Source organism: Papaver somniferum, chromosome 5 (assembly GCF_003573695.1).
Source record: "Papaver somniferum cultivar HN1 chromosome 5, ASM357369v1, whole genome shotgun sequence".
In the NCBI taxonomy this organism is placed as follows: domain Eukaryota; kingdom Viridiplantae; phylum Streptophyta; class Magnoliopsida; order Ranunculales; family Papaveraceae; genus Papaver; species Papaver somniferum.
In genome coordinates, this window is record NC_039362.1 from 32,633,994 (window position 1) to 32,705,417 (window position 71,424).

Genomic DNA, 71,424 nt, shown 5'->3' on the forward strand with positions numbered 1-71,424 from the left:
TATATTTATCCCTTTTTGTTGGCATTTAACTCATCTTTTGTGCAGTAATTCTACATTTTATCCCATATTCTGTATTTTCATTGTTTTCAAGAATAAATATTTTTCTTACTTAATTTTGCATTTTTAGGTAATAAATAAAGTCTGGATGACTTGCGGAGCGGAAAAGAGCTGAAGAGTGGTGAAAAGCCGGAAGAAATTACGCAAGGAAGCCGCAAAGAATGGAGCGCACGTCCAAAAAGCTAGGAATGGGCTCAAGAAGGAAGAATTGTTCTTAAAGAAGATATGGGCTTGGCATACCCAAGGCCCAAAACCCTTACCCAAACCCATTTTCTATATCCATACCCGCCTCCATTCTCAGCCGTTAGATTGGATCCATCTCATCACCCAATGGTCGCTTCTTCATCGTTCTTCAAAATCTGAAGTACCTGCAAAACACCATAGTGCCTAAATTCCAAGCCTTCAGATTAGATCACATTTAGATCCTACGGTCGCTTCTTTGCCTGCGCATCAAATATCGATACTTCCGCTTAACACTTCAACACCTAACCTAATCTTGCACTGTTAACTTCGTTGTATTTTACATCCAACGGTTGCTACAAACTCTGTTCCATCTCACCGTCCGATCCACCTACCATCTCCATATCCTAAGGCTTCAGCTTGCGATACATCAAACTTTTCTGTACCGACTCACACCGAAATAACCCTAGCATATATAACCCCAAAATAGACCTAACCCTAATCATTTTCACTCCCCTCTTCTCTTCCTTCTACCCGTACCACCACCAACTCCACTGCCGCTCCACCGTACCACCATGTCCGCCACCACCAACTCTGCCACAACCACACCACCTTCTTTATCATCACCACCACCTACCGCACATGGTAACTTTCAATCAACTTCATCAACATCACACGATTTCAGTGACGTGTGGAATTGATGAGAATGATTGCATGTTATCAATCGAAGCTAGAAAAGGCATGGGAAGGAGCAGTGAATTCAGAGGAAGGATGGGTCAGCGATTGATTGAAGAAATTGCGCCATCAAAGTAAGATTTTACGAAACCCTAATTTCTCAATTTTTGGGATTTTTATAGAAAACCCTAATTTCTGTTAGGAGAAGCAATGAATTAGTTATGGGTTCAATTTGTACTGTCAAAAATTAGGTAAATCATATACCTAATTTCACTGTTTGAATTTGGGTATTTTTCTATAAACCCTAAATTGGGTATTGGGTATAAAAGGGAACTGTGGGTTTGTGTGTGAGGTTTTATGCTGGACTAGCCAGTGTCCAGAACTTTGCTGTTCTGTATATGTTCTATTCTTGGTATTCACTGTGTAATGTTCATGTTCTGTTTATGTTCAATTTTTGAATTCATGTTTCAATTATCTTGTATGATGTATGTTAGTGTTAGCATGTTAGTCATGAGCTAAGTCTCACTAGCTGAGGCTCAGATGAAACTTCAGTGCACTGTCTGATAGTGGAATGCTAGGTTAGAGCCTTAGTGCATTGTTTTGATTGAGCAATGGGAAGAGATTGATGCTCATAGTGCCTGTGATTGATTGTTCTGTCAAAAGACAGTCAATGCTAGGGGCAAACTAGTGAGCAAATTAGTTTTCCTCCCATTCTAGATGTATGCATAGGATTTTCAACTCAACCTAGGATCACATTGTTTGGCTAGGACACAAAGGTGGACTCTAAGCCTTAGCTTAGACCACAATACCTTATTTCAGTCACTTACAATTTCAGTCTTATTTTGCTCCCTGCTCAGCTAAATTTCTTAGCTATCTTGCTGTTTATTTCTTGTATTTTGAAGCCTGTTGTGCATTGAAATCAGTGCACAAACTCACCCTTGCCCTTGGCTCACAGCCTTGGTTCCATGCTGTTTTGTCATCCTTGCTTTGATTAACTGTTTTGGTTCTTTGCAATTGCCATTTTACTTTGCCCTGCTCACTGCCATAGTGCCTTGTCTCCATTGCTAGCTTAGGAAAACTTCTTGTATGCTCCCACTCCCTGTGGACAAACCCCTACTCATCCCTATACTATAAAGCTTGGCCTTGTATACTTGCAAGTTTCTGTGTGTCTTTTCTAACCACACCAGGAATACAGTTGAAGACTTGCAAGTCCTTAAAGCCTTCGGCATGAATTGCAGAAAAGTGAAACATATTAGAATTCAGTCAATCAACTTCTCATTACCTAACAGTCCTAAAATACTTCTGTGTTGTGATGGTGCTGCAAGGAATAATCCTGGTGAAGCTGGATATGGTTTCATTGGCAGAGATAGTTCAGGGGGTTTCCTAATTGCAGTTGCAGTGGCATGGGTATTGAAACCAACTATATGGCTGAGATTTTTGCTGTAGTAAATGCATGTGAATGGGCAGTAAGCAAGGGTTTTCTTCAGTTATGCATAAGATCTGACTCTTCATCAGCTATTATTTCTTTCTCTACTGGAAGAATTTCTTGGTATGTTATAAGCCAGATGGAATAAAATTGCTACTACTCTCATTAGCTTGAAGTTCATACATAGTTACAGAGAAGTTAATACCTCTGCAGATGGACTAGCAAAGATGGGTGTTTCTTTACTTAGAGGTGAAAAGAGAATTTTCTTGAACAAACCAATGTTTTTGGCTAATTTAGAACATCCAGATAAAGTATATTATAGATTTGGATAAGAATTGAGTTAAGTTTGTAAAACTCTTTCTTAATATCTTTTGTAACCTATTTTTGGATCTAATAAAATTTCATTATTAAGCAAAAAAAAAAAAAGATTCAATCAAATGCTAGTATGTATTGAGTTATGAGATAAGTAATAGTCGAATAATTCATACAAAAGTAGAGAACACAAGACCTTGCAGAGGGATCATGTGTAGCTAAAGATCCAAATACAAGGATCAATGTATAATTCAAAAAAGATAAAGCATTTGAACAAATTACACCGTCAGTGAGCTACCAATAGGTGGTTTAGACGAATATAATCTGGTATTGGAAAGCTTCTGTACTCAGTGATATAAGGAATTTAGGCGATAGCACTGAGCTAGTTGTTATTCCATGGTTGGTAATAATCTGTGATTAATTGTATTAATAGATGAATATAATAACTTGATGACGGTTTAGTAATGAAAAAGGATTCCCTGATCATATTTCTCTATATTGCTTGCAATCTTAATTACTTTTCATTGTTTTATTATTTATTTAGCTTTAAAATCTTAAACAGAACCTCCATTGTGACATTTTGACAACCAAATCTCTCTGTTCTTCGTGGGAACGAAATTGACTTCCATTATATTATTTATTAATTGAGTGGATTAAAAATTACTAATTTGATTGCACCTACGACATGCATCAACAAACAAATATTTTTTTTTTAGTTAAGCACACATTTCAACACTTACGCATGAAGGAATGAATTTTTTAAGAAATCTCCATTCTCATATCCCAACGCCAACACACCGCTTAATAAATCACGCCAAAACAATGAACTGAAGAGAAAACAATGGACCAACTTTGGATTTTCACCTGCACAAAGAAAGTTGAACTGATCGTGGTCGAAAAGGAAACAACACATGAAAAAGGCCTACATAGTTCATATTTTCACTTTAATGCACAATGTTAACATAAACTGCGGAATAAATGTACCTCGATTTTACTAAATGAATAAATTCAATCTCTTAATGATTGAATTTTTATCCTTAAGCACATGAAGTATGGGAAGTATGTCGCAAAAATTATTTACTACATTAACCAAGAAAAAATACAATTAATCACGTTAGTCACACTTACGAAAAAAATTTGATGTAAAGTACATGAAATAAGCCGCAAACAAACATGTGATCTTGTAAGAAAACCCAACAATGGACCCAAAAAATAAAAAAAAATGGTAAAGAAAGGACAATGACCTAACAGTGAACAATGGTTTAACAAATCACAATCCGAAAACAATCAAGAATCTGACAACCCTAAAACTAAAATCATATAAATACTATTTTGTAAACAACACAAAACTTACCAATTGAGAGTAAACGAATTCAACAAATTCGAGAAACTAATTATTATTCTTTTAGTTTTTCTTTCAAAAACAGTAATGCAACAAGGATGAGAGTCTTTTTTTTACGAATTCTAGACTAGAAAAATAAAGATTGTAATTTGAGGAGATACACATTTAACTCCTTTCCATAGAAACCGTATTTCATTTTTTTATGGATAAAACTTTCGACACTACAGTTAGCCATAAAACATCATAGCCATTTTTATTATTACGGTGACCACTTATTTGATGTTGGAAAAAAGGCAACAACATTTTAAAAAGAAAGGGCAATGAATGAGTAAAGACCGTCTTCTACCTATGGAACCAGATGGTGGAGATCTTCTCTTGTTCGACTACAGTGTCCTAGATAATATTTGTCTTTCCCCAAAAAACCATCCCGACCTCTCCTTACCTCTTCCCAAAAGGCAATTGTGTTTTAGTTTATTGATAGAATAAATATCCGTATAATTTTGTCATTCTCAATATATTAAGTGCAGAGGTTAACAAGATCTGTTTGAAAATTTCTCCTTGACTTTCATTTTCACATCGCTTCCTAAAATTCTGATATTTTAGTTGTGATGTTTTTATTATGTTATAATGCAAAAACATTTCAAACACGTTTTTTACCAGATAAAAATATCTCTTTGATTGGTTAATATATGAACTACCGAATCCTCATTACTGTAAAAAAATATCCTTTCAATCGGCTACAATTCCTTACTTCAATAAAAATAACAGATCTCATGATATCATAATCAATGTTTGATAATTCGTCGAAGATAAAAAAAAACAAAATCATTGAATTCAAGATATTGTAACTTGTACTAGTGAACAATAAAAAATTCATTAAAATCTGGTACTTCCTTGATTATATATATAAGGATGATGCCGATATTTATTTTTGGGACAATAACCGGGTAGGTGAACAGGTTGAGATTTCATACGTTGTTCAGAATTTCCGAAGGTAAAAAGCTCAATGTGCAGGATATGGTGTCAGAACTATGAGCCTGGAACTTACAACTTGTAAGGGCTTTGAATTAAATAGAAGTGTAGCACGTGAATGTTTATTTTCTACTGTTAAAGATGATAGACATTAGAGGTATGAAACAAGGACAGATTTTCGGTTGCATCTACATATTCGTCTTTAGAAACATAAGCTTTATTTCATGATCTCGTTTTTTGTTTGAACTTTATGATATAGTGGTGCTCCCACTTTGGATTATCTATACAAGGCAGGTTTTATCCACAATGTTAATTGTTTGTTGTGTAGTGTTCATGAGGAAACTAATGTTAATATGTTTGTACACTGCAAAACAACTTTCGAGGCTTGGTTCTATTTCATGATTAATTTTGGAATCAATTGGGATTTTGCAAGTGATGTTAGAAGAACTTTGTGGGAACTGGGAATGGAACAACAAGAAGAGTAAGAAGAGATCTAAACGTTTATGGGGGTATTTGCCGTTTGCCTTTTGGTGGAGTATGTGGAGTGAAAAAAACCGACTCTAGAATAACATGATTAGAAGCAATAAGTTGAGCATATTATTGTGCAAATCAAGTCATTGTTATTCGATTGGACTATGCACATATATATATATATATATCAATTATCAAGGGAAAATCCTCTCTTTCTCACTCTTTTCTCCCTTAATCCCATAAAAGAAAAGAAAAAAACTATCAATTTCATCGCTGAATCCTTGATTTACCCAAATTTAATTTCATCATCGGGAAAATCAAGGTTATTTCTCTTAGTTTATGTAAAAACCTAATAAAAAAGTCGTCGTTTCATCAATATTAGCGATTTTCACTCTGTTTTTATAGATATGATGGTGTCTCAATGCCATCCAGATTTCTTACATGATAGCTATATTGGCGATTTTCGGTGGTGCCTCTGCTTTGTTATCAAGTACGTTATGAAAGACGATGATAATACCGGTATTGATCGTGATGATGCCAACTTGGGCTTATTACTTCTCTACTATGGAAGCATATAACATATATGATGCTGATGATCAAGAATCAAAATGGTTTAAAATCATAACCACTAGAAAGATATCAATTTCGTTGATGGAACGAAGAATAATACAATTTCCTTTATTTATTTATTTATTTTTTTTTTTAAGTTTTGAAATCTGCAATATTAGTATTACATTCTTTCCATTTGTTTTTGATGTAATTGATCGTGTAACCAAAATTTCATATCAATGAACTTATCAGGCATTGGCTTTTTCCTTAGAAAAAAAAGAAAAAAAGAATCTGGACTGCGCATACTAATATTATTTTTCTTTTGGATAAAAGATATCATAGCATCATTGAAACTGAACCTTTTTAATAAATTTTGCTCCGTCAATTTTTGTTTTTGTTGTTGTTGTTCATCTGTTTGTTCCTTGGATGATTATTACCGAAGGAAGCTTTGACAAAGAACCACATCTATTGATCACATGTTTATTTTTACATCCTCACATGTTTGTAGTTAAATTCAGTAGCACCAGGTATTGGGTGGATTTAGGACCATGTTTGTAAATTTATTTATTTATTTTTAACAAAATTTTAACCCTTTCTTTCAAAGGAAAAAAAACAAAAAAAACTATATGTTGTAATTTACTCATCCATGAAATTATCTTTGGTTTCTCTATCACTGCTTTAGTGATGCTGAACTTTTTTAATAAATTTTACTCGGTCACTTTTTTTGTTTTGTTTGTCTGTTCGTTCGTCCGTCCGTCCGATGATTATTACTGAACCAGGCTTTGACGAGCAACCATATCTACTGATCCCATGTTTATTTTTGCATCCAAAGATAAAAACAAAATTTCTAGTGAAAATACCTCAAAACAAAAAAATAACATTCAATTTTTATCAAAATCCAAAAAAGAAAACATGTACTTCCCGAAAAAAGAAGAGGGAAAATTTAAAATCCAAATCTCAAAAGTTTGATTTTAATAAATTCCCCCGCCTCTTCTTCTCCCCAAAACAAATACCCTCTCTCTCTCTTTCTCTCTCAGAACCCCTCTTTACTCTCTCTTAAAAAACCCTCTTTAGTCTTTCCCTCTCCCCAAATCTCTGCTTATCCATCACCCCAAATGGCGCACAATAGCCAACTCCCCTGTGACAGAGATGGTATTTGTATGAAATGTAAAGAGAAACCCACAGGAGAAGAAGAAACCCTTACTTGCAAAACTTGCATAACACCATGGCATGTTAACTGCTTAACATCTCCACCTCAAACCCTGACTTCTACTCTTCAATGGGAATGCCCAGATTGCGATGCCGAAAACCACAATCTCCCATTGTCATCCCCGGCGGCTCCACCTGTTGAAAGCGGTAACCTAATTGCTGCGATTCGTGAGATCGAATCGAATCAATTGCTAACTGATCAGGAAAAGGCGAAGAAACGGCAAGAGCTTTTGAGTAGAGGAGGTAAATCTGGTTCAGATCTCGATGGCGACGGCGACGATAAGAACAATAAGAAAAAGGATGGGGATAATGATGTTCTTGATCTTTTCGATGACTTTAATTGTTCCTTCTGTATGCAGTTACCGGAGAGGCCTGTCACTGTAAGTCCTCTCGATCTTATTGATTTGGTCTTAATTTGACGTAGTAGTGGTTCTAATTTGAGATTTTTATTGTTGTTGTTGTTGCATCTATTGTGCTTTGTTATTTGATAAGTATGGACATTTGTTGCACGGATGCGGTGTAGTTCTGATTGGGAACTAGATTCGATTGATAAAATGAATCATGTTGCATTCTTATGATGTTTTTTCGGGTTTAGTTAGGTGTTTTTGTTGTTTTAGTGACTGTTTAAGGGTGTTTTCTTGTTTCAGACACCATGTGGGCACAATTTTTGCTTAAAATGCTTTCAAAAATGGATTGGTCAAGGAAAGCGCACTTGTGCAAAGTGTCGCAATCCTATTCCTCCCAAGATGGCAAGTGAACCTCGTATCAATTCTGCTGTTGTTATAGCCATTCGAATGGCGAGGATGTCAAGATCATCTAATGTAGTTGGTCCATTGAAAGTTCAGCATTTTGTGCACAACCAGAACAAACCTGATAAGGCATACACGACTGAACGAGCAAAGAAAACTGGAAAGGCTAATGCCTGCAGCGGGAAGATATTTGTTACGACTGCACCAGATCATTTTGGGCCTATACTTGCTGAGAATGATCCAGATAGAAAGCAGGGTGTGTTAGTCGGGGAATCTTGGGAGGATAGAATGGAGTGTAGACAGTGGGGTGCCCACCTTCCTCATGTTGCAGGGATCGCTGGACAATCAGGGCACGGTGCTCAGTCAGTGGCACTTTCAGGAGGCTACAAAGATGACGAAGATCATGGAGAGTGGTTCCTCTACACTGGAAGGTTCTGTATTTGAACTCACTCGTAGTATCTAGACTGTTGACATTATTAGTTGTCTTGGCCAAGTATTTTGAGCTCAGCCCACAATTTTATTTGCTTCATATACTTCCTTTTAAAATCTAGTGACTTAGGTAGGTTCTAGTTTGGTATTTTCTACCTAGGTATGAATCTCAAGTATCCATGTCGACTCCTCTGATTATCATTTTTTCGCTATAAGAACTTTTTATCTTTCTTGTGAACACTGTTAGCTGGTTTTGACGATTCATGTACTGGCTTTATAAAGATTTGGTGTAAGCGGAGCAAGCAATTTTCAAGCTTCTTCTTACCCGTGAAAATAGATTCTTTTTCATCCTCTTTTTTGTTATACATTCAGATGACCAGGTTCTGATTTTATGCCATGTGATTTTGATGCATTCTTTCTTTTCTTTATTGGTGTTCATGGTGACAGTGGGGGTAGAGATTTAAGCGGAAATAAACGAACAAATAAGGACCAGTCCTTTGACCAGAAGTTTGAGAAAATGAATGAGGCACTTCGACTTAGTTGCAAGAAAGGTTATCCAGTTCGAGTGGTGAGGTAAGCGATGGTAGACATTCTTTGTTTTTAATAGTTATTTTCTGTTGGGTGAATCATCTTCAACTACTTGAAAGTCCCATTTGCGTGTTTTTTTTCCTGTTATTAAAAATCATTAGCTGCCATTCAGGATTGCTCCTAGTTGTCAAAAGAGTTATGTTGATGTCTTATCAATTTGCTGAGGCAACTGTTGTTTATGCTACATTTGCTTAACCTTTGTTTACTTTATGCCTTGTAGATCCCACAAAGAGAAGCGTTCTTCCTATGCTCCTGAAACTGGGGTTCGGTATGATGGAGTTTACAGGATAGAGAAGTGTTGGCGCAAAACTGGAATCCAGGTTTGTTAGTTACTTTCTGTTGGTTACTAAACATTCCAAAATCCATATATGTCAATTGAGTTGTGTGTCTTGGTTTGTAAGGTCTTCTGATCAGGTTTTCTGTCTCAGGGTTTTAAGGTTTGTAGATACTTATTTGTGCGATGTGATAACGAACCTGCACCATGGACAAGGTATGAGCTTTCACATTTTAACCAGTTCTGTGATTCCATTTTTCTAATAAAACCTCCTCTTGAAAAGATCATTCTTTTACTTGTCTGCTACAATTTTATTGCAGCGATGAACATGGTGACCGCCCTAGACCTTTACCTGTCATTAAAGAATTAAAGCAGGCAACTGATATCACAGAAAGAAAGGAACAACCATCTTGGGATTATGATGTGAGCAAATTCTTATCTTCCTTTTGTTCTTTTATCTTGTAGATGGTAACTGACTTTCATTAACAATAGGATAGGATCTTCATTGATAAAGGCCCTGTTGTTGTTAAGCTACATCAAGTCCAATAGTTCTTAAGGGTATACTAGGACCTGCATTTCAAGTCGTTATCTGTAGTGTGGAGATAATTGAGAGTTTGGTTACTTTTCTGTGTTTTAGCATTTTGGTGTTCCAAATTCTTCTCAGATAGTGAACATACTAGTTTGTAGTAGGCTTTCTTGCCTTCCACCCCCTTTTTTCTCCGATGCTGCCGTGGCTTCCTTTTCAAGATAGAACTCTAACCAACCCTGTTTCTTTCTATTAATGTTTTTTTGTGGATCAAAAGGAAAATAATAAATGATATTTGTCGTACTCAGGACATTGGGTACAATACATTAGTCAAGAGGACAGTTGTTTTGACACTTTTGTTATGTATTTTATGTTTTTTTTACCGTCTGAGCTCTTAGATTCTTTTGGCTATGTTGAACTGTACATTATTTAACTTAGTTTTCATGTTTGTTAGGAGGAAGAAGGTTGCTGGAAGTGGAAAAGAAGTCCTCCATTAAGCAGAAAACCTATGGACAGTGAAAATGCAGAGGATAGAAAGAGGGCAAGGAGAGCCATAAAGCAAGCAAAAAACTTGACTGTAAGAGAGAAACTCCTCAAAGGTGTGTAGTCCTATGTCTTTCTTTCAAGTTCCATCTTATGCTTTCTGATTCAGGGTGGTGCCCAGGAGAAACATCAGATATTCGAACCGAAATAATTGTGTAAAAACTTCAGTTCAATATGTTTCTTTGGCTAATGATGCAGAGTTCAGCTGTTTGATTTGTCGGAAGGTGATGACTCTTCCGCTTACAACCCCTTGTGCTCACAACTTTTGCAAGCCGTGTTTGGAAGGTGCCTTTTCTGGCCAGGAATTTGTGAAGCAAAGAACTTGTCAGGGGAGACGGACGCTCCGAGCACAAAAAACTGTCATGAAGTGTCCCTCTTGTCCGAATGACATCTCTGATTTTGTTCAAAACCCTCAGGTACAGTGCATATCTCGATTGCGGTTTCCATAGGACATAGGGTAGATCTTGACACTATCTGCATACTGCAAGCTCAATTTTTGGTGCTGGGCCCTGCAAAACTCTTTTTCATGTATACTTACTTGTCTGCTGAACCTTTTTCTTACATTGTCAGGTTAATAGAGAGTTGATGGATGTGATTGAATCTCTTCAGTCTAAGCCAGATGAGAATATTGATGAGACGGAGGAGAATCCAGAAATAAGTGAAGAGAATGCCTCAGAAGAGATGGCTGAGGATGTGCTAGAAGACGCTGAAACCGTAAGCGAAGATTCTGAAGTAGCAGAAGTTGAAAAAGAAATTGAGGAAAGTGCAGTTGATATCAAGCTTGAGCAAAGCAAGAAACGAACCAAAGTAAATGATTCTGGTGACAAACCTGATGGGATGAATGAGAATGCAAAAGATGTACTAAAAGCTGCAACTACTAAAAGTGAAACAGAAACCTTTCACACTCCGGTTAAGAAGCATGAGCAAAAGAAACAAAACAAAGTTACTGATGCAGGTGATAAACATGATGAGGTGAATGACAATGCAAAAGATGGTAAAATGAATTTAGGAACTCGTACACGTGGAAAGAAAAACTTGCAGACTCCTACAAGTGAGACTAACGCAAAGCGGGCATCCAAGAGAAGGAAAACCATGGATCATGTCTGTACAGAAAGTGGAGTGAGAACCAGGAGCATGAGGTCAAAGGAGCCAGTGAGTAATGGAAATGAAGGCGGAGTTAAAACCAGGAGCATGAGATCTTAATAGTTGCTATGTGATAGAACATCAAGCTCTTCTTTTGACAAATAATTCACCATCAAGCTCTTTTTGTGTTCAACTAGATGGCTTGCATCCTTTGTTTTTTTGGCTATGATCCGTCTGGAAAAACCTTTTGCATTGTTTTGTGAATTTGCTCAATTCGATTCTGCCAATTAGTTGCATTTTGTTATATGGAATATAAGTTATAATAGGAAAAACAGTTCTTGTTATTAAGTTCTCTGACTTGTTTATGTCCGCTTAAAATATGTTATATTTTCAAAGCCTCTTTTTCTTTAGAATGTTGTCTATCTCTGGGTATGGGTCTCACAACTATGAATCGCCTTCACAAGAGGCTCTCATTCTCAATTCCACCACTGTATTTCCATTCATCAGCACCACCACCACCTTCTCATCAAACCAACCACCTTACCAATCTCATTGATCAATTCTTATCGAGCTTTAGTATAGATATCAAAACACTTGTCAAGTATCATTCATTTATAATCACAAGTGGTAATCCCAATAACATTTTCATAACCTCAAAACTAATCTCTCTTTACTCATCTTTAAACAAACCAAATGTATCAAGTCAAGTTTTCAATTCTTTTAATGGATATAAAGACACATTCTTATGGAACTCAATTATTAAGTCTCATTTCTCTGATGGAGATTACAAAAACACACTTGAGCATTTTTCAAAAATGCATTTTTCATCCATCCTTCCCAACCCTTTTACAATACCAATGATAGTTACGGCTTGTGCCGAGCTTTCAGATATTGAGTTTGGTCGAATTATTCATTGTTTTGGTTTGAAGTTTGGGCTTTTAAGATATTATGTTGCAATTGGATCTTCTTTTGTTTATATGTATTGCAAGTGTAATGAGTTGGGGGATGCGGAGAACATGTTTGATGAGATGACTGTGAGGGATGTTGTTTCTTGGACAGCTCTTATTAATGGGTATGTTCAAAATGATGAATTTGAGAAAGGGTTGGATTGTTTTAGAGAAATGCATAAAGTTGGTGTCGGAGATGGTGAGAAGCCAAACGTCAGGACTATTGATGGTGGGATGAAAGCTTGTGGGAATTTGGGTTATGTGTTAAGTGGTAGATGTATACATGGTTATATGGTTAAAACAGGAAGTGGGTATTCTCAATTTGTGAAGTCATCGTTGTTGTCAATGTATTCCAAGTGTGGAACTACTGAAGATGCCGCTAGTTCTTTCCTTGAATTGGATGACAAAGATCTTATTTCAATGACAACAATTATTGGTGTTTATGCAAAAAAAGGTCGCATACGTGAATGCTTAGATTTATTTTGGGCAATGCAGAAATCAGAAATTGATCCTGATGAAATCATTATTAGTTGCATTATTTCAGGCCTTGGGAACTCTAAGAAGGTTAGTGAAGGCAAAGCTTTTCATGGCATGATCATTAGGAGAGGTTTTAAGTTAAGTAAAATGGTTATTAATTCTCTCATTTCTATGTACAGCAAGTTTGGCTGTTTAAATATAGCGGAAAATCTCTTTGATAGACTGTTTGAACGGGATGTAGACTCTTGGAACCATATGATATCAGGGTACAGTAAGTTAGGGTTGGAAACAAAGTGCTTTGAGCTTTTCAGGGAAATGCAACAATTAAGAGTGGAAGCTAACAAGGACAGTCTAGTTTTAGTGCTGTCGTCATGTTCTGAATCAGCATTGATAGGACGCTCTGTTCACTGCTATGCAATTAAAAATGGGAAGGATGCAAACATTTCAGTTGCAAATTCACTTGTGGGAATGTATGGAAGATGTAAAAATCTAACAGCCGCGAATAGACTGTTCCGTAGGGTGCAGAAAGACATTGTCACGTGGAACACATTGATTACTGCTTATACTCATAGTGGACATTCAAATGAGGCTATATCGCTGTTCGAACAGATGATTTCAGCTGACGTCAAACCTAATTCAGTGACGTTGAAAACCGTTCTGTCAGCTTGCTCTCATCAAGCAGCATTAGAGCATGGCAAAAGAGTTCATAGTTACATCAAAGAAATGGGTTTGGAGTTTGATTTATCTCTTGTTACTTCTCTAGTTGATATGTATGTTAAATGCGGGGAACTTCAGCTATCAAGAGAAATATTTGATTCCATGCCTAAAAGAGATGTTATTTCATGGAATGTGATGATCTCAGGGTATGGAATTCATGGAGATGCAAATGCTGCAGTGGAGCTGTTCCAACAGATGGAAGATTCGGGTGCAAGACCTAATGGACTGAGCTTCCTCGCAGTCCTGTTGGCATGTACTCATGCAGGTCTTGTCGAAGCAGGAAAGGATATATTCAGTAGGATGGAACGTTATGCAATTCAACCAACTTTGAAACACTATGCTTGTATGGTTGATCTTCTGGGCCGAGCAGGGTATCTACACGAGGCTGAAAATTTAGTTCTGTCAATGCCGATTGTTCCTGATGGGGGTGTATGGGGATCTCTTCTTGGTTGTTGCAGAACCCATAACGATGTTGAGATGGCCGAACGGGTAGCAAAGCGGGCTATAGAATTAGATCCCAAGAACGACGGATACTATATTTTGATGGCTAATATGTTAAATTCCATGGGATTGTGGGAAAAAGCAGAGAAAGTGAGAGAAGATATGAATAAGAAAGGGGTTAGAAAGAAAGCTGGTTGGAGTGCTGGGGAACAGTGGTGAAAATTCAGGAAGTCAGGAAGATGGAGAGAAGAGCCATAAAGCAACCGCAGCTTGACTGTAAGAAAGAAGCGTTTCGAAGGTTTGCAGTCCTAAATTTCATTTTTGTCCAAAATATGCTTTTCTAACAAGGGATGTTGTACAGGACAAAAAACAGATACTCTAAACGAGATAAATTTGTAAAAATTACGTCATGCCAACATCATTATTGAGGCAGAGTTCAGCTGTCTGATCTGTCGGAAAGTGATGCTCTCCCGCTTACAACGCCTTTATGCCCACAACTGTTGAGAGCCGTGTTTGGAAGGTGCCTTTTCTGGTCATATTGTTTTTGCAAGAGAGTTTGTGAGTGGTAACGGCCTCTCCTAGCACAGTAAACTGTCATGAAGTGACCCTTTACGACATCTGACACCTCTGATTTTGTTCAGAACTCATAGGTATGATGCGTCTCTCTATTTTAGTTCCTTGAGAGAATAGCATATAGCCCTTATACTAATTTCCTTAATAAGTATCATTGTTTGCAAGAAGCAAAATCCGGCTGACCAGTGGATTCAATGTTTGACTCTCCAGCTGTTACTAGATTGTTGTCTCAGGCTGGAAGATTTGAAGCGTTTTAAGTAAGGTCATCCACCATCCTATACCAGTGCAACATATCCCAGCCATCAACATCTCTCTTGCCCTGCCGCTACTACTCATGGTTAACTACGGGAAGGTCTCTTAGCAACACCCATACATCAAAAAGTGGACCTGGCAGTTCATCTGGATGTTTAGATACGATGAAGCTGGACTTGTCCATTAATGGCATAACTTGTGCTGGGTTGGTGGTTGTGCTTGTGCTAATTGCCATAATTGCCTCCTCCGTTTGGAGCCTTAGCCATCTGACCTGTTTGGTGGTTGAATTTCATGTGATCTGCGGCGTTCTGCTGCGTTATATTCTGCCTCAAGATGTCGTTTGCGTCATCTGGTATGTATGTTCATTTGAGATGGTTGCTGTAACCTTAATTGTGTGCAACACACGTGAGTCTGTAAGAGTCATGAATATCATGTGATGAGCGTGTCTGAGACTCTGAGTATCCTGTCTGTAAATAATCATCTTCTTTTATTCAATCAAAACTTTGATTCAAAACGTCATCAATACAAATGTAGACATAATATAAGCATATATGTAAGCTATTACAAGTAGGCATTCACACAGGAAGTCAAAATAATTCCCCAATCAATACTTCATAGTTCATGCATACCTTGATAAAAGTACTTCGAAATCATATAAGAGGAGGATCCCCTCACACTTTTATTTTCACACTATCTCACACGTTGGACGTCATTTTTATGAATTAAAACCAAACCGTAGCGGATTTGAAGCTAATACTTTGGAGATATGTTACCATTACATAGCTCTACTTTCCTACCGAAAATGAGCATATTCCGAGACGTATAACACCATCATCTACTACTTTGAAAATGAGTCGCCAAAAATCTGCGGATTTCTGGCCGTCGAAATTAAGACCGGTAAATTGTGAGGTTTTATATTTCGGAATAAGCTCATTTTTGGTAGGCGTAGAACTTGGTAAGAGGAACACATCCTTAAAATATTAGCTTCAAATCCGTTACGGTTTGATTTTTATCCACAAAAATAACGTCCAACGTGTGAGATAATGTGATAATAAAAGTGTCAAGGGATCCTTCCTCATTATATAAACCAAAGAAAAAGAGATCCAACTAGAATTTTTAAACTGTACAAGAAAGGTGGAAACACACTAGCCACCAGAGCCAAAATAGTCTCTTCAATAACTTGCCTGACGCGTCTGAAGCTCAACCAGGGGTTCATATGTTTACCCCAAAAGACTTGTTAACAGTCAAGGGACTACTAGTTTAAGAACAACTTTTGCCAACAATACAGAGTTTATGCTCTGATGAAAGTTCTTCTGAAGGCTTTCTTTTGAAGGCACTCAAGAAGGTGAACATTTTTAGACTCCAACTTCACATATTCTTCTTCTTGTATGGCGTCCAGACTAACATTAACCGATTTAGCAAGAACACTTTTAGGGAAGTTCTGGATCTTTGTGTGCATGGTGGCGGAAAAAAAGAAGAATTTGCCTCTGTGCTTTAAAGTGATCAAACACTTATGTCATCTTCAAACCCCAAATCTACCAATCGATCTGCTTCATCTAACGTCAAGCACTTAAAATTGTCAAGATTCATTTTCACCTTTGCCAGCATATCCTTCAACATTTCAGGAGTGGAAACCACAGTAGCTGACACCCCTTTTTGCCACCCCTCCAACAATGTTGCATGGACACGGACGCAGGACATGGTAACACAGAGGCGTGCCCCTGCAAAGGTCCATGTGCTTTAAAATGTACTTTTGAAATTTGCATATCCTGTGTCTGACATTGTTTGACGTAGCAGAAGTGTATAAATTTGGATCACAGATCCAATAAATTCATAAAAACAGCAAAACTAGGACAAAGATGAGAAAATTATAAATCATCAAATAATGATGATATTGTAGAATGTCTATCTCGATCCTACTAGGACAAAGATAAGAAAATCAACTACTACCTTTTACTAGTAGAGAGGTAAACAGAGTCAGTTAGATCAGGTAGTGATCTCTTCCACCAAAGATCCAAAAATTAAAAACAACAGAAGACTTGCCTTTTCATAAATAAAAAAATTGGAGGACAAAATTATAGGCTTTATACCCGTGACTATATTCACGGGCACTGCAGGAGTTTTATGTGACTAACGACCAATAAAACATCAAGGAGAGATTACATGACAGCACAACATAGGATGGAGTCTTAACTTTTTCTTATCTCTGACAAGGCAAAAGCTGCAAGCACCCATCTTACGTATAAAGAAGTATCGAAAATAGACAAATGCATTCCAACGGGTCTTCTATTCTGAGGGTTTTATTTAGACCAAAAATATACATCATTTGCTTAGGAATGCCAGATAATAATATATATATATATATATATATATATATATATATGACTAGTGGACCTAGTTCGGTACAATTTTTCAGCACCGCTGCTTAAGATAACAGTGCCAGTGCCCTACAGTTCTACATATATACTTACTAGTTATTGTCTAGTCAATGTCTTGCATCAAATCTGCTTGTCCAAGTTTCTCAAGCAAATCCTTCTTTTCCTTCTCAGGGAGGGCGTTAAATATGAACACAGATTTATCACCAATATCATCCTTGAGTGAAAAAAAAGAAGAAAACAAGATTGGTTATGAAAGATATGAATTGGAATAACAATGAAACAAACTCAACGAGATGCAAGCAATGCCACAGCTGAAATCAAATACCTTGATGGGTTGGGTGAACTTTCTTGCTGCAAAAATGCTGAATAGAACCATCCAGATACCCAGTAGGCTGAGTTTCAATCCGTCATCCATCAAACCTGTCTGTATTTTGCGGAAAGGTTAGCACAATATTTTTCCGAAGTTTTGTACAAACTACACTACGGATGATACAACTATGAACTGTATAACAACAGAAGATTTAATTGTTCAAAGTATAACAATAACTTGTTCTGGAAGGAGTTACCAGGTGCCCAAGAAGTACTGACGGAATAATAAATGTCAGAATGCCTGCTTCTAACTTTCCATAACAAAGCCCTGTTTCCATGACATGAATACATGATAATGAAGAGAAATAAGAACCACTTGAAAACATTATAGTACTGGTACTATGAAGTGAACTTGACCCAATAAGTCGAATATGTAGGAATATATTACTGAACCCAACCATACATCTTGACGCACTTCCGTTCAACAATCATGGTTAACACCTTACCTTCCTTGAAGACGAGTCCTGTCAAAGCAGCAAAGAGAGGCCCTATAAACCAAACAGCCATGGAGTGATCAACAACATATTGTGGCAAGCTCTCACCAACCGGTTCTGCAAGCCTTAAAGAGGCCACTATGGAACCAAGAACTCCAATAGCCCATAACACTTGAAGGGTACGTTTAATCTCAGTAACGTAAATATGAATTAAGAACAAAGACAACCCTAACCCTCCAGCTCCAAGTGCATAGAACACATCAAGATTTTGTTTCAATACATTGGTTAAGAAATAATCATCAGGTAAAAATGCAGTTGAGCCACCAATTACAAATGTTGCAGCAGCTGTCACTAACCCTGACCTATATAGTATCACCTGCAGTATCCATATGTAAACAACAACATTCAATATATAAAGTCTATCAAGAATCACAATTTTTTGCCGAGAACTTATGTAGAAATTGAAATACTAAATTCACAAAAGAAAATTGCATAAATTAGGAGAGAATCGAATTAACGAACCTCGCGCACATCTGTAGAATCGACAGACCATGGCCCGTAAATTCCTTTATAGACAGTTGAATCCAATGAGTTTTGAGCTTGGCATCTAATATTATTATTAATCCTTGATGTCTTGGAGGGTTGAAATGAAACCCTAGAAAGCAATGAAGTATTTGATGAGATATTACTATTACTGATAATAAGTGGGAGTGAATTAGATTTTATGGACAAGGGAAGAAGAAGTTTGGTACTACTACTGCAACACAATAAAGCAGCCATTCAGTTAACAGCCACAATATTATGTCTGAAGATTTTCTTCTAATCACACCCACCCTGTTCTGTTCTTGTTGGTTGGGGATTTCCAATCCTGGAAAAAGGCGGGACCCAATAAAAACCAACTTGACACGTGGACTCACATGTCACCCTTTTTTTGTTCACCGACCGTTTTCTGTAGGTGAACAAAGATACGAATATCATTGAAGTCGTGTGGCGTGGCGTGTATGTATATCGGAGTTTTGATTATCCACGATTGCAGATGGCTCGGTTTTTTTTTTTTGTTTTTTTTTGAAATTCCTATGGATCAACAAAAATTTTCTTTTGAGCCACGTGTGTGAATGAATGCGCGGTTGATCATCAAACACACGGATAAAAGGAAAACGCCAGCTGGCTTAGAAGAAACACCGACGAGTGTATACAAATCGCTCGCGAGTTAACTAAGATCTCGAACGATTATTTTTCAACGGTTCCCGGAACGGCTGGTTCTTACCCCAAGTATTTTTTGAGTTTCATCTCACAAATTCATAACAATCTTTCATCTGATCAATCTTTTCTTAATTTCTATCGTTTTGGATTTTCAACCATGAATCCTGATTTTGGTTCTTCTGAGGAAGATACGGAGATGGATGAAATATTGTATGAAGAAGAGGAAGATATGTATATGGAGATTTTGCGTCAAATAGATGAAGATGCAATTCAAGATAGAAGGAGACGGAAATTTTATGTTGCAATTACAAACCGGGATCATGCCAAAGTCTTTAGAGCCACATGAAGTTATGTCTAGAAGATGGACGTGGAGAGATCGACATTTTACCACGATAAGATGATGCATAATTACCATAATTTCCAAAGTTATTTTATTCATGATTATGTCTATTCCGAAGGGGATTTTCAGGGACGAATCTGCATGGGCCGCAACGTGACGCAAAGGATTATTACCGAGCTTTGTCAGGTACAACCTTTATTTAATTATCAGTATGATGCACGACATGTACGAGGCTATAGTCCCGAACAAAAGGTCACCGTCGTCCTTCGTATACTATGTTACGGGGTACCAGCGGATTCCACAGACGATTACATTCGTATTGGGAAAACAACCGCCTTTGGGTGTCTCAAATTGTTTTGCGAAAGAATAGTCGAGCATTTTGGTCCAACCTTTTTAAGAAAGCCTACTCAGGAAGATGCTCAAAGAATCGCTGCAAAAAACACCGCGAGGGGTTTTCCAGGAAAGCTAGGTAGTCTTGATTGCATGCACTGGACATGGCATTCGTATCGCGCCGCACTGTAATTTCACCATCAACGACCATGACTACACTCAGGGTTATTATCTAGCAGATGGAATCTATCCAGAGTGGTCAACTATGGTTCAAGCATATAGTCAGACAGGTTTTGGATCGACGACTTCGAAGGATAAGAAGTACTTTAACACCTAACAAATGAAATGCAGAAAGGATGTTGAACGCGCTTTTGACATACTGAAAAGGTAGTTCGCCGTCATAGCTGGGACGATACGCTTTTTTGATCTTCAATAAATAAACAAGATTATGCTGACTTGCATCATTCTGCATAACATGGTCATTGAAAAAACCAGACGTGAGCTATCCTGGACTAGTTTTCCATATGAAGATTTGAGGTCGAGGCTTGTGGTGCAGCACGAGGTCCAACAAGATAATATATACTTGCCACTGACAGAATCCAAAACCGGGGACTCTATGGATAACTAAGAAAATATCTAACTAAGCACCTTTGGGCTTTAAAATGAGCAACAGACGATGCGCGGGGGCGAGACAGAGGCATAGGCAGATATATGTTATTTTTCAATCTAGTGTTGTTTATTTTAATTAATAAAGTTGTTTGTTTTCCAATTTAATGATTTATATTTTCATGCAATAAGACGAAAATTAAACTTAAAATTAAGGCAATTATATTAAAATTAACTAAAAGATTACATTCAAATTAAACTTAACTACTAAACATGAACCAAAATCAGTTATCAAGACGGTATTTATCTTCGTATTCTTCCGAGGCATCATTTTCGTCTTCTTGCAAGACATCATCTTAGTCTTCTTCCACATTCTCATACTGGCCATTTTGTTGAGAGACTTGTTGTTCCGCCATATCTATTTGCTTAGTCCATACAACAAGTTTTCGTGCATTCATTGTTGAAGTGTCTAAGGAAAGTAGCTTGTTTATCTTAAAATCCCTGTAATGTTGTTCTCGCGAAAGACAATTTTTTTGAAGTTTCTTTATAGCAATGCCACGATCCCTGGTTCTATATGCTTTTATCTTTATCTCGAATTCTTTGTGCTCAGCATAGTTGAACTCGCTTGAACCTCCTTATAATAATCCGACGTGGTTCTTGAGGCGTAAGGAACGCAACTGTACCTTGATCAGTGTGAGATTGATTAGGAATCAACTACATTCCAGTCCAAAGTTAACTTGGAGTAGGCTAGTGTCTGTAGCGGCTTAATACAGTGTGGTGTTCAAATCTGGACTAGGTCCCGAGATTTTTCTGCTTTGCGGTTTCCTCGTTAACAAAATTTCTGGTGTCTGTGTTATTTCTTTTCCGCATTATATTTTGTTATATAATTGAAATATCACAGGTTGTGCGTTGAATCGATCAATTGGTAAATCTAACCTTTGGTTGTTGATTGAAATTGAATGATCCTTGAACATTGGTGTTTGGCACCGCTCAAGTTATTTCTCTTATATTCAATCAGGCTCGCAAATTCCGATTTGTTTGATTGCGGATTAAATTGAGAAATTGAGATATAACTCTTTGCTATACTTTTTCTTAAGATTGAGTCTTACTGTCTAGTTGATTCCTTGAAAGTATACTGGAGTTAGTCCATATTGATTGCTAAGCGAAATATTGGGTGAGGTTTTTAGACCCCCGTTTTTTCACCTACTACCTTAGTGGCAACCCTGAAAACCGTCTGGGACGATAGGCTTGCATTTGACTGCTTTGATAATGGATTTTTTTTCCACACAATATTGCTAAGAATTGCTTGTCATTTCCATGACCACTTGCCAACCCGTGAACTCTGGAGATTCATGAGTGTGCGGTATGGGACGTCCACTTAGTATACCTTGTTGAGATATGTTTTTAGCTTGCCAAATAGATATTCTCGGTAATGTTGATGACACCTTTTGGATTCCTAAATATGCGGTATGTGACGTTTTCTCATAAGGTGTTAATCGTTGTCCATAACAAATTGAAGTAACTTTTTGCGATTTCTGAGCATCTGGTATAATATTTATGTTCAGGAAGTCCGACTGAACTATCTACAATAGTTTTTGTTTTCGATTTCGGGGAAGAAATTCTTTAGAGGGGTGAATAATGTAATATGCGTACTTTTTGCATAGTGCATGCTTAAAGATGCATCATTATCCTGAGATTAAGTTTCATCTCAAGCTTACATTGTGTGTTAAGAGAAGCACTGGTATAGGGATAATAACGCACCACCAGGTGCATTACGTGGGTTACATTGGCCTAGAGTCAATATCGCGCCATTATGGCGCAGTGCATAAGATACATTGGCCTAGGGATAATATTACTCCATCATGGTGCATCAGCCAGTCAGTTGCGAGTACAATGATGCACCATCATGCCAGTTGGGTAGATTGCCTAGAGCAAAGTATCGCCACCATGTCGTATTGCGGAGGACATTGGCCTATGGCCAGTATTGCACCATTGTGGTGCATCAAGCTAGAGAAGGCTGGCCGAGGAAATGTAACGCCATCATGGAGCAACATTGAAGCTAACCTATAGTCCAGAACATAGTAACCGACCACCATGGCGCATCATGGGGCTTGGCTTTCGTAACGACCATGAATAGTGAAGCAAACATGCGTCAAAGTGCTCCCTAACTTTTATTTGTAGAAATATCAATAAAACATATATAGGAAGGGGTAGTAGGTTGAAGGTGCATAGAGCGAAGATGTGCCTTAAGCTTCATAAATTAGCCTATAAGATTAGCTTCATTGTGGTGCGTAGCTTGCTCAAGAGAGATTTATGATGCTTATGCCTTAAAGTTGCAGCATTGCGACCTAGTGATGCACAACCATGGTGCAACATGAAGGAAAGGTCAATGATGCATATTCTTGTGCATCATTTACAAAGGACCCTTTAGCCTATACAGACCAGGCAATCTTGGTTGGCTTTGCAACACGAGTTGGCTTTAGTTGCTTGTCTCGACATAGATTTTTTTTTTTGAAGCATGGTCTCGACATAGATGAACTACGTCAGTGCTCGATCCCTTCTCTGTAAGGTACGTAGGAAACCGCAATGAGTTGCAGCATTGACGGTCTATCACGTTGTCAATCAAATCATTTGATTTAAGATTTGGTTTTCAACCTGAACCGAACCTGGTCCAAACTGATGAGTGTGCAAACACATCATTTTTACATCTTAATTTATATTTGTTTAGTTCTTTTTTTTGTATACTTTGATGGTTTTGTTAAGTTATGCTGATTTTTAAGAAATAAAGATCGGCGGACAAAAAAAAAATATTGTGCCCGTAAATGATGAAAAAGCAGAAACGGAGCTCAAGTATTACCTTGCCCACCTCAAGACATGGATGTTTATGGTACATATAATGCGTGCAATGGGTAGATTTAAAATGCAAAACAAAGTAACTTAGTGAATTATTTTTCTGATGTAGTCGCTAATGAGCTGGATGGATCTCAAATTAATGGGCCCGAGTTTTAAACAAAGAAGGGATAGAATTCTCTTTAGTTTGTTTGTCCCATTCAAGGAATTAATGCATGCGGTGTCAAAAAGTCAAAAAGAAGTAGGATATGGACGACTTGGGCTACTCCTAATTCTTTCACGTAAGCATACCATATTTGTGGGAATCTTCCGAACATGCATACCACGTGCTTACCATGTATAGCATATATGGGAATAAAAATGCAGTGAACATGGGAAAGATGGCAAGCCAAAGCGGCCCTGGAAGATTCGGTTATAAAGACAAAGTGGCATGCAAGGAAAGTAGATAATCTATGCAAAGGAAAAGTATATGTTCTTACCTTTGGTTATAAAAGGGGAGTTGGTATTCTTGGTACGGGGATCATCTTTTGGAGGGGAGTCGACCGAAAATACTCTACATTTTGAGAAGAAAAGCTGATACTTTATCCTATTTTTGGTTTTTGTTAGGGATCGAGATCGTCTGTGCCACTGTTTGGGTGTGCCCTATGCGCCACACCAATAGAAACACGCCACATCATTCCTCTCATTAACCATGACTAACTAAATAGATTTTCTATTTATACAACACTAATCGATTAGGAAAGATAATTAATTAGTTAAAGAAGATATTACAAATCCAAGAGAAAATACCGTGTTTCTATTGGTGTGGCACATAGGGCACACCCAAGCAGTGGCACAGACGATCTGGACCCTTTTGTTAGAGTACATCGTATCCATTGTAATCTAAGAAGAAGGAAATCAAAAAAATCCGTCAACATTTGTAAGTCCTCTTCGAGCTTAATAAAGATGAATTTTATTATCTCATTGGTATATTTTCTTCTGAATAGCTAAATCATTTTCTAGGATCGGAGATAAAATCCTATTGTGTTTATTAATACGTCGTAATCATTTTCTATATGAATTATCTTTATCCTAATTCTCGTTTTATCACGATAATAATTTCTTCATATGTCCTATTGCGAAATTAACGAGTTATATCCTTTTTATAGAACTAACATCCTATAGTGAAGAGAATTATTAGCATTTTGGGAAAAGGGAAAATAGTTTATTAATATGTCATATTTTCCGAGATACAAATAATTGTCCTAAGTCGTCTTGAGTAATTTTCTAGAGAACATTATAGAAAATGGTTGCATTCATTTAGTTTGCATTATAGTGATTGAATCTCGAACCCTAGGTTTCTTCGATTTGAGTACAAAAATCGTTTTTATCTTTTCCACTATTTTAGAGTTTTATAAAAATCACCATATTTTAGTCTAAAAACCGAATTTTTGAAAAGTCCGAGAATCGAATCCTTACTTCCACTGTTAAAAATGCATCAGTTTTGGCGCAACCGACATAGACTTGCCTTTAAGTTAAGTTTTAGATTTCTATTTTTATTTTTTTAGTATTTTTTTATTATAGTTTAATTATTTTATTTTTATTTAGAAAATATGATTTGATATTCATGATTAAAAATTATACAAAGCTTTTGGTTGGTAACCTAGCAACAAGCCGGGCACCAACTCCCTTTTGAATAATAACGCCTAACCTATGAAAAATGAAACTACCTAAACCGCTACTAGCGTCATTGCTAACTAGGCAATTCTTGAGACGCTTGAAAAAAACCAAAGTATCCTCGCCAAGTTCCACTAAGGTAGAGAAAGCTAGAACACCCAATCTATATCCATGCGCAGTACACTTGTCCAAGTATTTAGTACGTTTACGAGAAACCGCACTAGAAATTGCCTTACCGGGGACAAAAGAGCGGACACCATCACCAGTAAATGGAGAGACACCTGTAACATCCATACAAACATCTTTGCCATTTTCCCAGTTGAGAACAAGGATATATGTTGGCTTTAAATCTCTGTCATCATCCGTCTGAAGGCCTAGAGAAACCTCCTTGCGCGCAGGCACATTAGCTTTGTAACAAATGTCAAATAAAACGTCACGAACAAAATCATGTCGAAACTTGTACCCAATATCCTTAGCACAGTGAAGCGCATGATCTCCAAAAATGACCATAGATTTGTTGCAACTTGGGCATAAACTATTCTCAACAAACAGAGGAATACCAAGACGATAACAAAGCACAACTCTGAATTGTCTAGGTCCGAGGCATTGATTGAGACCGCTAATGGGAACCGCCAAAAGATAGTCTTGTGCATGCTTGACACGATTGCATTGCCATAAGATGGAATCTCTCTCAGACAAAGAAAATTGGTTTGGGATTTGTTTCTTAACTGCATCGAAATAAGTTACTTCCAGAGAATGCATGGAGGGGGGGGGGGGGGGGAGTCTCATCGACACAATAAGAAGAGGGTAATCCACATACCTGGATGAATGTATGAAGAGCCGACTGATAAGATGAGCCTTTGTCTGTTGAGAATAAATTACCAAGGATCACATTTTGTACCGAAGTAGTCTGGCTCCGAGAAGCAAGATAACAGTAAGCACGAGTGTCTGCCATGGTATAAATGCCAAGTCCACCATCTTTAATGGGCAAGGTAGCTAATCTCTGATGTAGATGACCAAATCCCGAACCATCCCCAGTAATTAAAAGTCTCAAATACTGGTATAACTGGTCATCAAAAAGATCAGTGGCTGGTTGTAGGACAGCAGGATTGGTAGCTCGCATTGCAAAGTAAAGTCTAGACACACCATTGCAATTGCGAAGTAAAAGCATCTCACTTTGAGGATCTTTGAGTTTTTTGATCGCATCCATTAGGAGAACGGTTTTGTGCACCCTGCTCACCAACACATCACTAATAAAGTCCATATCCAAACTCACCGGACCATCCAAAAGTTTAACACCTTTAGAGGGTCTACCAATATCCGAGGGGAATACATCATCAGTTGTACTTCTGGGATCAAGATAAGGACAAAAGACTTCCTTTTTCTTTATATTAAGGTGCAACCCCCTGCTTGGTCCTTCAGTTTCAATTATTCGCAAAGCCTTATCTACCTCCAGAGTATCACCAACAGTTGTTCCATCATCAAGGTACCATGCGTGTAAATCGAGTTGGAAACGAGAAGAAATAGACTTCACTAAGGGGTGAAGTGTCAATACAAACAACAAGGGACCGAGGGGATCACCTTGTTGAACACCGAGTGCAGAAGATAAAATATATTGGGCATAATAAAGCTTAGCCGGTCGTAAGTAGCAAAATTCTACCCAGCGAGAAATACCTGGACAATGAAGACGTACTTCCTTGATGAGCTGAGATCTGCTCACCATGTTGAAAGCATTAGAAAAGTCAATTAGCAACATTGAAATTTTGTCTGAATGTCCTTTCATCTCCAAAAGGCGATTTACAGCATGTAAAATACCTTCCTCTCCGACAGATACACCAACACCGAATTGGTAATCCCCTAAATAAGAGGTCATGTCTTTTCCGACGGCGAAAACAACCACTTTGGAAACCAATCTACGCCAAACCGTACCAACTGCGATGGGTCTAAGACCTCCCCCCGGCTTGAGCAATGGTGTCAAAAGTGCGCTAGCAATGTATTCGCCTAGTTCCCACGGACAATTCCCAGCCAACCAAAGATTGACAACCCCAGAAATCGACGAAATTAAGTCATCCGCCACTGCCGCCGCCGCTCCACTGTGAACATCAACTAAGTGCTGCGCACGTAAGCCGTCTCGACCACAAGATGTCCCTTTGGGGAAGATTTTAATGGCTCCCAAAACAGCCCTTGAATCCACAAAAATGGGATCAGCAGTGATGTCTTCCACGGGAACCTCAGGGGGAGATGCTAACGGATGCTTATCCTGCAATTCAGCGTAAGTCTTCTCATCGCATGAAGCTACACCAGACGAGGATAGCACTCGAATCGCAGCTTCGAAGTGCCCTGAGTTGATCTTCTTTTGACAGGCGATGACATTAGCAGCTTCTTGCTTCTTCTCGTCTGTCTTCTTCTCATCCGCCTTCTTAGAACCTCCCCGAACAGGTTGTTGGAGCAATTTGTTAACTAGAATGAAGAAACCATTGGGTTCCTTCCAAACGTTAAGCGCCTGAAGAATTGCTGCAATCTGTAATCGCTTTCGATTACCGGACTTCCTCTCAGCTGAACACTTGGGTTGGTACAGTGACAAAGTGCAAATGGGAAGAAGCAAAAGAAGAAACCAACCTGAAAGATTGGATGGACTTGCTAACAGCCAATCGAGACAAACCTTGAGAGCTCTTGTGAACTCAAGTCTGCACTTATGAGGAATGCAGGTGATCGTTGGAATTTGCCTTTGAAAAACGACATTAAGCAACTCAGTGGAAAGGATTCCAACATCATCACTACCATCGTTCACAACAGCTTCTTCCAAACATACAACCTGCAACTCGCCTGGTTTTTCCAAACCATGGATTAAGAAATCTACTCCTACACCATTGAATGGACGTGGGATGAAATCATGTACAACACCTTCACACCATTAAAATTTATTTTCTTTAATTTTACTTGGATATATTCTTGTTTTTTGTTGTGCAGGTATTTTCCTACATTTATTGTGAAATTTCCCACCGAAAGAGGTTAGTAATAAAACCCAAATTTTGTATTAATTATTTCATTATTGTTCTTTGATTTTAATATCAATTTGTTTAGATTTTATTTCCTTTTGTATTTGTTTTCTATTATTTATTTCAAAAATAAAATAAAATACACGTGCACACACCAATTGCATTCTCCGTCTGACACTGATTCTAGGAAAACACGTGGTTTAGTAAGGTGAACCTTCTGGGCGTTATCACACGAAACACTGCAAACCTCAGCCCTGTACCTATGACCAGTCTTTGACTGTAGGTATATTTTTGTTGTAGGTAACCCAAACTTACCTAAATTAGTGAACCCCAACATTTGCATGTGCACAATTTCTTGTTGAACACTGATGTTTTTACTTGTGTATGCGCCGTTGGAAACGGGTAGGAGATAGACTTGTGGAAAACGACCTTTTTGATTTGAGTCCGACCTGTTACACGGATTTAGGTGGTAATTCTATTTTTGTTGACATGGTTAATGATGATTGTGACGCCCCAATTACTAAACCTGCTTAGCTAATGGGATTACAACCTAACTGAAGTATCAAATCTAGATTGTTGATCATAAGAATCATAGTTATATAAAGTTCTAACAATAAAACCCAAACTCCTGGTATTGTATAGATGAATTCCTTCTGATAGATATGAATACAATAATGTATTGTTTTTCAGAATAAAGATACATATAATAAAAGATACACAACATCTCTATATCGATAAGGCTCTAAGATACGTAAATGGAAGTCTTCACGTACATCGTCTTATCTGGAAACTGAAACTGAAGTGGGAACGAGTGAGTACATCATCCCAAAGGGTTCTCAATGAATACTTGTAACTCTCAAGTAATCACTAACATACTACACAATTCTAAAGAAGAAGCAATTTAAACATGTCATCGTGCATAACATGTGTAAGAGTAGTTTCCCCAAATACCTCGATATACTATTTCCTCATCTGGGTCATTAATGACATAAATTAGGTTATAAAATAAAAAGTAATACTATTTCGCTTTACGCGCTAGATAGCTATTATATGCACTTCCCGTGCTATGTATTGCCTCATCTGGGCTATAAGACTTAGCAAGGAGCTGTGGGGAGACCACAGTCACTCCTCGCGGGGATTTCACTCAAACACACATCAAATTATTCACACAACAAACAACAAGCATCGTATTATATATCATTCATGAAAGAATGTTATTCTAGTTCCACTTCCTCAGATATTGCGTCCATAGTGGCAATATCTGTGAAAGACCACCACCGGATGAATCCACAAAAGCGAAGCAAGAACAACTAAAATATGTCACTCAGACCTCGCCAAACTCATTGGAGAAAGCGAAAGCAGAATAATTCCAGACTCCAATAATAGCCCATCCACACAATGTGCCCATCCACACCATGATTCAAGAATCTACCATCATAAGTCCCGAAGATTTTGCAATCAAGCATAATATGCAAACGAATGGATTCTCACAAGAAAGTGTAAAAGGTATTATTCCCCTATATAACGATATTGCCTCATCTGGGCTATAATAAACATAAAAATAGATATAACATTTGGAGAATCCACACAACGCATATTACACAACATACCCAATCATTTACACACAAATATGCTCATAAGAAGTAATGACTCATCATGCTCGCATATCAAAAGGAACTTAATGATTACAAGAAGGTTATAGAGTTCCCACCTTATTTGATGACAAGCCTCGCCTACCTTGAGATCTATAATCCAATGGCTCAGTTTTTGAATCGATCGTTGTTAATAAGGAGTAACTGTTAATCACACAAGCACTCTAAGAATTAGCTAAAAGGCTCATAACACAATCTCATAAAATTCTCTAGTTATAAGTTAAATGAACTATCTAATGGTTCTAAGCCCATCTAAGGTTCTACACATTTTCATTATCTATCTTTAGCATACAAAGGTTTACCAATCCAATTAGATTGGTTCTATAGTCCATTAGATATGTCTTATGAATATCTATAACTTTGTAGAAGGAATCAAAGACTAGTTCGGACCATAAAGGTCCAAAGTATCAAACTAGGAAAGCTAGGCCTAAGCCCAAGTCCACTAACCCGGCCCAACAGGGTCACCTAACGGTCACTAACAGTCAAATGGTCAACTAAGAGTCAACGTCCAAGGTCAGGTCAAGGTCCAGTCAAAGATCAAGTCAAACAGTCAGGACCAAACTCAGAGTCAAGGTTAAAATAGGGAACTGGTCAAACTGAGTCCACTCAGTCAGCTAGACTGATTCAAGCTAAACATGCCAAGGTTATTACACATTCTAGTTCGCCAACATGGTGCAACACAAAACAGACCAAGACCCAAAAATGCATCTCTAATTCTACTTGCAAATACACATAGTCTAAACATCTCTTATTGTTCTAATTCCAACACTTCATGAATTACAACTTCAATATCATCATCATTCAAACAAGCATCAATCAAGCTTTCCTTGTAATCTCAAAACAAATATACTCCATCTGCAACTCAATTTAGCTTCGCTTATCCGTGGAAGCAACTTATACATCTACAATTACACATACAATTTCCACATGTATACAATTAATCTTCCTCTTTATCAGTTCCATCCTCAAACATCCACTTCAGATAAGCCTAAGTATAATTCAAACAACTACTTCCAACTCATTTCAGCTTCCTCCTGTGATCCCATCATCTTTAGTTCATCCATGTCAACTACTCCCAACTCATTTCAGCTTCCTCCTGTAATCCCATCATCTGTAGTTCATCCATGTGCATCTCAGGCCTCCTCCCTAAACTGTAGAGCACAACCAAGCTCAGTTTCATCACTAACAACTCATACACTTAACTCATACTCTACTCAGCAATATACTATATCACCACCTAGACTACAAGACAATAATCAATTTCCAACTCCATACTCAATCTAGTTACAACAATCATCCCCTCAATGATATCACCATCAAAACCAACAACTGTCTTTACAAGCAATTATTATGAACTGCAACCACTTAAACCACCATAACTTCAACCCATTCTTCAGATGTACTTAACAAACTATATGCACCTCCACCAGTTCAACTCAAACTCTTAATTGCAGCCACAACTTCATAACAACTCCATACTCTATAACTGCCAACTTCTTTCTGAGATTCTCACCTCCACCACCAACACCTCCACAACTCAACTCAGGGAAACTAGGTCTCTAGCTTTCTTAACAAACTTAATTTCAATCCAGTCTCAAAGATAAAACACAACTCAATCATAGTTCATTCTATACTCAACACAACAACAGTAACACTCACAAACACAAAGATTCCATAATCCAAACAATTAAAACTAAAACACCAAACTTAAACGAAAATAGAATCTTACCCAAGAATCGACATCCTATGAATAGCTAAATCCCATTTCAATTCTTCTGAAATCCTAAATCCATTTTGGGGAAGAAAAAAAACCCTAACTCCTCAATTCTTCATGAACAACTCCATGTCATCCATTTAACTTCATCCCGCTCCTCAATCAATAAAACCCATTCGTCAATTTCTTCTTAATCATCACCTAATTTGAATTCTAATCCAACTCAGAAAACCCTAATATCAAATTCAGACCACTCTTCAACTTTATATTCTAAATCGTGATAAAACCAACTTAATTCAACCTCGTAAACCATCATCTTCATCCTCCAATCCTTCTTTGAACCTCAATTGAAACCCTAACTCAATTATTTCCAAAACTCTAACTTCCTGCTTCTTCCAAAAACCCAATCGACAACAACAACATCACCTTCTCCCTCAACTCAACAACTACAAGATTTCTATGAACGAATTTCGAGCAAGTCAATCTCAAACCACTGAAAAAGAAATCGACAGAGAGGAGGAGAAGATAAACAAAGAAGAAGATGAAAGAAGAAGGAAAGGGAATAAGAAAAGAGAAATGATTTTCTCTCGACACGTTTGGTGATGATAAGGCAACTGGAATTATAAAGGCACCCGTTGAATTGATAAGGGAAGCCAGGCGGTCTAGATGTAAAATGATCATTTCCCCCCTCGTACAACTCTGATGTTATCTTCTTCGTCCAGTGTCTGAATGACACGTTTGAGTAGTCCAATACGCATAACTTTTCGAGACCTATCCAGTGATACTAGTTTCGTATCTAGATCATTATTAGATTACTTTTTATTGATTACGTTCGTCTCTAATTAATCGGGTAAATCACGGCTTAGTCGTCTCATGAATGGTCTAATAATGTTGACGAGCTTGGGGCTCGTTACAATGATGAAGCCCCGTCGACCAAAACCCTTAGAGATAGGATGAACCCATCTAGAGTGGTACGTGACCCAGGAGTTGTTTTACCATTCACTAATGTCAAATTTGACATTAAACCTGGGACATTTAGCATGCTTCGAAAATTTAGGGGATTAGAGAATGAAAACCCGTATACCCACGTAAGAGACTTTGAAATGATCTGTGACACAATGAGTTACCCGAATATCTCTAAAGATGTGCTTAGGTTGCGTTTGTTTCCTTTTTCCATATAAGAGAGAGCCAATGAGTGGTACCATTTGATTCCCTCTAAAACAATCACCACCTGGGATGGCCTCGTAAAATCTTTTGTCAAGAAGTTCTACCCACACCACAAGACTGCGGCTGTTAGGCGGTCTATCCAAACCTTTAAGCTGAAATTAGGTGAACACCTACACGATTATGTAGAAAGATTTAATGAGTTGTTATACCAATGCCCATATCATGGCTTTGATAAAGCCCACATGACCCAAATTTTATATGAGGGCCTAGATAGTGAAACCAGAAGCAGGTAGAAACAATTAGTGGTGGAGAATTTACCTATCAAGACCCATATGTGTGTTTTGACGAATTTATCGAGCTAGCTGAAAGACTCGTCAATGAGATTCAATGAGGGAGCCCAAAATAACTAGGAACCATATCCATAGGGTCAATAGAATCGATAATGGGTCTGATATCCTTAGGCATCTAGAGGACTTAGAGATGAACCAAGGTTCCGACCAGACTATGAGCTGTAATAGTGAGCCCATAACATATCCATGTACCATTTTTGGTGATCAAAGTCATATTGGACGCACAGAACCTATCCATGTACCGTTTGTGGTGATCAAAGTCATATTGGACCTACATTGTCCTCTGTTTTACCCTAGAGAACCAACCCGTGACCAGGTTAGTGTCTTACATGGAGGTATGAACTCTAAGTATGAGGGTCGACCCAAGTTTGACCCATACTATAATACTTATAACCCGGGTTGAAGACATAACCCTAATTTCTCGTGGTCTAAAGGTACCCATCAGGGTGGCCCATCTAGTAACCCACCACCAGGTTTTCATAGGAATCAAACAGAAGTACAATAACCGAGCCCAGTTGAGCAAAAAGTGTTGTCTCTAGAGGAAACAATAAGAAAATTTATGGAAACTAGTACACGAAATTCTAACCAAAGTAGCCAAAAGTTCGATGACTTTGTCCTAACGAGTCAACATTACTAACAGAACACTAGTCAAGCTATTATCAATTTAGAGACTCGGATAAGTCAACTTTTGAACCGGTTAAATGATAGGGAGAATGGGACATTTCCTAGCCAACCGACTCCAAATCCGAAAGGAGTTAACCAGGTTAATGGATCAGGTAGTTTTAACCACAATGAAACATATCAAAGAAGTTGTCACCCTAGGAGTGGTAAAACTTTAGAGAGCTCGGTAAAACCACCTAAGGATAGTAGTCCGAATGAAAAAGAGATTGAAGTTGACCAAACTTCGTCTAAAGATCATAATGGGCTTAAGAATGCTAAGAGTCCACGTGAGGAAAATATCCCTCAGAGAGTGTACATACCACCTGCACCATTTTCTCAAAGACTCGCTAAGAAAGAAATCCTAGTACATATTCAGAAATCCTAGAAATCTTTAAGCAAGTTAAGATCAACCTGCCCTTGTTAGATGCAATAAAACATGTACAGACAATGTCCAAGTACCTAAAAGAGATGTGCACTTTCAAAAGAGACGCGAGTGTCCATAAAAAGATGTTTTTGACCCAACAAGTTAGTTCCATAATCTCACAAAAGTTCACAGTCAAATTTAAAGATACTGGTTGTCCTACTGTAACATGTGTTACAGGTAGCCAAAAGATAGATAATGCTCTTTTAGATCTTGGGGCTAGAGTGAATCTTTTACAGTTCTCGGTATATGAATGGCTTGGACTAGGTGAGATAAAACCAACTAGGATAACTCTACAGTTAGCCGATAGGTCAGTTAAAATCCCACGTGGAATTATTGAAGATGTTTTGGTTCAGGTAGAAAACTTTATCTATCCAGTTGACTTTGTGATTTTAGACACTCAACATCTGTCTAGTCAAGATATCAATATCCCAATCATCCTAGGTTGTTCGTTTCTAGCTACTGCAAATGCAGTCATACATTGTCAAACTGGCCTAGTAGAATTTTCCTTTGGGAATCAGAAAATTTTGGTGAACGTTTTTAATGCATTACAAGTCCCACCGGACCCTGAACGCTATGAGTTTATATGCATGATTGATTCTCTAGTTGAGAATACTTTTACCACTAATAGTGTTAGCGATACTTTAGAGGCATGCTTGGCCCCATTTGGAGCCTACTATGATGAGGATAGTCATTTTGAAGAAGTTAATGCGTTGTTAGATTCTGCGCTAGTAGTGAATTATGGGAAATGGCCGTGTAAACCAGAACCTCTTCCGCTGACCATAGATAAACCACTCCCATCATCAGTTAAGGCACCCACCCTTGAATTAAACTCGCTACCAGATACACTGAAATATGTATTTCTTGGTAGTGAAAACACTCTTCATGCCATAATTGCCTCTGACTTAGAGCCCGATCAGGAAAGTAGACTAGTTAGTGTTCTCCATGAGCACAAGACTGTAATAGGGTGGACTACATCAAATTTGAAAGGAATTAGTCCTGCAGATTGTATGCACCACATCTATCTAGAAGAGGGTGCCAAAACTTCAAGAGAAATGCAGCGACGTTTGAATCCTAATATGAAGGAAGTTGTCCGCACCGAGGTGCTCAAGTTACTAGATGCAGGTATCATATACCCCATATCTGATAGTCAATGGGTCAGTCCTGTCCAGGTTTTCCCAAAGAAGTCTGGGATTACAGTAGTTGCGAATGAGAAAAATGAATTGATCCCTACCCGTGTTACCACCAGGTGGAGAGTATGTTCATCGACCAGATGTTTTAAAGATTAGCTCGCCACAACCATTATTACTTCCTAGATGGTTATTCTGGTTATAACCAAATCCCCATAGCCCCGGAGGACCAAGAGAAAAAAACCTTCACATGTCCATTTGGAAATTTTGCGATTTCTAGAGGTCTTTATGGACGATTTTTCGATTTTTGGATCCTCTTTCGATGAATGTTTGCACCACCTTACACTAGTTCTAGAACATTGTAAAGAAAAGAACTTAGTCCTTAATTGGAAAAAGTGTCATTTTGTGGTTAAATCTGGAATAGTGTTAGGACATGTGGTGTCCTCCAAGGGAATAGAAATTGATAAATCCAAGGTTGAACTAATTTCAAAATTAAGACCACCTAAGAATGTAACATATGTTAGATCTTTCCTTGGACATGCTGGATTTTATCGTCATTTCATCAAAGACTTTAGCAAGATTGCTTTACCTTTATCGAACATACTTTCTAAAGATACTGCCTTTGTTTTTGATGAAGCATGTATTGCAGCTTTTGAGAAGATAAAATTATTATTGACTTCTGCCCCTATCATCCAACCACCCGATTGGAACGTCCCATTTGAACTCATGTGTGATGTGTTCGATTATGTGGTTGGTGCTGTCCTTGGCCAACGACATGATAAAGCACCTAACGTGATTTATTATGCTAGTAGGACCCTAAACGATGCCCAGTTAAACTACACTACTACTAAGAATGAAATGTTAGCCATCGTTTTTGCTTTGGAGAAATTTAGATCATATCTCCTAGGTATAAGGTCATAGTCTATTCTGATCATGCCGCACTCAAATATATCCTTTCAAAGAAGGACTCAAAACCTCGGCTGATCAGATGGGTTTTGCTGTTCCAAGAATTTACTTTAGATATTCGTGATAAGAAAGGGTCTGAAAATATAGTATCTGACCATTTATCCCGTATTCTTGATGAGACTAGAGATGATGAGATACCAATCCATGATACGTTCCCTGATGAACAACTATTTTCCATCTCTCAATTACCATGGTTCGCTGACATTGTTAATTATTTGGTAATTGGTCAAATGCCTGACCATTGGTCTAAACAATATAGAGTTAAGTTCTTGTCCGAGGTTAAATACTTTTTTCTGAGATGATTCATACTTATTCAAGTACTGCCCTGATCAGATCATCCGTCGTTGTATTCCTGACAACGAAATATCCAGTGTTCTGACTTTTTATCATTCTGGAGCTTGTGTGGGTCACTTTAGTTCGAAGAAAACAGCTGCGAAGGTTTTACAATCCAGCCTTTACTGGCCAACTTTGTTTAAGGATTCCCACCTATTTTGTCAAAGTTGTAAAAGATGTCAGAAATTAGGGAATATGATGTTACTTAGTCGTATACTAATAATAGAAATATTTGATGTGTGAGGTATAAATTTTATGGGTCCTTTTGTCAATTCCTATGGAAACTTTTACATCTTATTAGTTGTTGACTATGTGTCTAAATGGGTTGAAGCAATAGCTACCAAGACAAATGATCGCCACGTTGTGATCAAGTTTGTTAGAGACAATATTTTCTCTCGATTTGGTATGCCTAGAGCAATCATTAGTGATGAAGGTTCCCATTTTTGTAATTGGTCTTTTGAGGCGCTAATGAAGAAATACTCTATTACACATAAGGTTTCTACACCTTACCACCCACAAACTTGTGGCCAAGTAGAAGTGTCTAATAGGCAGATTAAACAGATTTTAGAGAAGACCGTAAACCCTACCCGGAAGGATTGGTATTTGCGCTTAATAGAAGCTTTGTGGTCTTACCGAACCGCTTTTAAGACTCCACTTGGGATGTCTCTGTATTGGCCTGTCATTTGCCTGTAGAATTAGAACACCAATCTTATTGGGACATTAAACGGCTAAACTTTGACCTACCTACTGTTGGTGATAACTGTAGACTTCGGCTCAATGAGTTGGATGAAATTCGTAATGATTCTTACCAATGCGAGAACTTACAAGGAGAAAACCAAAGTTTTTCACGACAAATCGATTCTTCGGAAATCGTTTACACCAGGCCAGAAAGTTCTCTTGTATAATAACCAACCCTGAAGTGGAAATTGAAAAGACGAGGGTACCCAAATACACCATAATCGTTTTATTTAATCACAATTTTTTTCAATCTCTACAGTGTATAAACCTCTTGGAGCAACAATAACTCAAGGAATATTTCAACACGACATCCACTTGAAATAGGGTTAGTCCGGACTGGCCTAACAATGTGAGAATATCAAAGTCAAGTGGAGAAATCCAATACACTTTGTGTGATCGTCTATGGATATGAAATCGAGTTCACTTGATAATAGTACGGTATAACCGAAACCTTATAAGATAAATATCAAGTGCCTAGTTAACGTACAAGTGTATTTACTTTAATTATAATATAAAAAAAATTATAATGCAGAAGTAAAGTAAAGCACGCACCAAAATTTTGTTAACGAGGAAAACTACAATCTTGTAGAAAAATCCCGGGACCTAGTCCAGTTTTGAATACTCAATGAATTAAGATGCTACAAAAAGTAAACCTGCAACTTCGTATAAACAATACTAAGTAAACTAAAATCCTAGTTACTCAACTTCAGCAGTATTCTTGTTTTGATAATATCTAGCAGAACCAAAGTTCTCAATAGATATTTGATACTAGATATCCTAGCAGGACAGGCGTTCTCTTTAGGACTAAATCTAATATATCTTCTTAATGTTTCACAATAACTTCTTCAAATCTTCAAAATCATCAATCTTCGATTTAATCTTCAAAGTAACAACCTGCAAAAACAAACTTGATTCCCAAAATTGATTTCTCGCACAGAACGAAGTCTGTTAACAATGGAAAATCAATGAATCTTACTTACGGATCTAGAAAAACTTAGATCCGTAGAAACGTTATATATTTGATCTAGTTTTAGTGAATCTGATATCAGAAGAGAAGATTCTCAAGCATAAACAAACTAGGTGCAATCAAAGTTCAACAACCGTTAGTCAATCAAATCAATCAAAAACTAATAATAAACTGCAATTATCTAGTTTCCCACCAGCTGTACTCGTAGAGCTTCCCAATCCCAAAGAAGTCTTTAAAACGAGCGGTCGTAAAAGATTTCGCCTAATTAGGGTAATTTCCTCAACGAATAGACGACTCCACTAGTAACAACACAACAAGGTAGTTTCGTTGGCTCTGAGGATTAGTTTGCTCTAAATACAAACTTCAATATTTATAGACCAAGGAAGTCTGGACACCAAGGAATTTCCAAAACCGAAAATATTCTCAAGATATGCAATATACTTCCAAATTCCGTTTTCATAATTCCTGGAAATGCTCTGTCCAAATATTGACCAAAATCTCAGTAGAAAATCTCCAATTAGTAAATGCACATTACAATTTTTATTTTCTAAAGATATGCATTTTAATTGCTGGAAATTAAAAGCATATAAAGCTAAAAACCTTAATTAAAAGATTCTCAATTTATTTCGATTCGGGAGTCTCCTTTAGCTATTAAGGAATATCTTTAAACAATAAAAGATAAGAGTTACTGCACATGTTCAAAGTATGTCGACATCTTTACTTTGTAAATCTTTTTTCATATTTACAATCTTGGAACCGATTTGCCACACTTCCAAACGAGTTTAGAATTGGTTCATCTGACTTTCAAGAACTATGTGATTGATTATCCTATCAAATCACCATCAATGGGTTTCATGGTTCCACCAAAACAATTTTCGGTTCTACCTCCATGTGGGTACTAGGATCGGTCACACTAGCTTTCCAAAAATTGGTTGACTAGGTACTAGGATCGGTTACCACATAATTATGGTATGGGAAAAATATCGTTTGGTCCCTTTTTAGGTGGTCCCATGTTTGTTTAGTCCTTTCAGAAATCACCTTTTCCATTTGACCCATAATTAATTAAAAATAATAAATGGACCAAAGTACCTTTCTGTATTAATTTATACTTATTTTTTGTAGGAATTCATTCGTCAAAATGAACTCATGTTAATTTCTAATTATTTTTTCATAAATCACCTTTTATCAGGAGTTCATTCGTCAAAATGAACTCCTGATAAAAACCTATATGAAACCAGAGTTCATTCCTGATAAAAACATATAAACCAGAGTTCATTCCAGAAATGAACTCCTGATAAAAACATATATAAACCAAAGTTCATTCATCAAATGAACTCCTGATAAAAACCTATATAAACCAGAGTTCATTCCATAAATGAACTCTTGATAAAAGCCTATATAAACCAGAGTTCATTCCATAAATGAACTCATGATAAAAACCTATATAAACCAGAGTTCATTCGTCAAATGAACACCTGATAAAAACCTATACAAACCATATGAGCACTCCATAAATGAACTCCTGATAAAAACATATATAAACCAGAGTTCATTCCAGAAATGAACTCCTGATAAAAACCTATATAAACCAAAGTTCATTCCAGAAATGAACTCCTGATAAAAACCTATATAAACCAGAGTTCATTCGTAAAATGAACACCTGATAAAAACCTATATAAACCATAGTTCATTCCAGAAATGAACTTCTGATAAAAACATATATAAACCAGAGTTCATTCCATAAATGAACTCCTGATAAAAACCTATATAAACCAGAGTTTGATAAAAACCTATATAAACCAGAGTTCATTCCAGAAATGAACTCCTGATAAAAATCTATATAAACCAGAGTTCACTCCGAAATAAACTCCTGATAAAAACATCATAGTCTTCAAAACAACAGCAACAACATCGTATTCATCATGTTCATCATCTTCAGAAACAAGATCAAACAATAGAGACGAAAAAAGAAACACAAAAACTACATCGTCTTCAAAAACTAAATCATCATCATCGTCTTTGGCATCAACAACATCATCTTCATCGTATTTATCATCTTCATCATCTTCAACAGCAGTAGTAAATCAACAAGAAACGAAAAAGAAACGCAAAAAATTCATCATCATCATCTTCTGTATCACCATCATCATCAATAACAACATTAGTAGAGAAAAAATAACCCAAAAACGTCGTAGTTCATCATCATCTTCATCTTCTTCATCATGAGCAGAGAAAAAAATGTGCGAAAGAAAAAGAATAGATCTGAAAATAAAGAAGAGAGAGAAAGTAAATCTGAAAATAAAGAAGAGAGAGAAAGTGAATATGAAAATAAGATATTTTCGTTGTAGCTCTTTATTTCTTCACATTCTTCAAGTCTTCACGTAATACTTTTAAGTCTCATATCCTAGTAACTTTCTAGTAAACCTATACGAAGTTGACTCTAGTAAATAATCAAGCGACTCTTTAAATAATCAAGCGACTCTTTAAATGAGTTTTGGTTCACTAAAATATGACAACCAAACTTGACATACTAACGCTTGGTGGGTTCAACCTAGCTATGCTCTAACAATCTCCCCCTTTGTCAATTTTAGTGACAAAAGTCTTACATCATATAGATAAACAAATTACAAGAATTCATTATACATACGCTTGATTCTAAGTTTCAACAACACAATAATCTGTATATATTCAATCCATAAATGCCGCTCTTGACATTATAATAACAAAGCTAATACTCCCCCTAAAGGTAAGATATGTAGATTTTCAATCCGCACGTCTTTTTTATTCCCTTTATAGTTAAGATAACCACAAGTATCAACATGATATGTTACTCCCCCTTAGTCTATGCTTTACTCTTTCGTTAGATATAACATTTAAACACCAATGTCCTTTCCTTAGTGATATAAAATCACTTGTTTACTCCATATATTTCTCCCACTTTTGCCATAAAATGACAAAGGTACGAGCATAAATCGTGTTCATTAACACTCAAGACTTAAACCATGATTCACAATCACAGAGTGATTTAGACAAGGTTGTCTTATAAGTGTTTATGAGAATTGTAGAATGCCAAATATATTTAGGATAATAGTTTATGAGCATTTGCTTAATTCGACACTAGGCAGGTATGTGTACCCCATAGACTAGTCTGTGAGCTCAGGTTTCATAGGTATGCATACCCTTAGCCATTCACGAACGCATGCCCTTGGGGTACGCGTACTGGGTATGCGTACCTCCATCTAATTCACGAACTTAGACCCTTAGAGTACACTTACTTCGTATGCATACGCTTACCCATTCCGGAACTCAGACCACTAGGGTACGTGTAACCTATGTCCAGAATTTTTGTAAGTTCTGAAAGCTCTCTTCAAAGAGTTTGAAACATTTCCAATCGCTACAGATAATAAATATAATTGCTTGGGTAATTTTCAAAGGATCAACTTGATACAAAAATAATTCATGAATAATAAATTTGTTCTAACCAAGAATGTCAAAGATCTAAGAATATCCATTGTTTGAATCATATTTCGAAAGAATTATCAAGATCAAGCTTGACTAGAATTTTTTTCTTTGCAATATTAAATCTACTAAAATCATATGACATAGTCTCATAAGGTAGGATGGTAAATGCCATGAGTAAAGAGGATAGTTCAGTTTTCACATACCTCTTTGTCAATGAAATTCTTCAAACGTCTTCGTTTGATCTGCAGTCTTCTATCTTTGAGGGTTACTCAAGTATCATACTCTAATCTAATTTGAGACTTGACTTAAGTAGACTAGAAATCAAGATATACTTTTGTGCATCTAACGTTGACAACAAGCTTGAGATAAAAAAAATTGCGAGTTCTACAGAGCAGTGCTTTAACACTATGAAGTTCACTTAATGCAACTTGAGGAGATCGAACTCGAATGAAAGTGAATTTTTTTTGATAATTAGGACTTAATCCCTACAAGAACCGAAACAAAAAATTCATCATCATGTATCATGGGTCCACATGCTGCTAATTAATTTGAGATTTTTTTTTCCTTCAAAAACATATGTAGAATCTTTAGAAGATCTAAATTTCAAGTTATGCACCTGAGTTCTAATTTGTACAATGTGTTTCCGAGATAAAATACCACCAACTAATATGTATCTTAATTCATCGTTTCTCTCTATGATCCCATTACGCATGAGAATTGTTTTCGTTTCGACATTACTAGTAACTATAAGCTGTTAGATTAACCCAATAAAATTAGTTTAGTTATCAGAATAAGTTTTGTGCGCTGAGATATTTTATTAGTCTCATCTTTAGCTCAAATAAAAAAGCGCAAAGTTAAAGGAATCCGCGCAAAGTTAAAGAAATCCACTACGAGAAATAAGGGGTATAATACCTCTGATGGTAAACAATTTGCAATAGAAAAAGTTATTTAACATATTGAAAATTGAAATTGAGTGATCATGTTATGTTTGGTATGCTACTTGACGAGAAGTAGTTTACTGCTTTAGGATTTCTTTGGTGTAGTATTTGACTTGAAGTAGTTTTAAAGAGGAGGGAGGATCCGTGGATACTCTTAGATGGACACTATCATGTATGATTTGTGCCATTTTTTTCACAAAACCCAAATGACAATGAATTTGAATCTAATATTTTGATGTTACGTTCCTCTTACAACACTCTACATTCCTATCAAAAATGAGCACATTTCGATACTTATAACACCACCGACTACCTCTTTGAATATCGGTCGTTAAAAGTGAACGGTTGAAATTAAGATCGTAGATGATGAGGTTTGGTATCTCGAATTCCACTCATTTTTGGTAGAAATGTAGAGTCTTATATGAGGAACGTGTCATTCAAGTATTAGATTCAAATTCATTGTCGTTTGAGTTTTGCAGTGAAAATGGCGCAAATCATGTATGATAGTGTCCATCTAAGAGTGTCCACGGACAATACATTTTCTTAAACCACATTAAAATAACCACGATCTGTTAAATCCATCAACATGTAAAACTTGGACGATCCACAAAACTGAGTCAAATCAGCACCACCAAACTGACTATCCCGCCTTTATAAAAAATTCGGTTCTTTTCAAAAGCGAAACAAACTGTTAAAAGAAAAGAAAACACGAAAATGATATATATCCCCACCCCCGCCTATGTGTCATGCAGATATTGGTTAATCCAATAATAATGGGACCCCCTGTTAATCCCAATCCAAGAAATCAATGGCTAAGATCATTTCCACCTAATGGTGGAAGAAACATGGTGTCCAACAATTCCCTTGGAAATTGTGTTTTTACCGGTCTACGATCACACCTTCTGCAGTCACAAACAGAGAGATGACCGAAGAAGAAGTATCGAGTGTGCACCATGTGAAAGGGGTGGTAGGGTTCACTCATGCCCATCCCTATCGCAATGCAGAGAAGGCACATTTCAGACCGTCTCATCCCCTCTCGCTGCCCACTTCGGTACTGGGCTTCGGTGGATGTAGCAAAGTTAGAGATAAAAAGGAAAGACACTTTCTTACGTCTTCTCCTTAATTCCTCTCCCTCTCTCTTCCAATTTCCAAAATAAACGGATTGATTTACATCTCTCCGTTTTTAGATGATAGACATTTCGGGAGCCCAATCCCGCGAGTTGTCTGGCAAGAAACAAAGATGGAAGAAACCTATGATCCGGCGGATTTGGAGGGGCGTGGGCTTTGTGTGGGTCCCACCCCTTTGTTTCACAGCGGGATAACCCGCGGGATGTATATCATTTTCGCATCTTAATATCCCATTTGTTTCTCTCTCTCACTCTAAATTCCCTTTTTATTTTCTAGTACTCCGTTTTCTCTTCTCCCTTCTTTAAACAAAACAAGAACAAGAGGCTTCAAACATGGCGGGTCTTACTGCATCATTAGAGCTTTCATTCCAAAACTGTTCACAATCTGGCGGCACTTCTGATGAGGATGATAGTGGGATTGGATTACCCCTCAAAATCATACTTCAAGTGGGAGTTTAGAACTTAATTCACATGTTTAATTCACTTCCTTATCAATGGGAGCAATGTCTTGATTTAAAGGTTCCTTTTCTGACTCCCTCTTCCTTAATTATGTCTGTCTCCCTTTTTCACAACAAATAAAGTGAAAAAATTACTTTTAACTTTACGGGCTTTCGATATTCTTGATGATTTACTGTCATGGGTTTGTTTCAAGGGTTTTTTACAAGAATAGGCCTCTTTTTTTTTGTGCTTTTCAAAACCAGGCCTGTTTTTTTTTATTTATTGCAAAACTAGGTAAGTTTTGATCAAAAATGATGGATGGAAAGTTAGCCCCGTTAAGTGAACCTAAAAAGACCTAATTGTCCTTGAAATCATTCATTGATAACTGACTCGACAATTTGACTCTGTAACCGTCATCCAATATTGCATACATGGCACTGCATAGGTGGCACTGTATACTCAGGCCATAACCACCACAGCACAACACCATCCTTCAAGGCTTTACTGCAACAATTAGGTATATTTTCTGAAGCTCAAGTCTGCTCAAAACATTTCAACATCATCACCAATTTCAGTTACACGACACGATACAACACTGATCAGATTCAAGTATTCCCGAATATATTTAATCTTTACAACTACCTGCAACACCAACATAGATTCAAGCTTCTGCCAACTTTAACCACCGGCTCCAACATCCATTTTGCGCTCCTTGCAATATTCTTCCATGTAATGCAAATATGGAAACAAGCACATCATTTCAATCTTAGCGACACACCATCATCCATTTATTCATCTCGTACATCTGTTACATGACTTCAACTCAGTTGCAATCAACTTCCTCATCAGAATCTAACCCACAACAGCACAGCCAAGCACCCACACTGTCATGTCTGCTCATCTCAATTCCATTTTAACCAGTCTAACTCTCCCTATGATACAACCATACCACCAATTCTTTAGCTGCAACAGACAAGCATCACACCATTTTACCCAGTCTAACTTCTTTATCAGCTTGAAATCTTCACTTGCACCAGACCTATAATCTGCAATGTCAGCTCAAATTCCAGCCAACAATCACCATTTCCAGTTCCACCTGCAATAATATTGTCAACACCAAACCCTCTTCAGCTTCTTCAATCATAAACAGTACCACCAATATCCATGTAAAACGACTCATACAAACCCAAGGTTTCCCTTTGATCAGTGAACAAAATCCCTATAACTCAATCATCATCTCCCTTTGTCCGTCTTTGTCTAAGCTGGTGATTTTTGAATGACGAGATTTTGTAGATTAAACTTCTGCAGATTAAACTCTAGCTTATGTCTTCTACAAGCTCAACCACTATCTTCAATCACTTCTTCTCTCCAATTTCTAATTCAAACAGCTCGAACCCAATACAATCACACTTCTCATTTTTTCTCTCGATCTGAATCCTAAACCCATCTGCAACTCCTTCTTCCCTTTCTTCAAATTGAAATCATCTTCTTCAGATTACACTGGCTTTGAATTATTGAATAACATAGCTCAAAAACATAAACTGAGGTTCAGATAGCAACACTATTTCTTCAAAATCGAACCGATATCATCAAACCCTAACTCATGAAATTTCGAAAATTTGCCTTGCACATTAAACGAAATTAAAATCAAATTCAAACCCAATTTTTCATTTTGATCAGTAAACAAAAGACATAAGCCAATTAGCGAACTTACTTAGTTGGTGACTCCGTCTTTGTCTAGTTGGTGACTTTTGAAGAAGAACAAAATAGGAAACAAAATCAAATAACCTGACGCGATTGATATGTTGATGTTGCTTCTTTGGTTTCATTGATGTTGATAAAATTATCCTTATTGCTAACATAACACCAGGAAACCGCTGGTGAAGAACGGAGATAGGGAAGAAGAACAAAGATGGAAGAGACTGAAGCGATTTGTTTTAGTCCGTTGTTATTATTTAGAGCATCCACAGTGGGCGAGTATAACCAAAAATTTGGGATGAGATCGTAACACAGTGGGACGGAGTAAAGATCAAATCCCAACCAAAGATCAAATTCCAGACCAAATATGGTCGCGACCAAATCCCAAATTCTAATATAGTCGGGCGTAAATTTAAAGTACGCTTGTTGCTGGGCGTAAATTTAAAGTACGCTTGTTAACGGGCGGAGATTTAAATTACGCCCGATGAAAATTCAAATTAAATAAAAAAGAAAAAGAATAAGGCGGACTTTTAAAGTCCGCCTGATGAAATTTTAATGGGGCGGACTTTTAAAGTCCGCCTGATGAAAGTTACACAAAATGGGGCGGATTTTTAAAGTCCGCCTGATGAAATTTTACGAAAAAAAATGGGGCGGACTTTTAAAGTCCGCCTGACGAAATTTTAATCATGTACCGTTGCGTCACAACACGGACTAAACCCAAAATTTGGTCTTTTTTTTGATCTTTGATCTTTGGTTTTGATCGCACCACTGCAGTTGCTCTTAGGGAAAATGTATTAGAAATCATAGCCGTTATTAATCACCGATTTCCACATCTTAGATGGACGCTGCAGAAGCATACACATGTGACAATAATAACTATGAACGTCCATCCTAGCCGTTTCAAATATCTTTGAGATTTCCAGATCTTAGATTAGGCTTTCATATTGGCACATGTGGGCGAGGACATTTCAGTAATCTTACCACATCCATGAGATATCGCTGCATGAGTAATTGACGATAAATTGACGAGTCAACGAGATTAATTGACTCGTTTCAATTTGACCATATAATCCTTGTTTCAATTTGACGAAATTTTGTCAAAGTTTCAGCCTTTTTATTTGATTCAATCCTCTGTCTTTACTCTGTGTTGTTGTTCTTGTTGTAGACAGGGGAGATATATTATATGAACTGGATGAATGGGAGAAGAGTAAAAGAAGATCCAAGAAAGATGTTTAATGGTGGGAATGGAGGTGACTATTTGTTCCTTTATCATACCGATAATGATAATGATGAATACAGTTCATACGACAGTGACGAAGGATCATCAACATCATCTCCTTGTTCATCAACAACTACTGATAACAGTAAAAGCAATGGTTATTATACAAGTAATGATGATCATCATCAAGCTAACGGGGATGATGATGAGGATCAAATACTTGTTGTTGCTGGTTGCAAATCATGTCTAATGTATTTCATGTTACCAAAAAGAGTTGAAGAATGTCCAAAATGTAATGCTCTTCTTCTTCATTTTGATCATCGTTCTGATCAAAATAACATCATCATCGATTGATCATCAACTTCTTTATTTCTTTCTCTGTTTCAACTATTGAGACAATGTAGTTTGATTTAATCAATGAATTTCCACTTTGCTTATTACAGTCTTGTTTAATGATTATCACAGTCACAGACATGCTTATAAGAAAAATAGAGAATAAATTTGGTAAAGATTGAGATGTGTGACACTTTCTTCTTTGTTTTTTTCTTTTTTGAATTTCCTTTTTTAATTCACTAGAGTATTTTCTTTCATTAATAAAGTTAAAATCCCCTCACTCCAAAAAAAATTATCATCTAACCGCAGGTTTTAAAACTCAAACGAACACTTATTATCTTTAACTAATGAAGTTAATGAACCGGTGGGGGATTATTTAATAAAAATTCCCATGTTTAAGTAATTTAAATTCTTATGGATTTTGAATGAGAATGGCAGACGAGAATACCGAAAATCGAATATTAAAGACCAGGCTTTTTCTTTATGTGTCCCTCTATTTCTCTGCCTCTGAATTCTGTCCCTCTTGAACTCCTTCCTTTTAAGAGGTCGTCAATTATCATGCTTTTGGGAGATCAATAACTCTGAAGCTAACGAAGTACTGCATATGGCATTGTGGCTCTCCATATTGATTTCCATTGGTAATATGCAGCCATTTGAGGCTCAACAGGGTAGGCAATAAATAAAAGTCTAAACCATCAGCCAACAATAAACTTAATTCCAGGGATTTTTTATAAGTTAGGAGGATTCAAGACTTCATAACAGACTGGCTAAGTGGCCCATTCAGAGGAGCATTGAGCCAATGCTTCCAAAACAAAATGATTCATTAGATTACTCTATTTTTCATCATCTACTTGCTTATTATACGTAAGCAAAATAAAATATTGTCATCAGCAGGAAAAAATTTGCCATTTGTTAAATGAATATTACCCTGGAATTGGATTAGTAATCAGTGACACCATACAGTTTGATCCTGGATTAATCTGTAGAACCATACATTTTTTGATATGTAGCAAAAAATTATTAAGATATATGCAACAATTCAGAGCCATAGCAATCACTTGTTTGTCTAGCTAGCACTTAAAACCGCTGCTAAGTTAAACATTCCTAATTCTTGGTTATATTTGGTTTGGCTTCCTGCCCAGAAATAAAGGTTTTTCGTGTCTTAGGCTCTAAAAGTATGAAACTTGTGATTGCGTGTTTAATTCTTTTTGAGAGGACATTGATTCTGTAGCCAAGGAAAATTCATGCTCAACATTGATTCCTAATTAGACTTCCCAAACATGTTACTCACATTAGGACTGAGGGTGGAGGAGGGAAAAGGTTCTTTTAAAAAGATATTGGGCAAATTAATAAAGTGTCCTGCTTCAAACCATATAATTAATAAACCGGCCAAACTTTTAAATTCTTTTAGAAACTGGCCTTTCTGTTAGAGTTGACACCTGGGCCCACCAGATCGGTCAGCTGCGTTGAATAAGTCAAACTCGGTAGGAGAATTTACGACTGTGCCCTTGCCCATTTAAAGACCCGTGTGGTCTCTCACCACAATTTCTCTTTCTCCCTCGTTCTCTTTCTCCCTCGTTCTCTTCTCCCTCGTTCTGAAACTAGGGTTAGGTATTGAAGCTGTTTGAAGCTGGTGTTATTGAAGTTGTTTTTGCTGAAGACATAGATGTTAGCAGAAAGACCAGAGTGTATTTGGAAGAAAAGTTATACATATTTAGGGATTCAGAGATAGTGGTGATACAGTGAAGATGAGGTACAAACCGGGATTGAAACAGTCTGAATCAAGGTAAGATTAACGAAACCCGTGACTTAATATATGATGAAAATCATTGTATTGATAGTTAATTAATTTAATTGATCGATTGATTTTTAGGGTTTCTGTTTTTTTTTCCTTTGTAATTAGGGTTTATTTGAAACCAAATTTTTATTGTTTAATTGGGGTTTAATTTTCGTGATTGGGTGTTTGATTTTAAGTAATATTGCTTAATTAGGTTTTCATTGGGTTTTCATAGGTTTATATCTGATTTTGTTTCATTTGTGTTGCAGTCAGTTCAAATTTAGGAATATCAGTGTATATGCGGAGCCAAAGAATGAGACTTTGGTATTTCCTGATTGCCATAGAGATGAAACAGACTTGATGACACTTAAGTATATGGTGTATAAGGGTTTGTCTATGGATGTTAAAGAGAAGTTTAATTTATATTGGTTTAAGGAAGAATGTCTGCCACTGCCATTGTTAAACAATGATGATTTTGATAATTTTTGGGAGGATTCTTTTGTAAATGAGGATGGATGTATATGTTTGTGGATGGGGATGAAAGACACAGTGTTTGGGACTCCAAAGACTACACCAAAGAAGAAGACAGTTAGTAAGGGAACCACCCCTAGAAGATCCCCAAGGCTAAATAGTGTGGATAAATCAGTTGAAGGTGCATCAAGAAAGCTGAGTTTCATGGATGTGCCCATATCCAAACATTCTCAGGCTAGTAGCAGTGGTTGCAGTCAGTCAAAAGCTACAAATGAAGTTAAGTTTGTTGAAGATGTGGACAATATTCAGCTGGAAAACACCAAAGAAGATGAATGTCACCCAATTGAGAATCCAGAAGCTCCTCCAGTATATGACAGTGATGAAGACATTGAGTATGGGTCAGATGAAGAAGAACAAGAAGAGAAAGAAGAAGAAGAAGAAGAAGAAGAAGAAGAAGAAGAAGAAGAAGGAGAAAAAGAAGGCAAAGAAAAAGGTATATTTCATTTATAACTGATTTCATTTATTTGCATTTGTAACTTATTATATGGTACTGATGTTGATCTTGAATGTGAAGGTAAGGATGTGGATGAAAGACCTGCTTACATGGATGACTTTGATGATGATTTTGGTCAGTACATGAAGGGTGAGCATGATGTAGATCTTTTCCCTGAAGAAGAAGTTTTTACTCCAGTAGATCCTAGCAAAATGGAGGTAAAAACTAGATTTGCAAATAAGGAAGCATTTAAGAAACATCTCAGGGGTTATTGTGTTCTTAATAAGTGTCAATATATTTTGGATAGAAGTGCTCCCTCTAGAATTAAGGCTGAGTGTAGGTTTAAAACAGAACATGATTGTCCTTGGTTTGTGTATGCTAGCAAGAAAGAGGGTGAGAAGACTTTTGTTCTTAGGAAAGTGAATTTGGAACATAAGTGTGAAGGGGATCCCCAAAATAGGAATAGATCTGTTGATCCTCATTTTGTAAAGGATTTTGTTCTTGATCAGATGAAGAATAAGCCTAAAAAAGTTGTTCCAGACCCTTATAAAATCAAGGAAGACTTCTTAGCTGAAAAGAGAGTAAATATACCATATCAGTGTGCATGGAAGGCTAGGAATCTAGTTTTAGAGTCATTATATGGGAACTATAAAGAAAGTTACAATGAAGTACCAGCATTCTGCAAGATGTTTACAAAATGCAATGATGGGTCTGTTGCTAAGTTCACTTTTGACACAGTGAATAACACCTTTGAAAGCATGACACTCTCATTTGAACCTGCAATGAGGGGTTGGCGAAAAGCATGCAGGGGAGTTATAGGGCTTGATGCCTGCCATCTAACAGGGGAATATGGGGGAGGATTGATGGCTGCAACTGCACTTGATGGACAGAATGGGTTAGTAATGTTAGGAATTATGGTATGCAGAGCTGAAACAAAGGAAAATTGGATCATTTTTTTGAAGCATTTGAAGGATGCAATATTAGCACATCCAGTGAAAGTGGCTTTCATTTCAGATAGGCAAAAAGGTTTATTGGAAGCTGTTGGTATAGTGTTCCCTGGCCATCACCACAGATACTGTTGGAGGTAACTTTCTTGTCTAACTTTGTTTCTTGTTTCTTTTGTTTGTCAGATCAGATAAAGTCCTTATGTTAATTGCAATGTGTTAAAATGCAGACATTTATACAAAAATTTCAAGAAGGATTACAAGGGTCTTGAATTATACAGTTCTTTATGGAATGCAGCAAAAGCATACAAAGAAAAGCATTTTCAGGTTTGACAGTTCACAACAGTTCTTTGTTATTGGTTTTATGCACTATTTGACAGTCAAGTTAGCTAGTTTTTGATTGGCTGTGCAGGAACATTTTGACAATATTGTGAAACAGAGTGCTGCAGCTGGTGCTTATCTCAGTAGAGAAGATCCTGCTACATGGTCCAGGGCCTTTTTTAACCCTATTCACTGTTGTGAACATATGAACAACAATTTTTCAGAGTCTTTTAACAATATGATCAACAAGATGAGAAATAAACCAATTATAATGATAGGAATAATGTATGCTAACTTAGTGATGGGTACATGGTACAATAGGAGGACTGAATCTGCATCATGGGTAGATGGTAATTTGGTTCCTACTGCTGTTACATTGATTAAGAAAATGTTGGAATTTGTGACTGACTATGGTGTTGACCCTTGTGTGGCTGGAGAGTTATATATGGTGACTAGTCCAAAGAATTTTGTGTTCACAGTGAACATACTTGCCAAGACTTGCTCTTGTTTGCAGTGGCAGTTGAGGGGGTTCCCCTGTATGCATGCAGTGAGTGCATTGCATAGCATAAGGCCACAATGGAGAAAGTAAGATTTCTCTTTTTTTAAATCTGTACCTTGTCTCAGAACTTATTTATGCAATTTCTAGGCCTTAAATGTATCTAGCACTAACCTTTACATACTCTGCTTGAGCAGGTACTGCAGTGATTACTATTCAGTGGAGAACTATAAGGCCACATATGCACCAACTTTTGCACCACTAGATGATAAAAGTGAATGGGTCCAGGTACTTTTTCTTCTTAAATTTGTAACTATATGCCCTATTTATATTCTCAACTACATTAATATAAGTGCATTTGTTCTTGTAGCCAAACATGAACAAGAAGATCTTGAACCCTCCTCACAGTAGGAAACCAGGAAGACCCAAGAGCAAGAGGGTAAGAAGTTATGATGAACCTCGTGTTGAGAAGACAAAAAGGAGGTGTGGGAAATGTGGAAATGTTACTAACCACAACAAAAGAACATGTGCTGGTGGTGAAGTGGGATCTAATCCAACTGCAAAGAGGCAAAGGACTGAATGTGATGCACAAAGCTTCACCTTCAGCAACATAGAGCCAAGTCAGACCACCGGAGTTAGGGGTGCAGCTAAGTCAAACAAGAAGAGAACGGCATCATTTGTTGGTGAATGTTTTACAGGGCCTGGCAGTCAGCCTTTGGCAACACCATCTTCTACTCCAGCTTCCACAACACCTATGAGTCTGCCATCTATAGCACCATCTTCTACTCCACCCTCTACAATAAATAACCTTTATCAGAACTTCTTTGGCATTGGATCTGTATCTCAGAATATAAAACAAGGAAAGGGAAGGGGAAATGGAAAGGCTAAGAAGAAATGATTTGAGATCCGTTTTCTGATTTTTTGTGTTTAAGAAGACAATATTTTTTTTCTTTTGTAGACTTGAATTAATGCTGAATCAAAAGTGGATGGTTGTTTATTAGTACATTTGCAGGTTACATTTTCAGATTGTTGAGTTCCTTACATATAGCATTAAGTTGTAAACTTGAATGCATAATTCTGTTTTTTGCAGCAATGAAGACTTCATCTGAGACCCATTTAAAACCGTCACAATCTGTACAAGTGAGGTATGCTATGTTCTTGTTGTGTTCATTCTTGCAAAATTTCATCTCCATTTTTGATTTGCAGTGATCTTTGTTGCAGGTTTGATTTTGCAGTGGGCAGTTTTTGAAGCAATGACCAGATTCTCCGCAAGCGTAACAACCATTCTCTACTGGTAATTTCACCATCTTGCATTTGACAGGATCGATGGCATCGTCAAACCATTCAAAGTACTGACAGGTTGGAATTGAACACTTCAAAAACATTTTTTCGTTTGTTTCTTTTGCTTTTGAACACAATAGTTGCCTTATACCATTACATGGTATATATTTGCACCTGGAATAAATCCAAGGACATACCTTTGGATCATGAATTCCCTGTGCACATATAGAACATGAAATTAGGGGTTGTTTTAATCTTAATCTTACCTTGCTGCTGCTACTGCTGCCTGGAGAGTTTACTTCATTTTGGCTCATGTCTTATTTATTTTTATTTTTTTGATCTGTTGAGTATGACAAATACTATGGTTTTTCTCTGCAGGGCCTAATTTATATGAATGAAGCTGAATCTGACCGTTACAAATCCAACCGTTACAAATCCGACCGTTGCAATGAGTCACCGAGTTGACTCGATACTGGTTTGGTTACGAACTCAGACGAGGGTTAAGTCGTCTTTTACCTAGCAGGTTAACTGCCACGTAGCCAGTTAACTATCTAAATCCGTTTTTTGAAAAAAACGGGATGGAAAATGTCAATATCGGCCAGTTTATATAAAGATTCAAAAAAACGGCCAGTTTCTTAAATATGGTTCAAAAAGGTGGTTACTTTATTAAAAAGCCCAAAGATATTTCATTAGTTCGGTTTCCAAGTGCATAAGGCTTACAAAATGGTTTTCTTTGATTGGGCCAATGGCCACACTGAGGTACCGGAAGCAAGGAAAAGATGTGAAGGGAAAACTGCCTACTGCAAATCATTTGTGTTGTTCTATAAATAAATTGTTACAAATTAGAGAGTAGAAAACCTCTCAATACGTGATACACCATTTGTTGATTACCCTTGGGTTTAGTGACTTTAGTCTTTGCAATTCCCATTGCGAGTCACAGACTTGGAATTTAACAAGTAGCAACCAAAATGGTGCATTTCCATACATGAATGGTCCGAGAAACAACCATGATAGATATGCAGATTATCTAATGCTGCATGGTTTAGTCTATGTTATCTGATGTAGTGGACGCGTAAAAAATTGGGATCAATGATCCAATAAGCTGCCAATATGGAGTACTAGTGTAGGATGTTCTTTCCTCTACAGGTACTAGGACCAGAAATAAGGAAATCAATCAGAGCACAAAACAAGAAATAGGAAAATGTTCAACTCAGTCGAACAAAGGTCTTTTAAGCAGCTAACAATAAAACAAAGGTCCTAAATCATCATCGCTTGGCCAACAAACAAATAAAACTCAAACTGGAACTAAGACAATTGTCAACAACAACAATGATTTAACTAAGACAATTGTCAACAACAACAATAATCACTGAAAACTGGTAACAAAATAAAATCTGAAAGTGGAAACTGAAGAAAAGATAAGTCTAACAACTAAATTCATCTAATCCACTTCAAACTGTAGTCTATCCTTCAGTTTCCGTATGTGCCAGGTTGGCTAAAGTGTTGCATCCTCTCTATAACAAAGTCGTATACCTTCACAAGCTCAAAGCGCAAGTAGGTGGTCCTGTCTGTCTTCGCCAAGCTGCTTTTATAGTCCCTTTCTTGAAAGTATAATATCCAGCCTGGAAAGGAATCTACCGAACTCCATTCTTCATTTTTTATCACTTCCTTTCTTTGCAATAATTCATTCAGCTCTTTTGTGTACGATTTCGACTGGTCTGCAGTGTCTTCGTACAATTTCGGAGCAATCAATAGTTTAGTAACCCGAAGATCTGTTACCTCCCTCCCAAGCAAATCTGCGGCTTGATTTGCTTCTCTGTACAAATGACTGAATGAAACGTTTGCCAGGCCAAAGTGTTCAACAATCAGTTTTCTAATCTCGGCCATAATATGATATTCTTGGGCATCGTCTGCTGTTGGATTATCTAGATATTTGGCAGCAGTTGAGCCTGGTGTCCTCGCTCTGTGCATCATGTCAACCATCGGCTTGTAGTCCGAAGCCAACTCTAAAGTTTTAATTTTCAGGACCTCTTTGAGTCCCACTGCAAATTCAACCCCAAATTTCGCTGCCAGAGCTTCATGCACTGCACTAGTGTGTTTCTTTGGCGAAGGCCCATAGGTAATGGCTAGAATTTCCTTTGCAGTCCTGATATTTACACCAAAGCCAGCTTTTAATACTTTACCACCCGCCTCTGTATACTGGCCGTCAGTTGTTACTTGGAAGCTCCCTTTTGTTTTCACAGGTGGCTCCCATACAACCGGTGGCTATTGTAATTCTTTGTAACACAAAGCGAAGCTTCCAAGACCCTCATGCCGTTCTTGAGCTTACAAGAAAATTTGTGAAGCATCTGATGTTCTTTTTTTAGATGTCTTGGTATTCTTGCCCAGTCTTTAATTGCTGGCTCCACACGTAGATCAATACCTCTTTCTCCACTGCTGTCAGAGTCTTCGTTTCTGATGTTGCCATTTATACTTGGTTCTCCTTGAAATTCCTGTAAAGACTTCTGAGAACGAAAACAGGAAAAAAAACCCAAGTTACTACGCTCACTGCCAACTGTTACGATTCGGACCTATAACTGTTAGCAAAGGAAATGTACAGGAAACCTAGCTAACACAATCAACAGATCTAAATCTTCATCAGATTTCGAAATAATACCTTGACAGATTTTTTCTTTTTCTTTTTCTCAGGCTTGTCTTTGCGACATGTTCCTACACCTTCCTTTATTATTGTTGGAGGATCTTCTTTACCCTCCAGTTCCACCTGATCCTCAACATAGGTATTCATCTCCTCTTCCAAAATATCACCACTAACGTCATCATCAAGTACGGCGAAAAAGTTGCGCGATGTAGACATTACGCTCCTCCTTTTGCAACCAAACAAGAAATCTGTGGACAGTATCGGGGAATTAAGGACGAGAAAGAAAAAAAAAAGACAAACCAATACAGGAGTAGATCTGTCGACTCTGCAGGAAGTACTTATATCTTAACCACCAAGTACTAATACGTAATGAACATTGCCATGTTATTAAATGAATCAAACTGCCGATTCATTTAATAACATGAAGTCCTTTTGCTTATATTTAGGTCCCGGAGGATAAGATACAAAATTGGTCTAGAACTGAATTATACGAATTGTTCTTCATATTAAAGAGAAAAACATGCAAAAGAAGAAAAGTATGCATGTCTGACTCTTAATAAGACTTCATCCATCCAACAATTGTAATGCTCATTGTTTTAAACCACAGTCCAGAGATGCACACTGAGATGTGTGGCCAACACCCAGCCTGTTCATATCATTGCTCCATGTACTTTTCCAACCATAGTCCTGCAGCAATATCTGTTTCAGGCTTTCGGGCAATTACAAGCCAAAGACGAGTTATCAAGCTTTGCCCGCAAAAAATAGTAGAATGCAGCAACCCTAAATGTAATGCCTACATACACATTTCTAAAGAACCAGAAACAGTAGCAAAACATTTCTGTAGCTGTCATAAATGTAGAAGGCTACAATGGACTGATTAAGTACATGCTAGTAGATGTTCCAATGTATGGCGTAGAAATTAATAAATGGAGTGGAAATTACGCCTTCTATAGGGCTGTCAAAGGATGAAACCTGTAAAACCAATACACTTGAAATTTAAGTTCAATTTCTCAATCCAAATTGTCTTCAAACACATAACATTCTTAAATACATTACTCTTTAAGTAGTTAAGCCTCTTTCTCTCATACACACATGAAAGAAAAAAAAACACAAAAATGCTAAAGAAAGTAAGAAACACAAAGTCTCTCTTGTCTTCATCCATCAACAATTTCCATATCTGCATTACAACATTCATCAACAATTTCCATGAAAATAAATTAGACGTAGCTTTCTTAGCCGTTTTAGAGTGAATACAATAAAGCTGTGTTACAAGGACACAGTGTCGGTGTGTCGTGTCCAATACGTTACCTTGATACGACAACTTGAAAACGGGGACACAGATAGCGAGCATAGCAAAACACTTACATATATGTATATGATTAATAAAAAAGGTATTAGAAATACAGACTCCATTGATATTTCTACGTATCTCCATCATCTCATAGATATAGCTGTCGTTGTGGGAGAATATCTCCATTTTTGCTAAAAAAATCTAATGAAGATCAGTCGAGAGTTTCGGGAGTGTCTCTATTTTTATACTACAGACAAAACTCCTTACTGAAGCTAAGAAATAATATAAATATGTCAAAAAAATCTAGAGCTGAGGTATTTCTTAATTTTATTAAATATTTTATTCTTGTCTTGGTAATTGAGCTGTGTCCTAGTGTTTTTTGGAGTGTCCTGGTAACACAGCAATAAAGACAGTTTGGTAGTTATGTGAACACTTCAACGACATTTTTGTTCTTTCTAGTTTCATGTGTTTTCACGATCGTTTGATATCTAAAGGTTCCTACTGCGCAACCACCTCTATATCCTGAGGAGGATACCATTGTAATGCGTTAAATTCCCCAGACGAGGTGGTCAATTCACTTGCTTGAGAGAAAGAGAGAGAGACAGAGCATGCAACTTACAGTGGAGAGAACAACAGGGTCACTGAATTCTGGTTGTTGTCCTTGTGGCTTTGTGTAAACTCTTACAAGTTCCCATTGCATCCCAACATCTTTGCTAGCAGTCTATCTAAATTCAGCTGCTTAAAATTAAAAAGAAAAAAAAAACGTTGATGATTATCATGCCCAAGTTCAACTAAAATTGGAAAATAAAAAGTGATAATATTAACAGAACACATGTTTACCACATTTTCTAAGAAATTAGATCAGTCAACTACCTTCAAAATTCCATCACTGGAAGGACAAATAACATCATACTAACAAGAGCTAGTCAGCTCAGTTCCATCAAACTGGGAAAAATAACCCAGATTTTCATATCAACCCTAATTCTCTCAAAATCACAAATTTTATCTTCCAAGCTAAACAACAAACCCACAAATATAAATCCAATTAAAACAGAAATCTTACACTAACTGTCTAAACAACTGCTGTTGCTGCTGCTGGTGATGTTGCTTTTGATGCTGTTGTGAAGATGAATCAAATCCTCCACCACTCAAAATGTTTAGCCTAAAACCATTGACAAATAGTGACTGACTATAGACAGTAAATGGAGGTAATGAATCAAAGAATATTCATGAACAAAATATCTTCGGTTACTAACATGTGATAATAAAGATAATAAACTCGGAGAAATAAAATCACAGCAGTGGCCTCTAGATGATATCTCGATAAAAAAGAATGTTATTCAGTAGAGAGAGAACGCTTACAGTTCCTTCAAAATTCCACGTCGCCGGTTTCGTTTGCTCTCTGGTCTGTTCTTCAGGAGGAGGAGGTAAAGAAGTTGTCCTCGCTATTTAAGTTGGGGTTTCAAGAAGCTGGACTGTGCCGGGTCAACGTTTTAAGCCCAAAAAGATAATTTCTCTTACTGCCAGGCCCAAAATATTTTTCTCTTCTCAATAAACATGAACCATTTTTTAGGGACCATATTTTTTTTTTTGGGATCATGGTCTTATTAGGCCAACCTCCCAATACTCATAAGGGGTGTCCTAAAGTTAGGTAAGTACACATTTACCCTTTACTTTAATTTAAATTAAAACTAACCTAATAACTATATAAATCTGATCATATACATCTAATCTAAATGAATCTATTAACCAAAATCAAAAACAAAAATAGGGGGAATCGAAATTTTTTAGTTTTGAAAAACAAAATTATCCTCTTCTTCTTCTCTCTTTGTTTGACGTTCCTCGTTCGACTGAAAAATGAGTATTAACCATCAAAATGAGTTGAAAATGGAAGTTGCAGAGAGAAGTTCGGCTAGGAATTATGTGAAAAACTTTGTCGAACTAACCGAACCTAATGGAAATGATGAACATGAAGAACAGTTTGCTATTTCGCAAAAAAAAATTCCCAACCGAACCTTAGTTCGGTTATGTCGCAAAAAACATTTCCCAACCGAACCCTAATAATTCAGTTAGTAGCAAAAAACATTTCCCAACCGAACCCTAGTAGTTCGGTTAGTTGCAAAAACATTTCCCAACCGAACCTTAGTTCGGTTAGTAGCAAAAAACATTTCCCAACCGAACCCTAATAGTTCGGTTAGTTGCAAATAACATTTTCCAACCGAACTTTAGTTCGGTTGCGTCGCAAAAAATGGTTCTTAACCGAACTGTAAGTTCGGTTTGATCGTAAAAATTTTTAAATTTTTTATAACCGAACTATTTAATGGTCACACCAAATATAGAGTTCAGTTTGATCGCAGGGAAAAATTTCAATTTTTTGTAACCGAACTTCTTACTGGTAACTAATCATTACTAATCTTACTAATCATTACTAATCATACTAATCATTACTAATCATACTAATCACTAATCATTAAGTTCGTTTTTGGTCATAAATTTGGGTAACCAAACTTAATCGCAAAAAAAATTAAAATTTATCCCAATTTTTTTTTTATAAAACTTCTTAATGGTAACTAATTATTACTAGTCATACTAATCACTAATAATTACTAACCATACTAATCATTAACTAATAACTAATTAATCATTAAACTAACACATTTAATTAAGGAGGATAAGTTTGGTATTAAGAAAAACATTTAGATAAGGGGTGACTTAGGATTACTTATAATGTCTTGCCTAAAATAGAATCATGGTCCCCACAAAAATTCCATGGTCCCCAAAAAATGGTTCATAAACATACGGTAACGTCATGGGCCATAGTCTGTTCTTGAAAATGTTTAATGTTGAACGGTTTTTTGGGGACCATGGTTATTTTGGGGGGACCATGGTTTTATTTTGGGTAAAGACATTAGAAGTAAATCTAGGTCACCCCTTATCTAGATATTTATATTAATACCTAAATTACCCTCTTGATTAATTGTTTGGTAATGATTAGTTAGTGTTAGTTAGTGTTAATAATAGTTAGTGTAGTGATTACTAAAATGATTAAGTTAAAGATAATTAACGAGATTAAAAAATCAGATGGCTTTTTTTTTAAAAGAAGCAGAATTATTGAGAGAGTAAAGTTGGAGAAGATGAAGAAGGAAAACATGAAAAACAAAGGATTTTACCAACCACAACCGGAGGAAGAGTATTTGGGTACCCAGGTATGTTTCAAACTTAGATAATGTTAGTCGAATTGCTCCAAATTTTCAAAAAACTGTAAAATTTTAGGGTAGATTTGGGCTTGTTCGGTTACCTTATGTGAAGAACAGGTTACCGAATTCATCTGAAAGTGTAGTTCGGTTACCTTTTCCATATACGCAGGTTACCGAACTCGTTCTTTAATGGAGGTTTTTAGTTGTTCGGTTACCTTTTCCATACACACAGGTTACCGAACTTTGTTTATAGGACTTACAGAGTAATGTTCGGTTGGTTCGCAAACTTTAACCCAACAACATATCTAACACATGTATGCAATTAGTGAAGAGTTAGGTTTGTCAAGAATTTTTGCGAACAAACCGAACATAGTGGAACAAGTTCGGTTAAATTGAAACTCAACATAGTAGGCAAAATAACACAGTTCGGTTAAATTGAAAAAAAAATTCTTTTTGGAATATGAGTAGAGTTCGGTTACTAGATAGTTTTAGAAATTTTTGCGAACCAACCGAACAATGTAGGTAAAGTTCGGTTATATCATAACTCAACATAGTAGGAAAAATAACACAGTTCGGTTACATTATTTTTTTTTGTATTATGGGTAGAGTTCGGTTACTAACTAGTTTTAGAATTTTTTGCGAACCAACCGAACTCCGAGTTCGGTTATGAAAAATTAAATTCGTGATAACCGAAGTGTTCTTCGTGTTCTTGGTTTCAGAATGTTCGGTTACAAAACTAGTTTTTTTTAAAACTATTCATAACCGAACATGCCACTTTAACATCCATTTAAACCATATTTTGATGATTACTACTCAATTTTCCTATCCAAAAATGAATTAAAAAAATTAATGGTTTTTTCAATCGAACGAGGAACGTCAAGGAAAGAGAGAAGAAGAAGAGAATAAACTTTTTTTCTAGACTAAAATTTTTCGATTGTTCTTTTGGGACACCCCTTATAAGTATAGGGAGGTTAGCCTAATAAGACCATGATCCCCGCAAAAAAACCATGGTCCCTAAAAAATCGTTCTTAATGTTATCCTCTTGAGTCTTGACGTATTTGACACCTCTCCTTGTAATTGCTTCAAAAAAAAACCTATCCTTGTAATTCATCTATTTGTTAGGTTGGTTCCTATCAACATGCCAAAAAAAAAGGTGAAAAATACTAGACCCCCCTACTATATGGGTTCAATATAGAGAAGCCCCATTAAATGGATCGTACACTGTCAACTCCATTCTTTTACATTTTGATATTTTTAGGCCCAAAACTTTAGAATTCCGGGCCTGTTAATAAAAGTTTTATTTAAAATAACTTTTATAATATCAAGAATACCATTTAGTATATAAATGCAATAAAACTAGGCATAGGTTTCATTTTCGGTTTTCTTTTCTCTCTCCACTGCTCTCTCCACTGCTCTACAAATAACGATGAATGGAGATTCACTTGATGAAATTCGAAGAAAACTTGAGGATTCAGCATCATGTCGAAAGAAAAAGATAAGTTTCTCATCTATATTTGCAGTCATGTTAAATTCTTATTATGTTTTAACCAAAATCAAGTTCTGAAAAGTTCAGCGATAGCTTTAAATACCTAATAAGTTCGATTTTACTTCGAATTTTGATCTAATTTTAGAATTGTTGCTTCGATCTATAATCCTTGTATCATTTTCTTTGATTTGAATTGTTTAGTTTCGATTTTTGTTTACGAAATATTTTTAGGGTTTGTAATCAACCCTAATTTGTAATTGCTTATGATTTCAACTAAATTTTCTCGACGAAATCAAGATTAGAGTTCAGATCTGTTATAATCTAATCGCTATAAACAACAAGTTTTGGGTTCATCTAATACTAATTATATGCTAGGGTTCTTGTCTGAAATCTGAACTATCTCTCTACCTTTAATCTCAATCAGAACTCTAAGTTCGGATTTGAAATTTGTGTACATAAATATGCATTACCCGTCAACTCGTTTGTAATTTGATTTGCTTTTATTTTCTGACCTAATTTGAACTGATGTGAACTTGTATTTGTTCCTGATAGATTGCATTAAATTCAATTAACTAATTTGTTTTAGTTGTTCAAAATACAACACAATATATAATTTGACTTCAAGACCTAGACTATGTATCTAATCAAAATTTTAATTTTAATTTCATTGTTAATTCATTCAACAGAACAATGGTTATTGGTGATTGTGTTTTTCGACTCGCAGCAAATGGGAGGCTACTAAAGAGGCTGCTATATGGTTGCAGAGCAAGCTCCTCTTGATCGACATTGAAATGCCGAATAAGCTTACTTATGAAAATGAGAAACTCAAGGTAATATATGTCAATCTCTTTCTTCTTATGATCTGTTTCTTTTTAGTATGCTTCACTTCTTAGGGATTCTCAAGTTGTTGTCTACTTCTAGCAGGCCTGCATTGAACTCATATAAGCTAGTTTCAATTGTTATCGCTCGCAAATCTTTAATGATAGCTAAAAACTGATGCATGATATTCATATTTGAATGAAACTTATTAAATGTTGTGAGCTTTAACTTCGCGCTTCTGGTGTTCCTATTTTACATTGTAGAATAAATTCGTACATGTGTTGCTTGATAAGTCCCATTGTATAGAAATGATTGTACTGAACCATATAGGCGGAGATCAACTAATAGGCCACATGTATATGCTATCACCGATACAATAATTAGGGAAATGACAAGAGGTGGATTAACTTTGTATAATGAAATTTCAGTAATAAAATAGTATTTGTTCAACACTTCTTAAATCTTCATTGCATTTTCAATTTACTTTGTTTTGGTATATATTGCACATGAAGTAAGATAATTCATCGTTATAATGTTGGTAAAAAGATATCTAAGCATCTGGTTTCTTTCTGTTTGAATACTTCTTCTAGTAGTTGTCACTTGTTATATCAACTTAATAGATACTTTTAAAGAGGTTGGCGCTTGGATCTTTGCTTCTTGAAGTTCACCTTATCGTCTTTTTTTTTAATTCCCAAACAAGGAATAAAATAATAGTCAAAAATGTACAATTATCTAGAATAGGATCTGGAAGATAGGAGTTTGACTTAGCTCAAAAAGAGCAATTTATGACTAGTCTAGAGGACTAGAAAGGTCTGTATATGTAATGTGATGTTAGTGGGTGACTGCCCGAAACGAGTAGAATTTTTTGGCTAGTTTAGACAGCTAGGTATATATGTGTATGAAAGCCCTTTAGTTCTATAATATAGATAAGAGACACTGAAGGTATTGATTCTTTGTCGGGACCTTTAGTGGTTCTTCTCGATCGAGTTACTGCAGTAGTTAAAAAATGACAATCTATCTTGTTTTACTATTTTTTTCCTTTAATGGATTATGTTTATTAAATAATGAACACATATTTTATGCTTTAGGCATTGCTATTTGCACACATAACTCCTAACTACATGAGTCAGATGCATGTGTAACTTCTAAATACACAAGTTATATGCATGTGTAACTTCTAATTACACAAGTCAGGTTCATGTGTAACTCCTAATTACACTTTCACTAACTTTTACTTCCTTGCTTATGATTTGCGCCACTTGTATATTTCAATTTTGAATTCTATTTTTGATGGGTTCATTTATTCTGGGTACTTGCGTAAATTCCATTCAGGCGAGAATTGTTTTGGACTGAATTGGACCAGTTGCTCAAAGATGTGGATGCTGCTCTTTCAGTGGCTACGCTGTATATCGATACTATTCCTGAATACAAGGTAGTGATTAACTATGCTACAATCATTGTATTGGAGGATAAACACTTAAGTACTGCGAATGGAGATGTTGCATTTTGATATTCTTCATCCTTGCAGGTAGGCAAAAAAAAATGCTAGTTCTTTTCCAATTATAATTTTTTAATCACTAGTGCCATCATTTTCTCTTACCCGCAGAGTCATTATTCCTTGGTAAAGGGAACTCCACAAACCTGAGTCTGATGATTCCTGTATACATTTGGAGTTTTACATATAAGGCTCCTCCCTTACGTAAGTACTTTTACCATAATTTTTCTTGTTCGACGTAGTTCAGGACTCTTTTATGTCATTTACTTTTTCTTAGTTTTGCTTAGATATAAATACACATGAAAAGTATGCCTTAAAATTGTGAATGGTGACTGCTACATTTGTGGACACTGAGGTCTTTGAACCTTGTTAGTTTGATGCTTTGATGAGATTTTTTGCTAGAGGTACACAATTGGACTTAGTAATTTATGAGTACAAAGCCATTTACATGGATGTGTAACTTCAAGATACACATGTTATATGCATGTTTAAATCCTTCTTACACAAGAAAAATGCATGTATAACTTCCAAGTACAGATGGCATATACATGTGTAACTTTGGATTACACATCTTTCTTCGTAGTCTTATTTTTCTTGTTACTTTAAGTTTGTTATATGTTCTACTCCTGCAATTCCACTTCTTTTTTCTATTTTTTTCACTCCAACCTAATCTCATACACCGTAGTAGATAAAATAATACACATAGTTTTGTATATTTTTTTATGTGTAACTTCTGGGTACACATGAAAAATGCATGTGTAACTCGTAATTACACATGTTAAGATAAATTATCAAGTGCCTTTCTATGATCTTTGTGTCTGTTTAATTATTGAAGAAGCCGACGGTGGTAGTTTTGCTAATTTCAGAGAGGATGTGTTGGTCTGGACCTAGTGGTGGTATTAGTAGGGTACCAGAAGATGGGGAGAAAGCTGGTCTAAATGATTCAGTTATTTATGGTGCAATTTGTGCCTCCTGAAGCTTATAGAGCTGCCTAAGGGCAACAATTCTGCGTCAACTAAGCCTGGTAGTGCATGTATTTCTTCTTTGCCGTTGGGGTTAACTCTGTAAGTAATTTTTTTTTTTTGAGTGACATGCTTTTTGTTATTAACTTGCTGCCATGAATATCCCCTCGTGAATTCCGTCAGTTTGCTTGTTTATTGATAGAAACTTGAATAAAGTATTATCCATTTTTTGTAAATAAGCATTGTTCTTTGATATTTAGATGTTTACTAGTAGACATTCTGATGTACATAGGAGTTACACAAGTCGTACGGATGTGTAACTTCTAGTTACACATGCTATATGCATATGTAACTCTTAGTTACACTGGTCACATGAATGTGTAACTACTAATTACACATGCTAAAATGAACAAGCATTACAACCAAAAAATTACATATGCCAGGTACACAAGCCATATGGATGTGTAACTTCCTAGTACACATCCATTTTTGTAGTCCTATTTTTTTATTGCTTTTAAATTGGTTTTATAGTTTATTCATATTTTAATGTGTTTCATTTCATGTATAACCGCTAGTTACACTAGCCAGATGCATCTTTAATTTTTCTTTCTCTTTTATTTTTGATGTGCATTTTTCTTTTGACACTAGTTTATGTTTGTTTGTTGTTATATTTCAGGTTTCCGATAAATTCATAAAAGCTAATTGCTTAGTTGTAGTATTGGTCTTGATGGAATTGGAGTTGACGCTGAATACACAAGTCAGATGCATGTGTAACTCTCAATTACACTAGATAGATGCATATGTAACTCTCAATTACACTAGACAGATGCATTTCTAACTTCTAGTTACACATGCTAAGAAATTATTATAAATGAATATTAAAGTAATACATGTATTTTTTGTATGCATTCTTTTTGATGTCTATTTTTTTTGATGTGTAACTTTGCATTACACATGTCATAAGGATGTGTAACTTCTGGATACACGTGCCATATGCATGTGTAACTTCTGCTTACACATTCACATTATATTTTAATAATTTTGGGCTTAAATTTAAATTTTATTTAATTTGGGGCTTGACAATATATAAAAGGGCATGAATGTCTTTTAATAACTCGGGGCCTAGATTTAAATTTCTTTTAATTAAGGGTCTCATATTATGGATTATCCATGGGTTGGGCCTTAGCCTAATTTTCCCAAAAAAAAAAGTTGTTTGGCATACCAGCTGGCATGGCAAATTAATTGTGCTATTATGGAAAAATCACGGAGCGACCGAGTTTCTCGCGAGCGTCGCCAGCGTACGATATTCTAACGCTTATAAATACCACATCTTTTTTAGATATCCACACTTCCCTTCTCAACTTTTCGGTTTCCCTTCTCAACTCTTATTTCCCTCACAATTATCTTTCGTTTTACTTCTTAAACAAATAAATATGGAGAGAAGAAAAAGAAACAGAAAAACCAAAGAATGTACCAGTACCCCAGCCAGTGGAATAAGTTTTGTTGTGGATACACATTATGAGTTTAATAATGTCTGACAAGTAGCCGCTGAAGGTATGTTCTCTAATCACCTATCTGACCATGAGGAGCGAGTTAATTCAGTAAATCTAAGAGGTGGATGGACTGAGTTACATACGATTTTTCAATTACTTCCCTCCTGTTGTTCAAGAGAGAGTTATAAGATATCCTTGACGACATCTATATCATATACAACCTAGAAACCACAACAACCAAGGAGTTCAAGTTATATTAGAACGATGGTGGAAGGCTACAAACACGTTCTTTTTCAAGGACTTTGAATGCGGTAAGTTAGTTTTTTCTAGTAATTTAATTTTTAAATTATGTATTTTGTTTTATAAAAATCAAAAAACTCTAATTATGAATAATTGTTGATAACAGGAGTTACACCAATAGATTTGTACATGTTAACGGAAATTCCATGTGCTGGAAACTTACTTCCATTTAATAAACTAAATTGGTTATCAGAAGATAGATGGAAACAAATCATTTATACTCGAATGAATTAGAAGGAAATGATACATATACACAAACAAAAGCTCATGGGTTAAAGCTGGCTGGGTTGAAAAGTTTCTTTAAGCGTTATGCTAGAAAAATGGATGAAAACATAGTAGATGGTAATCAATATTTGTTCCACGGCCATTGTGAGGAGCTCGAACATCTGTTTGTATTGTGGACACTAGGCCAATGTCTATTTCCAAATGCTAGATCAGTGGTGTTATTGGTTTTCTTGAAGCATTAAAAGATTTAGAGCAAGCACCAACATATGATTGGGGGTCTTTAATTTTATCAGAGATTTACATGGCCCTCGGTGATTGCTCGACGTGTGTCAAAGAGAGTTTTAATGCATTTTTGGGAGTTCTAGAGGTAAGAACCAATATTTTTCACAATATTTGTTTGATATTTTCACATAGAAAGTTTAAAACCAATAATGTTATTATTTTCAGTATTGGTAGCATACATGGTTCCGTGTTTCAGAACATTCTCTTAAGAATCATACCAATGTTTTTCCGATCATACGGAAGTACGATGCCGAGAATTGACAACCTATATAGATTGAAGATGGTCAACATACTGCTATGGTTCATAAGATTCAACAGTTATATAGAACACGCCTTAACCTTATCTCTCAACCGTATGAAGCAATACCTAAGTTTGAAGAAGAACAAGCTCAGAAAATGGTACAACTACGCCTTACAAGGATGGTCTTATACAAACCTATTTCTGAAAAGGGTGTTTGGTATTATGGTGAAAGACAACTTCTTTTGTTGCAAAGAAGATCAATGATAGCCGTCAACCCTTATCCAAGTTCAGAGGTTTCCGTAAACGATTACTTCAAATTGATAAGGGAAGGTCATCATTGTCAAGAAGCTGAACAATTAATCCAGGAGCCAATGGACACAAATGAATACTCAGTTTGGTTTAACACTATTTTCAAGCCCAATATTGTTACGCAACCGCAAAGTTTGTATCATATAGATTTCCCAACCCAGGATTATCCCTTTTTATCAACCACATAATTTGCTGATACTTTCTAACATTGTTATTGATGAAATAATAACGATTTTGAAGACACTCATTTTTTCTTCTTGGATTTATGTGACTTAACGTCGTAAACCTTTGAAACACAGTGTCTCATAAGTTAAAAGTCTCTAAATTGAAATATCTATCGCTTGCAACTGAAACCCAACATCGAATTAGAGAAACATCTTCTTCTGGAGTAAAATCCACTTCGGTTATGCGAGCACTCGGCATGTTGAAATGAATTTGAAGTTAGGTTAGAATGGGTAGAAATTAGGTATCTATAGAGGGGGGGAAATGGTAGCCGTTGAACGAAGATCTGATAAGCGTTGATTAGACCAGCAAGCGACAACTTGACTAACGCTAGCGCTTGAATAACCAGCGAGCGCTGACTTGACCATCGAGCGATGGACACTCTATCGCTCACTGGAAACTCTGTCGTGTATGCCTATATGTTATTCCTGGCATATAAGCGTATGAGTTTGGCAGTTTGGCATATCCATAGTGGGTGCATAGATGCCAAATATCAGTTTTTGGGATGTGCATAGGAATAGGCATTACCGAGGTTAAACATATGCAACTTAGATGAGTATGAAGGTTCCCAAGAGAAATCAAGTTTTAAACTTGATCTGTGTAGAAATGGGATGATTTTCAGTTACAAATAGTTATAAAGTGGTACATAGACAAATGTTTATTAGTTTTCTGCTGAGAAAATTTTCATTTTTTAGTGTATTTCAAAGTCAAAGAGCTGAGAAAAAAAAAATGTTCCCTCTACTTGTGGAAAAAAGGTAATATTATTTTTTAATTTCTTTTAGCCTATAAACTAGATTGAAAAAGTGATATTTTTCTTTTTCAGCAACAAAGTGAGTATTAACTTTGGTAGTACTGTGACTAAGGGAAAGACCCATTTTCCCCAAAATCATTCAAACACTCTGTTAATTAATGTAGGAAATACCATAGTCCAAGAAATAAATTAGAGTGAGTTTGGTCCAATTGACCTAGTCAACTGTCTGTTTGGTCCTTTTTTAAAATATATACTATTGTTTGGTCCTAGAAATAATGGTTTGGTCCTAGGGTGACGTCATGGATGATGTAATTGTCATCTTGTAGTGGCAGAAATACCCTTTTGAATCTGAATCTTATTTTCAGATTCACTTTCTCTCTCTCCTTTATTTTTATATTTACTTTCTCTCTCTTCTTTATTTTCAGATCTAGTTTTTTTTTTCTTGTCCCCATTTTTTTCTCTGCTCATGATGATGTTGATGATGAACGACGACGTTTTCGGGTTCTTTTTTCTCTGCTAATGCTGATGTTGATGATGATGATGAAGTTTTTGCGTTTCTTTTTCGTTTTTGTTGATTTACTGCTGTTGTTGAAGATGGTGAAGATGATAAATACGATGAAGATGATGTTGTTGATACCGAAGACGATGATGATGATTTAGTTTTTGAAAACGATGTAGTTTTTGTGTTTCTTTTTCGTCTCTATTGTTTGATGTTGTTGTTAAAGATGATGAAGACGATGAACATGATGAATACGATGTTGCTGCTGCTGTTTTGAAGGCGATGATGTTTGCTGCTACTGTAGAAGATGACGAAGATGATGTTGCTGCAATTCATTTGACGAATGAATTCTGGTTTATATAGGTTTTCATCAGGAGTTCATTTGACGAATGAACTCTGGTTTATATAGGTTTTTATCAGGAGTTCATTCGAAGAATAAAAATATCAATTTATGAAGTATAGTAAATTTGGAAGTAAATAATCAATTTATGATTACTGAATTAGCAAGAATAGATGAATGATAATCTGATTCGAAAGTGAATATTAAAAACATGATGCATCTGATATCCTCGATCTGTAACAAAGGGGATGGCGAATCAGTTGAAAAATAATCTACGAAGGGTGTGTAATGTGTGTGGTATGATTCAATGGAGATAAATTCGTTACGCAGTTTGTTTTCATGATCTAAACCATTGAATAAGAACATGGTACTTAAAGAGAGTAATGAAGTTGCCGAATTTGTACCGGAAAGGATGAAATTATATTAGAGGAGCTTAAATTTCCATAATATAGCATCTAATGTTGCACAATAGTGTAATTCAAATACCTTCATGGTTTTTCGCAGAAAATGGTCGATCTGGTAGTATCTTTGACTTCGAACCGAGCATGAACCTAAATCAAACAGGATGTGTAATAGTTTTTCTTCATTAATAGTCATACACAATGAGCTACAGCGTGACCTAGGTATCCGGTCATAAATATTTTCTTCCCACTTGGTACACTATTGGTCACAATCCCTCTCCAACCAGTTTCATTGTGCAGTTGTTGCATCCCCAGTAGTACCAACCACCACCGGTCAGAAGCCGACATGCCGTTACATGATGGAAAATTTTTGTACGTATGTTCCCACGCTCATTAAATGTTAATCGTGTGCTACAACATAAAAATGTGCGTGCAATACGTGATGATCTTAGGAAATTGTGTTCGAAGTTGTAGAGAGATACACAAAGAAAAGTCAAAATAAAGAACGTCGGTAGGCTTCACAGAAAACAAATTAGTTGCAAAAGAATATAATTCACCAAATTAGAGGAAGCAGAGTGTTAACCATATAATCATGACATGTAGTAATCCCATTACGCTCGACGAAGTTGCTGTGTACCTATAAAAATACAATTGTTTCCCATTACGATATATAAAATCTCCACTTTTATTCTTTGTGAGAATTGGGCATCTAACTATAATCTTCTATGACATTATGGAATTGACAAATCACTTTACCCGTCATATATACCAAGTAAATAATTTGGAGACACACTTTAGTGTGGAAAATGAAAATTCATGTGTTGAACATAATGTCTCGTGATATCAAAATGAGAAACTATGGAAGCAGTGGGTGCTGCTCACTTGCAAGCAAATCAAACATTAGACTTGCAGTATTCACTTAAAACCACATATGCTGTCACTTTAAATCATCATCATTATACAGAAAAGCTTGAAGTACATGATTATAAATGTTGAGATTATTAGTCCCACATTGTTGGGAAATCTAAGATCCTGCGGTTTATAATCTCTTAGGGCCTCTCCACTCATTGCCAATTGGTTTTGAGTTGGATATCCGTAGACTTTAATATGGTATCAGAGCAGGCTATTTGCGACGAGTCATTAGACCGCGCCTTTACTCCGCGTCACCCGATTTAATTGTCCACGTGTTAGATCCAACGAGGCTACACGTGAGGGGGCGTGTTGAGATTATTAGTCCCACATTGTTGGGAAATCTAAGATCCTGCGGTTTATAATCCCTTAGGGCCTCTCCACTCATTGCCAATTGGTTTTGAGTTGGATGCCCGTAGACTTTAATAATAACAAATAAGAACATATCAAGATGCTGAAAAATGGTTCATGTATAAGAATTCGCTCACATGATAATTTAAGAATTAGTTTA

The 71,424-nt window shown here is 36.5% G+C and overlaps 6 protein-coding genes and 1 long non-coding RNA gene across 9 annotated transcripts; 4 read left to right on the forward strand and 3 right to left on the reverse strand.

The window, feature by feature from the left end:
• Positions 1-6,927: 6,927 nt before the first annotated feature.
• Positions 6,928-11,733, forward strand: LOC113281334 (E3 ubiquitin-protein ligase ORTHRUS 2-like). Its single transcript, XM_026530042.1, has 9 exons — positions 6,928-7,573; positions 7,841-8,373; positions 8,819-8,944; positions 9,180-9,279; positions 9,388-9,449; positions 9,554-9,656; positions 10,214-10,358; positions 10,501-10,718; positions 10,873-11,733. The coding sequence occupies exons 1-9, from the start codon at positions 7,100-7,102 to the stop codon at positions 11,503-11,505; spliced, it is 2,394 nt and encodes a 797-aa protein (XP_026385827.1). The 5' UTR covers positions 6,928-7,099; the 3' UTR covers positions 11,506-11,733.
• A 41-nt stretch (positions 11,734-11,774) lies between these two features.
• Positions 11,775-15,305, forward strand: LOC113281336 (pentatricopeptide repeat-containing protein At4g39952, mitochondrial-like). Of its 2 annotated transcripts, XM_026530044.1 has the most exons (3): positions 11,775-14,243; positions 14,329-14,617; positions 14,751-15,305. In XM_026530044.1, the coding sequence occupies exon 1, from the start codon at positions 11,817-11,819 to the stop codon at positions 14,184-14,186; it is 2,370 nt and encodes a 789-aa protein (XP_026385829.1). In that variant the 5' UTR covers positions 11,775-11,816; the 3' UTR covers positions 14,187-14,243; positions 14,329-14,617; positions 14,751-15,305. The 2 variants fall into 2 exon arrangements, with proteins under 2 accessions (XP_026385829.1, XP_026385828.1); XM_026530043.1 differs by having other exon boundaries at positions 11,775-14,617.
• A 1,420-nt stretch (positions 15,306-16,725) lies between these two features.
• LOC113281337 lies at positions 16,726-18,798 on the reverse strand. The gene is made up of 5 exons (XM_026530045.1): positions 18,496-18,798; positions 17,986-18,349; positions 17,737-17,807; positions 17,496-17,594; positions 16,726-17,384 (listed from the first exon to the last, which is right to left on the reverse strand). Exons 1-5 carry the CDS (start codon positions 18,751-18,753, stop codon positions 17,274-17,276), a joined length of 903 nt encoding a protein of 300 aa, XP_026385830.1. The 5' UTR covers positions 18,754-18,798; the 3' UTR covers positions 16,726-17,273.
• A 30,780-nt stretch (positions 18,799-49,578) lies between these two features.
• On the forward strand, positions 49,579-51,623 carry LOC113278926. The gene is made up of 5 exons (XM_026527647.1): positions 49,579-49,771; positions 50,093-51,095; positions 51,186-51,282; positions 51,368-51,419; positions 51,598-51,623. The coding sequence occupies exons 1-5, from the start codon at positions 49,579-49,581 to the stop codon at positions 51,621-51,623; spliced, it is 1,371 nt and encodes a 456-aa protein (XP_026383432.1).
• A 127-nt stretch (positions 51,624-51,750) lies between these two features.
• On the forward strand, positions 51,751-53,593 carry LOC113281338. 2 transcript variants are annotated; one of them, XR_003326036.1, is made up of 5 exons: positions 51,751-51,861; positions 51,970-52,060; positions 52,863-52,917; positions 52,994-53,131; positions 53,432-53,593. XR_003326036.1 is itself a non-coding variant. In XM_026530046.1 (3 exons), the coding sequence occupies exons 1-3, from the start codon at positions 51,815-51,817 to the stop codon at positions 52,668-52,670; spliced, it is 666 nt and encodes a 221-aa protein (XP_026385831.1). In that variant the 5' UTR covers positions 51,757-51,814; the 3' UTR covers positions 52,671-52,796. The 2 variants fall into 2 exon arrangements, 1 of the variants encoding a protein (XP_026385831.1); XM_026530046.1 differs by lacking the exons at positions 52,863-52,917; positions 52,994-53,131; positions 53,432-53,593 and adding an exon at positions 52,143-52,796 and having other exon boundaries at positions 51,757-51,861.
• Positions 53,594-55,265: 1,672 nt separating this feature from the next.
• LOC113277361 lies at positions 55,266-55,922 on the reverse strand. The gene is made up of 2 exons (XM_026526482.1): positions 55,710-55,922; positions 55,266-55,557 (listed from the first exon to the last, which is right to left on the reverse strand). The coding sequence occupies exons 1-2, from the start codon at positions 55,905-55,907 to the stop codon at positions 55,291-55,293; spliced, it is 465 nt and encodes a 154-aa protein (XP_026382267.1). The 5' UTR covers positions 55,908-55,922; the 3' UTR covers positions 55,266-55,290.
• Positions 55,923-57,297: 1,375 nt separating this feature from the next.
• On the reverse strand, positions 57,298-58,395 carry LOC113277362. The gene is made up of 3 exons (XR_003324876.1): positions 58,345-58,395; positions 58,046-58,144; positions 57,298-57,717 (listed from the first exon to the last, which is right to left on the reverse strand). It is a non-coding gene; the product is annotated as an uncharacterized LOC113277362 (long non-coding RNA).
• Positions 58,396-71,424: the final 13,029 nt, after the last annotated feature.

Excerpts from the sequence above, each read along its gene's own strand:
- LOC113281334 (XM_026530042.1), top strand. The coding sequence starts at position 7,100 with ATGGCGCACAATAGCCAACTCCCCTGTGACAGAGATGGTATTTGTATG. Across the intron at positions 8,374-8,818 it reads TGGTTCCTCTACACTGGAAG|TGGGGGTAGAGATTTAAGCG; the intron begins GTTCTGTATTTG and ends TCATGGTGACAG. Across the intron at positions 10,719-10,872 it reads ATTTTGTTCAAAACCCTCAG|GTTAATAGAGAGTTGATGGA; the intron begins GTACAGTGCATA and ends TTACATTGTCAG.
- LOC113281336 (XM_026530043.1), top strand. The coding sequence starts at position 11,817 with ATGGGTCTCACAACTATGAATCGCCTTCACAAGAGGCTCTCATTCTCA.
- LOC113281337 (XM_026530045.1), bottom strand. The coding sequence starts at position 18,753 with ATGGCTGCTTTATTGTGTTGCAGTAGTAGTACCAAACTTCTTCTTCCC. Across the intron at positions 17,808-17,985 it reads AGGACTCGTCTTCAAGGAAG|GGCTTTGTTATGGAAAGTTA; the intron begins GTAAGGTGTTAA and ends TCATGGAAACAG. Across the intron at positions 17,595-17,736 it reads CAGTACTTCTTGGGCACCTG|ACAGGTTTGATGGATGACGG; the intron begins GTAACTCCTTCC and ends CGCAAAATACAG.
- LOC113278926 (XM_026527647.1), top strand. The coding sequence starts at position 49,579 with ATGGGGATGAAAGACACAGTGTTTGGGACTCCAAAGACTACACCAAAG. Across the intron at positions 51,283-51,367 it reads ACAAAGAAAAGCATTTTCAG|GAACATTTTGACAATATTGT; the intron begins GTTTGACAGTTC and ends TTGGCTGTGCAG. Across the intron at positions 51,420-51,597 it reads TGCAGCTGGTGCTTATCTCA|GAGGACTGAATCTGCATCAT; the intron begins GTAGAGAAGATC and ends ATGGTACAATAG.
- LOC113281338 (XM_026530046.1), top strand. The coding sequence starts at position 51,815 with ATGCATGCAGTGAGTGCATTGCATAGCATAAGGCCACAATGGAGAAA. Across the intron at positions 51,862-51,969 it reads ATAAGGCCACAATGGAGAAA|GTACTGCAGTGATTACTATT; the intron begins GTAAGATTTCTC and ends CTGCTTGAGCAG. Across the intron at positions 52,061-52,142 it reads ATAAAAGTGAATGGGTCCAG|CCAAACATGAACAAGAAGAT; the intron begins GTACTTTTTCTT and ends TTGTTCTTGTAG.
- LOC113277361 (XM_026526482.1), bottom strand. The coding sequence starts at position 55,907 with ATGTCTACATCGCGCAACTTTTTCGCCGTACTTGATGATGACGTTAGT. Across the intron at positions 55,558-55,709 it reads AAAAGAAAAAATCTGTCAAG|AAGTCTTTACAGGAATTTCA; the intron begins GTATTATTTCGA and ends TTTCGTTCTCAG.